The sequence below is a fragment of the Hyaena hyaena genome, unplaced genomic scaffold (genome assembly GCF_003009895.1).
Source record: "Hyaena hyaena isolate Hyena2069 unplaced genomic scaffold, ASM300989v1 scaffold_1310, whole genome shotgun sequence".
In the NCBI taxonomy this organism is placed as follows: Eukaryota; Metazoa; Chordata; class Mammalia; order Carnivora; family Hyaenidae; genus Hyaena; species Hyaena hyaena.
The window spans coordinates 336,458-408,546 of NW_024081920.1; the positions used below are offsets into that span (position 1 = coordinate 336,458).

The window sequence follows — 72,089 nt, forward strand, 5'->3', positions numbered from 1 at the left end:
GTATTCGTGTAGCTGTGCTAGCACTCACCCTGAGTTCTGCCTGGCCTCTCCAGCTGTTGGTACGCTCCAGTTGTATTGCAAGAAGACCTGCAGATGGTCACCAGCACAAATACTAATCATCCTGAACACCCTAAGTACAATTATATGAGGAATTAGAGGGAATCAGAGTGTCATTGAAATGACTACTCAGTCCCTCTCCTGTTTTCTGCCATTGACCCTAGGATGACATCCTAATAAGTTAGAGTTGAAAGGAGGGTCAAGGATGTATGATAGAGTCTAGTGGAGGAACCAGCTGACTTATCTGATCCATTAATCTGGAGGTGAGTGCCTTAGAGAAGAAATGTAGTCACTGCACTAAAAATTATTCTGTATAATCCCTACTCCATCTCATCTGTTTTTTCCAACCATTCAGTTTAGGCTTTTATTCAGCAAACTTTATCAGGTTCCAAATCTGTACCGAGATTGGAAGTCTCTAGTCAGTCATACAGCAATTCCATTTCTCTAGAGCTAGTTAGGTAGGGCTTTGATCATTTCCCCCCTCCCATATTTGGCACACTTGCCTCTTATCCATACCCAAAGTGTAGTGTGCAAGTAATATATTTGGAAGGCAAGATAATAGCAGGGTGGCATATGACGGATGCAACTTCTCACTAAGCAGCAGAATGATCCTTCCATGTCTGAAGATATGGGAGTGAAATAGATCACTTCTAAATGTTTCTCTTTCACAAACTCTGAAATAGCTCAAAGTAAAATGGATGGAAACCAGTTTCACTGTGAGTGAAAAGCTGCACATATATTTAAAATCTTGTTTGTATCTCCCCTTAAATGATGGAATTTTTTCTCTTGTTTCTTATCATTTCTTTTTTAAAAATTATATTGTCATTTTTTGTCTTGGTATCAGAGTGAGAGTGCCTTGTCCACCTGTGTCACCCACAGCATGCTCTGCAACGCTATGATATTCCCATTTCCTTCACAGCTCGTTACTTCCCATCTCCATTTCTCTCCTTCATTCTCACTACTTTCCTGCTTTTCCTTTGGAATCACAAAATAAAAGGAGTTTTATTATTACATTAATTATTGCATCATGATCTTACTATTACTTGCTTTGATTTGAAGCATGAATGGTGAAAGCTGGGTAAGAACTTTTCTTTCTTTTCACTCCTCCTATGTCCCTCCACATTACTGAGAAAATATAAAATAAAAGCCTTTTGAAAGAGGACCTCAAACTCCTCATATGCCCTCCTCAAAATATCTTGGTATCTTCACTCATTCTGTATATTTTATCTTAGAAGAAAACTACAAGTTATATATACTTTTTACTTATTCCTTCCCACCTACTGATAATTTAAACCCTTATAATCTTTCTCCAATCTATTGAAATATTTTCTAAAAAAAAATGATGATGACCTCACTATCACAAGTGCAATGCCTTTTTAGGAGCCCTTATCCTACTTTATCTCTTTTTCGCAATCATAGAGGTAAGATGACTTTAGTACTATCATACACTACTATTTTCTCCCTGTTTCCCTGAGTCTCCATTCTCTGTCTATTTTAGCTGTTTTAAGATTTTATGTGTGTGGTAAACAATCTAATATCACATTATATTAAAATACATGGAACCCATTATTGTGTGGCTTGAAATAAATGTAATTGAATAAGAGTTCTGAAAAAAGACATTAAATAGAGCCCAGTTCAGGTATTAGAGACCGACCTATACCTGTGTGGCATATTGATCCAAACCCCAAAGGCATAGCTTATTAAGATTTTGTTTCCTCATTATAAGCTAAAGATTAGAGGTTTTTCCTGGCCATTTTAGGTTTCTCTTTTTCATTTCTGTTTCATATCTGATGCATACCTCCTCTGCAGCCTCATCTCTACCTCTAGCCCCAGCTTAACTGCCTTGATGTTGGAAACTTAACATATCTTTTGAAATCTCTCAGAACTAAGCCATAATATGCCTTTTTCTAGAATTATTTGCTTTCTGGAGATCCTGCTTCTTCTTAAACATTTTTCAGTCCCAGATTTCAGATTTGCACAGCACAATTTCATCCTCGGTCACCAAAGACTTTTATGCAGATTCAGGAAAGGCATTGCTCTGATCACAAGTTCTAAGTTCAAGGAGTTCAATAAACATTTGCTCAATGCTTCCTCGGCATTCCTCTGCAAGCTAGGCATTGTGGAATAAAGCACAGTCCCCAGCCAAATTAAAATACATTTAAAGGGGAGTGCCTGGGTGGCTCAGTTGGTTGGGCATCCAGCTTCGGCTCAGGTCATGATTTCATGGTTCATGGGTTTGAGCTCTGCATCAGGCTCTGTGCTGATAGCTCAGAGCCTGGAGCCTGTTTCAGATTCTGTGTCTCCTTCTCTCTCTGACCCTCCCCTACTTATGCTGTCTCTCTCAGAAATAAAGAAAACATAAAAAATTTTTTAAATATATTTGAAGGCATATGATCTGCACTTGATCCTCATACACAATTGTGCAAAATGGTGTATAATACTAATTCCCCTCATATATATGATACAGATTCTGAATGTGCTAATGATTAAATTAAAGATTTATTCATGGAATAACATGTGAATGAGGTGCCATCTGAAGTGACTTCGTTAACCCACTGAGAATCCAGCACTAGCAGACATACCACCATAAAGCTGAATCATACAGACTACATAATCATATAGACAATCATATAGACCACAGACTTCCCTGTAGAAGTTCCCTTCTTAGACCCTCCAGAAAAGGCTAATAGATCAAATCCCCCAATTCTTTATCTTCTTTCTCATTTCATCTGCAGACCCTTCCTGCTGCACTGGTCCCAGGACACGGAGGTGAGTAGAATTCAGTTCTGTCTCTCTCCAGGAATCCCGTTCTGTATTGCAGGTTGGTGAATCCAAGACTGTAAAGCCATGACAATCTCTTATAATGGCAGCCTCCAAAAAGCGACTTTCTTCCTAACGGGCTTCCAAGGTCTGGAAGATTTCCATGGCTGGATCTCTATACCTTTCTGCTCCATCTACTTGACAGTTATTGTAGGCAACCTTACCATCCTCCACATCATCCGTACTGACGTCACCCTCCATGAACCCATGTACTATTTCTTGGCCATGCTGGCCCTGACAGACTTGGGCCTTTGTCTGTCTACACTGCCCACTGTGTTGGGCATCTTCTGGTTTGATGTCAGAGAGATTGCCATTCCCGCCTGCTTCACTCAACTCTTCTTCATCCATACCCTGTCACTGGTAGAGTCTTCAGTTCTGTTGTCCATGTCCGTTGACCGCTATGTGGCCATTTGCAACCCACTGCGTTACTCCACTGTCTTGACACCTGCACGTATTGTCAGGATGGGGCTGAGCTCAATGCTTAGAAGTGCCCTGCTCATCCTGCCCCTGCCATTCCTCCTTAAGCGCTTCCAATACTGCCGCTCCCATGTGCTGGCCCATGCCTATTGTCTGCACCTAGAGATCATGAAGCTGGCCTGCTCTAGCATCATTGTCAATCACATATATGGGCTCTTTGTTGTGGCCTGCACTGTTGGTGTGGATTCACTGCTCATCTTCCTCTCCTATACCCTCATCCTCCGCACTGTGCTAAGCATTGCCTCCCGCCAGGAGCGACTTCGGGCCCTCAACACCTGTGTCTCCCACATCTGTGCTGTGCTACTCTTCTATATCCCCATGATTGGCTTGTCTCTTGTGCACCGCTTTGGTGAACATCTTCCCCGTATTGTCCACCTCCTCATGTCTTACGTGTATCTGCTGGTCCCACCTCTCATGAACCCCATTGTCTACAGTATCAAGACCAAGCAAATCCGTATCCGCATTGCTAAGAAGCTTGAGACTGTAAAATCTCTTAGGTGTTTTCAATAGGATTGGGTTAGGATGAAGGGAGGGAGCTCTGGGGGCATGAAGCCTATTGACATTTTTGGTTTCCAGGGGATCCATGGCCGATTACTTCCTTAAGCAGCTTCTAGAAACATTCTGGTGATTCCAGCTGGTACTCCAGCTGACTCTCCAGAAAGCCAACAGTAACCCCCATAGGCATTCTTGAGAATGTCATCAGTCTTCGAGCAAGTAGTTCTCCACCAACCAGACTCATCCTAACTGGGGACCAGCTTTGGCCCAGAACAATCTAGTGAACTCTGTCATTCAGCGAGCTTCACTCACATTCTCTCCACCAACATCCAAATGCCAGCCTTGGGAAGGATTCTTCCCCTGAAAACATGTTTCCTTCTTGGAAACTCTGCCTCAGCCATAGAGAATCCTCTATGGTTCTTTCTTTCTTCTTAGTTGATTTCCTGTTACTACAATCTCTTGTGAATAAATGTTTATATTAAACTTTTCTGTTAAAATTATTGTGTGGTTTCTTTCTTCTTACTGGACCCTAACTAACACACCACTCAAAATACATTCTTTGTTTTATCGTACCTGCCCCACATTTTGATCTAGTACTTAAAGGAACCAGTTAGCATCTAGAAACTGTGACTTGCCAAATGAGTCATATTTCTGTATGAAATTCACACTCTCTGAATTTCAGATTCATCTCATCCATCCATCAGCCACCTGAAGTTGAAGATTTTCTGCGAAGTCTTCAGAGGCTTCGCACCACCCATGCACTATCATCTATTGAAGAGTTCTTATAAAACTAAGTCTTAGAAGGTAACAGGGAAGCAACTTAAAACCAAAGTCGATTAAAAAAATAGCATTTGTGTTGATGCCTGGATGTATGTCCAAGATTCTGTGAAAGGACATAGGAAAGTTAGGGATTTGGGAGCATTCTCTAATACATATACATTTTAAATTTCAAAGTAAATAAAACACCCTGTATTTCCTCCCCACCTCCAGATTTCTTACTGATGAGCTGGGAAGTAACAATAAAAAATAATAGTGATATTGTGGCAATAACAGCTAATAATTATTGAACATTTACTATATACTACAGAATGTCTCAAAGCACTTACATACAATCTCCAATTTGACTCTCCTTTGGAAATTAAGATGACAGTCAAAATTTTAAAATAAGATTTTTGTCAATTTTAAAAACTTACTGCAGGAAGTTATCCTCCAGGTAGCAGCTAGCTGACTGCTATATCCTGATTATTTGATTATTGATATATCAAAATTATGAGTTTTCTTCTATACAGAACTGTAACCTAGGATCCATCCCAAGAACTGCCTTCTGTTTATTTATGAAGAACGGCCTCCCAAACACTTCAGTAGGGTAGAAAAGACTTCAATAGTAGTGAAAAAGGTATGCCTGCTTCAAGAATGTTAATTGAAAAGCATCTTTATATGACACATTTTTAAATGGTCATGATGTTTATCTGCTTACTACAATACTGAATATCAATCATTTTGTTAAAATTTTAATTTCTCCAACTATTTTTATTTAGTGCTATCTTACCGTTCAAGATAGCCAGTTTCTTCTTCAATTCTCATATAATTCTTTTAGATAGGAGGTTCAATGAGATAAGGTACTGTAGCCAATATCACATGTAATAAATGGAAAGACTCAAACCACATTAAGGTCTGTCAGATCTCAAAACCTAAACTGTTGGCATTGTGCTATTGAGACTTCCTGAACTCTAGTTTTCCCACATACACTAACACTTTAGATTAATGCCTCAGTGGAGACAAAGAAAAAAAAAAGGGATCTAAAACAGCATGGGATGTTCCTGGGAAATATACATTTTAGGTATTAGGTGACTATAGATGGCCATCAACTTCACTCAGACAACTAAGGTGTGCAGGGAGGAAATGTTACTTGTTTTATTTCTAAATCATCTGTCTCATTATTTACCAACTAATTATCATGTGGAAATGCAATAACAACTTAAAAACCATACCAAAATTTAAAAACCACTATTTTTTGCATCAATTCAACCCAATTTTGTGTAAGTCCAATCCAATAACATTCTCTTAAGGTCCTTTCAGTCTCCCCTAACTGGTCTTTTCTCAAGGCAGCATCTTTATGTACAAGGTATTCCCTTACATTCTGCCTCTACCTTGTTTCTTTTCCCTATTCTTTCCTGGGCCAGGAAATAAGAGCTTTTTTTTTTCTCTTTTTGTGTCTCCCCATATTATGTCCTGTTTTTCCCTCACAGAGCTGAATAGCTAAGATTTAAAGCAGGTAGGATATATTCCCTGTAATAAGCTGTTCAAAGATTAATCAAATCTCTCTGTCTCTCTCTGGCTGTCTCTCCCCCTCTGCCTCTCTCTATCCCCCATTTCTCTTTACAACATCTGAGATTCAAACCTATTTTCTTCCAAAACATATCTAACACTACCTCTCTCTTCTCAGTGCTTAGACTCAGAGACCGTAAATAAATATTGCTTGTGTTTTTAAGGGGGAGTGTGTGAGGAGATATTATTTCTGTTATAAAATATTTGTTAAATAAGTGAAAAACTGGGTGAAAGGATGCATAGATCAACAGGTGTTTTAGGCTAAATTGTGCCCCCCCATTTATATTTAAGTCCCAACCCCCAGAGCCTCAGAATGTAACTGTATTTGGAGGTAAAGGCTTTTAGGAGATAGTGAAGTAAAGTGAGGCATTTAGGGTTGGCCAACTCAATATGACTCATGTCCTTATAAGAAGACTAAGAGACCTCAAGGATACTCATGCCTGGAGGAGAGGCCATGTGAGGACACACAGAAGGTGGCCATCTGCAAGCCAAGGAGAGAAGCCTTGGAAGAAACCAAGCCTGTCAACACCTTGATATAGGACTTTGCTGGCCTCTAGAGCTGTGAGAAAATAAATTTCTATTTTTAAAATCACTCAGTCTGTGGTATTTTGTATTGGTGGCCCCAGCAAACCAATATAAGAGGTAGCTGTGTTTTGAAATGAATTCCAGGTTAAAAGTGATGCATTTTTAATTTTAGAGGGAATAAAAATTCTGGAATCAGAGTTGAAAACAAATCATAAAGCCAAGTATATATGAGAATTCTTAAACCTTTGTGGTTGTGACTAATGTCAGTTTCTGATTCTGTACCATAAGAATGAGGCCCAGAAATCTGCATTTTATTTTTTTTTAAATATTTTTATTTATTTCTAGGAGAGAGAGAGAGAGACAGCATGAGCAGGGGAGGGTCAGAGAGAGAGGAAGATACAGACTCTGAAATAGGCTCCAGGCTCTGAGCTGGCAGTCAGCACAGAGCCCGACGCGGGGCTCGAACCCATGAACTGCGAGATCATGACCTAAGTGAAAGTAGGACGCTTAACTGACTAAGCCACCCAGGTTCCCCTGGAAATCTGCACTTTAATAAGCATTACAAGTAGTTCTGATCCCGATTATCTGGGGACTCTGATTTGAGAAATACTGCTTCATTACACTCAGATGTGTCTACAATGTGCCTGACCAAAAATTCATGGAATGAAACCACAAGAGGAAGCCCAGCACATTCCAAGGGGCCCAGTCAGGCCAATAAATTGGAATAACAACTTCTTATGGTTGGTGTGGGGATCTGGGACATTCCTTACTATTTATACCTTTATATTCTCAAAGTAGATTCAATAAGATAGTTACTGATTAGGTAGGTAATGAAAATACTGAAATGGCCCTCCTTTCCACTTTCTAAAATGTCTTGCCCATCAGCTTTCAAAGTCCAAAAGTGGATGATTAATTCTTCATATCCCTGTATCAATATATGGAACTCCTCTGTTTAACTCTACTTTTCAGAGGCTCATGTTGTCTAAAAGGGTATAAAAATTAATTAATTTCTCTAGTTAACTCCTTAATGTCTAGAAACAAAGGGCTGAGTTGTGTGTCTGTGTGGATCAGAGACAGGAATAGGGGATGGAGTCCCTGAGTCTAGGTCAGAGCCAGCAGCAAATAGGGTTACTTGGGGCCCCAAGAATCAGTGCTATCACAGTATTTCAAGAAATGTGGTGTGACTCCTTTCTTCCCCTTTAGTAATGGGAGAAGAATTGAATTAAAAAGCCCTTTTTGTATATAAGGTTATATATACCCACGATACACACTGTCACTTCTGATATCATAACTATATGGTAATGACACATCATACATAAAACATTGTCAACAACACCCACTCTGGTTTCCTGAAGTTGTGGAACTGTTCAAAATTTCATGAGATCTTCAAAAAGTAGCTACAGTGTGTAACATCTCCTGTGCTTCTGATGTAGATATCTCACAAAACTATTCTCTTCTCTTTCCCTTATCCCCAGAGTATGAGATAATGAAGTCCAGAGAACCAGTACTTATAGGAAATTGATGAGAGATTCTTGAAAGGGTCTCAGTGGGGACCTTGGGAAGCTTCATAAAAATCAAGGAATTCAATATCCACCCTTCAGTCTCTTCATACCCTCCAGAGCCTCTGGCTTTAGCTTTCCTTCTCTTCTGTTGCAAGGACTGGAGGCTCTGGACCTAGCCTTGAAAGGTGAGTCAGGTGTCTGTTGCTGAGTTGTGAAGTGAAGAAGAGGTCCCAGAGGCTCAGCCTGAGCTCTGGAGAGGGAGAGGAGAAAAGGGACTTTGTGACACAAGAAGGGCTGTAGAGAATGCCTGCAGAAGGTGGTAGCCATTGCAGTCAGATCTCACTAACTTCATGGGATCCCAGGTCTGGTTTTAGAACTAGCCTTGTAGGGAGACAACAGCTTTCTCACACCCACTTCACTGATTTCGTGCCCAGAGAGCTGCCTCATATGCGGCATCATAAGAGTATTACTGAGACCCAGGGAGACAGACAAGTTAGGCAGGCAAAACTGAGATGTAACAATGAGATGAGCTATAAGCTCAGTCTCTACTCCTCAGCCTCAGATACAACTTTAGCAGAATCAGGAGTTATTTCCCAAAGGAGAAGTCAAGTAAGAAGTCAAGTGATCCTCTGAAAGAAAAGCTAATCTGTGACATGAAAGGACATTTTCCTGAGCAATCACAGAGTCTGAGTGATAGAATTAGAAGAGGCCATTGAACTTGCCAAGTCCCTCTAGGAAGTGTTCTCCAAGAACAATTGTGAGCAGACCATTTGTTAAATTTACCACTCCCCTCTATCCTAGGCTGTTGCTTTTTGAACTAGTCAGGAACAATGAAATCCTCACCAAATCTGATAATGGATACTCTGAAGACCTTTAAATAAGAACTCTTTAGAATAGTTACCTAAGACCTCACCGGCCAACAGGCTAAAGGTGGTCTTTCCCAGGCTTCACTATTCTGGATTTTCTTTTATATCCACATCCCTTCCTTCAATGTATTCTCATAATTCTCTCTCTCTCTCTCTTTGATTTTTATTCTGCCCTACTCCCTTTAAAATGTGAGGCACAAACTCTGAAGAAAGTCTGTCTTAAACTAAAAAAAGGTGGGGAACAAAGACTTTTGATATTTCCCTCTACCATTTGTCATTCGATCTTTGCCCATTTCAGCCTATCTCAACTTAAAAAACTTAGATGTATTAAACTAAATGCTTCCAGGGGCGCCTGGGTGGCTTAGTCGGTTAAGCGTCCGACTTTCACTTAGGTCATGATCTCGCGGTTCATGGGTTCGAGCCCCGCGTCGGGCTCTGTGCTGACTGACAGCTCAGAGCCTGGAACCTATTTCAGAGTCTGTAACTCCCTCTCTCTCTGACCCTCCCCTGCTCACGCTGTCTCTCTCTCTCTCTCTCTCTCCTAGAAATAAATAAAAAAATATTAAAAAACAAAACAAACAAACAAACAAAAAACCTAAATGCTTCCAAACTTTCAGAATGCTCCTTGGAGCTCCAGAGATTTAAGTTTGAATTCCAACTATCACTGATTGATGGTATGACTTTATGCACACCATCAAATTCTGTAAGCTTCTCTCCTTTGCAAATCAAGGTAATAGTATTAACTTGCAAGATTTTTCTAAGGTCCAAATGCTATTTATTTTGCAATATTCCTACTACAGTGCCTGGAAAATAATAGATGTTTATTAGGTATTATAAATTAACATTTATATTATTAACTAATACATATTCTTTATTCACTACCTTACTTCATTTTCATGTCAAAACATTTTCTGCCTTAAGTTTTATGCATTATATCTTTTAAAAAAATTTAATGTTTATTTTTGAGAGAGAAATAGAGAGAGAGAGCAGGGGAGGTACAAAGAGAGGGAGACACAGAATCTGAAGCAGGCTCCAGGCTCTGAGCTGTCAGCACAGAGGCCGATGCAGCACTCTTGAACCCATGAACCATGAGATCATGACCTGAGCTGAAGTCGAACGCTTAACTGACTGAGCCACCCAGGTGCCCCTATGCACCTATCTTTAACCACCAGGTAGCTTGCCTGTCCCCAACAGGTAAGTTTATCACAGCTCTTCTAATTCATTTTGATGAATGATATGGTGACCACTGATCATGGCTGAAGCAGAAGCTGAGGAACAGCACACAAAAGCCAATCTGACCTTCAGGTGGACAGTGAGTTAATGACACTGGCTATTAATTTCCCTGGTATTTGGAGGGAGAGAGAAAGTATATGTGTGTGTGTGTGTGTGTATCTGTGTTTGTGTGCGTGTGTGTGTATTTCTCAGTAACTTTATTAATTTAACTAAAGAATCAGTACTTTTTTGAAGGTCTATTAGGCCCTTGATTTTATGCTAGCTCCTTCTAGTTGACAATGAATAGTTCTTTATGTGGGAAGAAAGTGTAATGTTTGTTGAGACCCTGGAATCTAGAGAATAATTGGATATTGGTTCAAATCCCATTTTGACCATTTACTGTATCTTTGATCTTAGAGATATTAATTTTCTCTAATCCTCTACTTCTTCATCTATAATGTGGTACTATTAACACAACTTTTTTCACAGGGTTTAAAAAAAGTTTTAGTGCTTATTTTTGAAAGAGAAAGAAAGTATGAGTGGGGAAGGGGCAGAGAGAGAGGAAGACACAGAATCCAAAGCAGGCTGTTAGTACAGAGCCCAACCCAGGGCTTGTACTCATGTACCTGAGCCAAAGTTGGATACTTAACTGACTGAGACACGCAGGAGCCCCAATTCACAGGATTTTTTAAAGTGATAAAATGTGCACTGAGTTAGTAACAGCTAACTAAATAAATTTAGCTCTTAATCATGCATAAAAAGTTGCTGAGTGCCTACTGTATACCATAGCATATTCTAAGCACTGTGTTTATAGAATAAATAAAGTCAAGCCCCTGCCATTTGTGAGCTCAGATTCTAGTGTAATTATTAACTGGGAGTGGGCAGATCACTGCTCTGAAGGTCAGGAGGCTTAAATTGGCTTAAGACCTCTGCCGAGTGACTCTCATCTCCTAAACCTTCATTTTTTAATCTAGGTAAGAATAAGTCCTACTGGCATATTCCATCTATTCTGTGGACTCTAATGTAATCTGTCTTACAACTGGGGATGTGGTCATGGTTGATAATGCTTCAGTCTTTTCTCTTACCTAGGTTCATAGAAGTTGAACTCTACATCTCCAGGGAATGTAGGTTGTTGACTCATAGGATAATCAGGGAGTTGATATGTTACTTTAGCAGTCAAGATTAACTGTACATACATTCATCCATTCACTCCAGTCCTTACTGGAATTCTGTGTGCTAAGTAGCCCATATGAGCTATCTGGATCAAGCTAGGCTTCCATGACTTGAAGTCCAGAGGAGAAGGTGAGTGAAGGATTCATATGTGTGTCTAAGATTAACAATTATATGCTGCTGATGAAATTAAGCAAGAGAAAAGAAAGAAAGAAGGAAAGGAAAGAAGGAAGGAAGGAAGGAAGGAAGGAAGGAAGGAAGGAAGGAAGGAAGGAAGGAAGGCGTTGAAAGAAAGGAAGAGAGAGAGAAGGAGGAGGGAAGGGAGTAGTTGGGACAGAGGGAGAAAGGAAGGAAGAATGGACAGTGACAAAGGAATAGCAAAGGAAGTGAGGTAGGAGAAAGGAAAGTAAGAGAAGTTGAAAGTAAGGTTAGAGTATTAGTGAAATTTCTGGCAGAAAAGAGGCAAGTAAGGAGTGTTTAATTAAAAATCTCCTCAAAACAGGTAGGCAAATTAGTATAACCAACAGAAATAGTGTAGATGCTCAGATCTCTCAGCTTAAAGGAGAAAGGAGAAAAAAATTCAAAGAAAAACATTTTTTAAAATAATGTGGAGAGGTAACCAGAGACCAGAAGGAAGTGACCTCTGGAGGAGATGTACAGTTCTAAGCCTACTTGATTCTCATGTTCGTTGTTGTTTTGGTTTGGTTTGGTTTGGTTTGGTTTGGTTTCTAACTTCTTCCCAGGTAAGATTTCTGGCTTTTTCTGAATTCATTTCAGGCATTTGGAAGGAATCCAATTTTCCTCTTCCCTCCATACACAATGTCTTGGGGACTCTTGGAAGATAGCAGCAACATTTCCTCCACCTTTCTGCTGAGTGGCATTCCTGGCCTGGAACACATGCACATCTGGATCTCCATCCCATTGTGCTTCATTTACCTGGCTTCTATCCTGGGCAACTGTACTATCCTTTTTATCATTAAAACAGAGCCCTCACTCCATGAGCCGATGTACCTCTTCCTGTCCATGCTGGCTATGACTGACCTGGGTCTGTCTCTTTGCACCCTCCCTACAGTGCTGGGCATCTTTTGGATTGGGGCACGAGATATTGGTCATGATGCCTGTTTTGCCCAGCTCTTTTTCATTCACTGTTTGTCCTTCCTGGAGTCCTCTGTGCTACTATCTATGGCCTTTGACCGCTTTGTGGCCATTTGTCGCCCCTTGCACTATGCTTCCATTCTCACCAACACAGTCATTGGCAGGATTGGCCTGGTTTCCCTGGGCCGCAGTGTTGCACTCATTTTCCCATTGCCTTTTATGCTCAAAAGATTCCCCTATTGTGGCTCTGCAGTCCTGTCACATTCCTATTGTCTCCACCAAGAAGTGATGAAACTGGCCTGTGCAGACATCAAAGCCAACAGCATCTATGGCATGTTTGTCATTGTTTCAACAGTGGGTATAGACTCACTGCTCATTCTCTTCTCCTACGCCCTGATCCTGCGTACTGTGCTGTCTATTGCATCCAGGGCTGAGCGATTCAAAGCTCTCAACACCTGTGTTTCCCACATATGTGCTGTGCTCCTCTTCTACACTCCCATGATTGGTTTATCCGTCATCCACCGCTTTGGGAAGAAGGCACCTCATCTGGTCCAAGTGATCATGGGCTTTGTGTACCTTCTATTCCCTCCCCTGATGAACCCTATTGTCTATAGTGTGAAGACCAAACAGATTCGAGATCGTGTGACCCATGCCTTTTGTTGTTAGCTGGGTCTAGTCTTAGAGGTACTATTTCCTTCACCCTTACTCCTCTATCCTTTATAATATCTAATGTGTATGAAGTTGAAAATGTACTATTATTTATTTACTCAACAAATACACATAGGAATGATCAGGAAGTCACAGCTCTTACAGAACTATCATTCTGGTGAGGGGGGAAACACAATGCAGTATCACATGGCAGATTGTATTTTATAAAAATGGCCACAGAAGTATTTCTAATCCTACATTCTCTTCCAGAAATGTATCACTCCTCCATCAAGAGAGAGAGTCTGTTTTTTCTTCCCTCATAACTGTATGGGACTTTGTAACAGAATCAATGAATTGAATGTTGTGGAAGTGACCTTGCAAGGGTCTCGAGTCTAGGTCATAAAAGATGGTATGTTTTTCTTTGGTATACACTTCCCCACCCTCATTCTTTCTCCCTCTTTTTTATCTGTTTCTATATCCACCTATATCTCACTCAGTAGTTGCTTTTTGAACATAGACACCATGTTGAGAAGCTGAGACCCCATGGAGAAGCCATATATAGATGCCCCAGCCAATAGACCAAACTAAAGTCTCAGCCTCAACTGGATCATTATCAACTACTCGTGAGTGAACAAATCTTCATATTATTCTTACCCCCATTTTTCCTGCATAATAATAATCAGTCTTACTCTGAACCCAACCCAAGTCGCAGATTTGCAAGCTAAATAAATGTTTGTTTGTTTCTTAAGACACTAATTTTTGGGATGGTTTATTATACAACCGTATGTTAACTGTGTTGCTCAAAGTAAAACGAAGTTAATATAGGAGCAAAAAGAGAAATATCTTCTTCCAGGTGGGAGAACAGAGTGTCAAGAATGATTTCCTTAAGTTGACACAGTAACCAGCTGTAAAGGACATACAAGAATGAGGCAGTCAAACTGAAAAATCATGGTCTAACCTGAAGGAACAGTATGTATAAGGCTGAGACAGAGGTGAGACAGAGAATAATCCATCCAGAGAAATATCTGAAGTTGCTTTTGTTGTCATTGTTCTTAGCATGTCAGGGAAAAGTAGAAAAAATTGGAGGGATCTCACGCCAGTCAGAGTGGCTAAAATGAGCAAATCAGAGAAATCTAGATGCTGGCGAGGATGTGGAGAAACGGGCACCTTCCTACACTGTTGGTGGGAATGTAAACTGGTACAGCCCCTCCGGAAAACAGTGTGGAGGTTCCTCAGGAAACTAACAATAGAACTCCCCTATGACCCAGCAATAGCACTGCTAGGAATTTACCCAAGGGATACAGAAATGCTGAGGCATAGGAGCACATGTACCTCAATGTTCATAGCAGCACTCTCCACAATAGCTAAAACATGGAAAGAGCCTAAGTGTCCATCAACAGATGAATGGATCAAGAAGATGTGGTTTATCTATACCATGGAATACTACATGGCAATGAGAAACAATGAAATCTGGCCATGTGTAGCAACATGGATGGACCTTGAGGGTGTTATGCTGAGCGAAATAAGTCAGGCAGAGAAGGACAAATATCATATGTTTGCACGTATAGGAGGATTAGGAGGAACTTGACGGAGGAACAAGGGGGAGAAGAAGGAGGGAAATGGTGGGGGAAAGGGAGAGAGGCAAACCATGAGAGACTCTTGAATGCTGACAAAAACTGAGGACTGATGGATGTGGGGGAGAGGGGGATGGGCATGGAGGAGGACACTTGTGGGGATGAGCACTGAGTGTTATGTGGAAACTAATTTGACAATAAACTATTTGTAAAAAATTAAATAAATAAAATAAATTTCCCTTTTATTTCTTTTCACCCACTGAAAAAATAAATAAATAATTAAATATGTGATATATATGAAAGTTTCAAATAAAGTTATTAGCATGTTTTTCAGCTCACAATAAATTTTAGTTACTTTCATTCTTTTAAAAAAGATTTTAATGTTTTTTTTTTTGAAAGAGAGACAGACTGTGAGTCAGGGTAAGACACAGAATCTGAAACAGGCTCCAGGTTCTGAGCTGGCTGTCAGCACAGAGCTCGAGGCGGGGCTCAAACCCATGAACCACAAGATCATGACCTGAGCCGAAGTTGGACGCTTAACCAACTGAGCCACCCAGGGGCCCCCAAAAGATTATGTTTTTAACTTATATTTTGGTGGGAGAGACAGACAATAGAAAAGTAAACAGTTAATTATTTCAGACAGTGCTAAAGGTCCAGGTAGTCTGTGGGCAGGGAAGAACTTTATAATAAGGAATTTTAAAAAAGAAAGAAAGAGGATTGTATTTTATATTTACATAACTGTGGAGTTATTTCTAGAGCATGTATTACAAGTCCTGAAGGGTGAATGGGGCAAGAGCTGAAATATCAACCATGTTCTGGTCTCAAGTCTGTCAAACTTGATAGAAATATGAGATCCAGAGCCCCATGTCTCCCAGAGGACAGTTAAAATACACCTGCTGTAACTCCCTGACATCCCTTAAAACCACACGTACTTCCTTCATACCTTCACATAACCACCAGATATATGTTTGGTTATTGTGCTCCCTCTCATGCTTTGAGGCTGTTTGATGTTTATATCTAATAAAACATAAAGACTCTGAGCATACCCTGGCTGTTGCTATTCTCTCACAGAGGCAGACCGCATGTCCACTCAGTCTGGTGTCTGAGAACTTTTTCTTCAGTACATGGCCACATATAAAATTTATTAAAATGTTTATATTTAAATATAAAAAGGCAGAGCAATTTTAAAGGGTCTAAGATGCAAATAAACTAGAGTATTCCAAGAATAGCAAAAGGACCAGTGTGCCTAGAGCTATGTGAGCAAGAAACTACACTAACTGATAGAATTAGCAAGTAATCAATATTAATGACAGAAGGGAGGAGTGCTAAGCAAAGCTCATATTGCAAGGTCACTGTCAGAAGAAGTTCTTGATATGGGAAGTAAAAACATAACTGACCAGCCATGACCATGAGAAATGGTTAGAAATTGTCTGAGGAACCTGGGATTAAGCACTTTGTATCCAAGATCATAATTTTTAAACTTTACGGTGAATCTAACCCAGACCTGATGGGGACGGGGAGGGAAAGAACTGCACCTTCCCTTGAGAATCCTGAGGCCCAAACTCCTCTGATAAAATTTTAAAAAGAGGCAGTAATTGTAGCAGGCCATGGGGCTGTCATCAAGCATGGATGACAGCCTTTATGTATCGAGTATGGAACCAACCTCATTCATTCATTCATTATTCAATACTTAATGATTGACTTTTTTGAAAGTTACTGGGAATAAATTGGTGAACAAGGCATATCTTCCTCGTTCAAAGAGTTTATAGTCGAGAGGAGGTATCTGAAATAGTTTATTGTTTAAGATGATCTACAAATTAAGTCCTGAAGTTCAGGTTGAAGTTACACAGTTGGAAGTGAGGGAAAAAACTTTCTACATAAAGCGAGTATTTTGTGAAAATGTCAAGAGATGACAAAAAGCATGATTTGCTTAGAAACTGTAAATAACTCCTTTGGAGATCTATTCAAGTGATAGAGTAGGAGGAGGAAGCTGCCTTGAGACGCAGGCTGGAATACACAGGGATCAGAACTTAATGACTGTAGGTTTAGTAGTTCATGCACCCATGATCTCCTGAGCAGCTACTCTATGCCAGGCAGTGAACAGAACAGACAAAAACACTGCCCTCTAGAGTCTTACATTTTAATAAGCATAGGCAATAAACATGGAAATAAATAAAAGACATAGTATGTTAGATGGTGAAAAGTGCTGTGGAGAAAAATTATAATAGGAAAGGGGTAAAGGCTATGTTTAGAAAGGTTGTCATTGTTGACCATATTTCATGATCAAGAAAAGCCTCATTGAGAAGTGATATTTCAAGGATGTGAGGAATTAGCACATGGACTTCTTCAGGAAAAGAATTCCAATTATAAAGTAGAGCATGTAAACAATGCTGCAATAAACATAGAGGTGCATATATCTTTCTGAATTAGTCTTCTCATTTTCTTTGGGTAAATACCCAGTAGGGGAATTATTGAATCGTATGGTATTTCTATGTCTAATTTTTTGAGGAAACTCCATACTATTTTCCACAGTTGTGATACCAATTTATAATAGTCAAAATATAGATGCAACCCAAGCATCTATCAATAGGTGAATGGATATAGATGCGGTAAATATTTGAATATTATTCAGTCATAGATAAGAGTAAGTTGTGTCATTTGCGAAGACATGGATAAACCTAGAGGGTATTATCCTAAATGAAATAAGTCAGACAAAGACAAATACCATATGATTTCATTTATATGTGAATATAAAAAACAAAACAAATGAGTAAACAGACAGACAAAAAGCAGAATCAGACCTAAATGCAGAAAACAAACTAATAATTGCCAGAGGAGATGGAGTAGAGTGATGGGCAAAAGGATGGAAGGAAGTGGGAAATACAAGCTTTCAATTATGGAATAAATAAATAACAGGAATAAAAGTACAGCACAAGGATATAGTCAATGAGATAGTAATAGCATTGTATGGTGAGAGATGGTAGCTACCCTTGTGGTGAGTGCAGCATAACATATAAACTTGTCAAATCACTATATTGTACACCTGAAATTAACATTGTGTGTTGGTGTGCCTGGGTAGCTTAGCCATTTAAGCATCTAACTTCGGCTCAAGTCATGATCTCACTGTTTGTGAGTTTGAGCCCCACGATGGGCTCTGTGCTGACCGCTCAAAACTTGGAGTCTGCTTTGGATTCTGTGTCTCCCTCTCTCTCTGCCACTCCTCCACTCATGCTCTGTCTCTGTCTGTCTCTGTCTCTCTCTCTCAAAAATAAATAAACATTAAATAAAAAAAAAACTTTAAAAATTGTGTGTCAACTATCCTTAAATTTTTTAAAAAATTGGCAAAAAAGTCAGAAAGCAAGGCTAGACAGTGGGAGAAGAGTTAAAAGAGACACATTAGCTCAGGTAGGAGATAATATTATTAGACTTAAGGTAGTACCAATAGAGATGGAGACATGTGGACAAATTTGGAACATATTTAGAAGGTAAAGTTTCTAGGATGTTTTCAGTGCTGGTTATAGAACACTGTGAGAAAGGACAGGCCTAGAAATCTAACTTGGAGCAATAGTATACACAGTTAGGGAAAACTGTATAATGGGTATCATCAACTCTTTTGACAAATATTAGATACACAAGACAGTATTATTTACTATAGTCACCATGCCATATATAAGATCTTCAGAGAGTTCAGTTATGTGGGATGAATAAGCTCTGGGTAACTAATGCTATTTTTCTCACTAAATTATTTCAGTTTTGTTTTATTCTGTTATTTGTCAAAAATATGCTACTTATATTAATATGCAATGGGCTTATTATTGTTATTTTATTTTTAAAAATTTTTAATGTTTATTTATTTTTGAGAGAGAGAGAGAGATAGAGCACAAGTGGGAAAGAGGCAGAGAGAGACAGAGACACAGAATCTGAAGCAGGCTACAGGCTCTGAGCTGTCAGCACAAAGCCCCATGCAGGGCTCTAACTCATGAACTGTGAGACCATGACCTGAACCAAAGTCAGATGCTTGAGTGACTGAGCCACCTAGGTGCCCCTTATTATTGTTATTTTAATGAATTAATAGGTAAGCAACATGACCTAGTTTTAATCTATAATATGGTAAATATCAATAATGTCCATAAATAAATGACCTGTGGGGTTCTCAATAATTGTTAAGAGTTTAAAGGAATCTTAAGGCCAAAATATTTCAGAAATGTTATAACAGATGTTTCTTTTATTAAGATATAAAAATAATGAAGTAATAAAAGAATACAACCTCTTCCTATACCTTATTAACACAAGTCATTTCTTGGTATTTTGAAGTTTTCCAAAAAGGAGTAGATCTTTCCCTAGAAATTCACATATATATTACAGAAGTTTTATTAAGCACTAATTTGTAGACACCAAGAATAACCATCTACATTATTTATTATGTGATGTCTTTTTTATAACACATATGGAATGTGTACTTTCTATGCATCTGGTATTCTTTTATGCAAGGCATAGACTCTGTTCATTTTCTCATATGTTGACAGTATGGATTTGGTGGTGAGAACTCCTAGGCAGAGAGAAAAGCAAATGCAGAGACTCTTAAAGATGCCAAACTCCCCAATCTAATAGAATTGAAACTGAACTTTTATCTCTATTTCTTGACATATTTACCCAGATAAATGCAATAGCTTAATGGTTGTTCCCCTTGTCTCTCTAACTCTTCCTGCTATTGTTTTTAAAATGCAAATCTGCTTACCATTCTGCTTATAACGTCAACATCTTCCATTGTTATTAGAAAAATTAATACTATTTTATGGAGACTATGGATTTGGCCTTTACTTATTTACCATACACTGCACATTATATTTTCCTCCTTCTGTATTCCATTAAAGAAATGGATGTAAGGATGAAGAATTCAGTAGATTTATAGAACTGAGATAAACACCAGATAGCGGTAGCAGAAAGAATAAAAAGTGTGGCAGGAGACTAGACTGTGAGTTAGGCATAGAGTTAGCTGAGAAGGTGTAAATAGACCAAGCCAAAGAATAGAAACTGTACCTTTAGAGTAAAGGGAAATCAATGAAGAATTTACCCAGGGAAGTAACATAATCACATTTGTATTTTAAGATATTCAGTCTGGCTATGATATAGAGAATGAATTAGGGAAGAGTCGATAAAGGAAAAGCAAGTAAGAAATGTTGCAGCAATCCAGGTAAGAAATCATCAAGCACCACAGTACAATTGGCAAGAAAAGTGAATAATATCATGAGATATATAGAAGAAAGAAATTTCATGACTTGGATTTTTCATGATTTGGTATCTATTGTATTTGCGGCTTTAACAACAGTCAGGAAGGAATGAAGATCACTTCCTGGTTTGACTTCTGAAGAATTAAGTGTACGATAGTTCTATTTAATCAGATAAAGAATACTTTATAAGGAACAGGCTTAAAGGGAGGAATTAATTAATTGAATTTTGAAGATATTGAGCTCCAGTTGACTATGTAACACATAGAGTGTGTAGCAGTTAAGGACTCAAGCTCAGAAATAGGTCAGCCCGAGATGAATCTAGATTATATTCAGATTACTAGCTATGTATTTAGGAAAGTTTTTTTTACCTCTATAAGTTCCTACTTTATCATCTGTCAAACAGGGATAAATAATAATACCTCCTAATGCATTAATAGAGGAATAAATGTAATAAGGTACCATATATTATGTAAAGAATTTGGTATAATATATGGCATTTAGTAAATGATCAATAATTGTGAAGTATTATTATTATCATGATTCTCATTAAAAAGTGTAGTTAATTAGACATTTGAAGCTTGGAAAAAGAAGGACATGGTGTGGAAATAAATTCATGACCTGGAATTGTATATTAAACCAATACCAGGGCAAGACTAGTCTCTCACTTATCTCTCTCAAAGAAAACTTAGAACTGGAGTCATAAACTCAAATCCCTGTGGAGGCCACTCAGTAAGGTCAAGGGGTAAAGAAAAATTGTGGAGCACAAATAGCAAGTGGTAGAGTATGATCTGTGGCAAACACTATTTTAGTTCAATTTTTAAACAAGCCACAGTTACATGAATGACATAAACCATTATTCTACAAGCTCTGTCTGGTGGACCACCAGTTTGCACATCTGGCCTATCAGTATCCTCAAACAGCCAATTTCTATCAATTTGCTCTTTTTCCTTTATATCCTGGAAAACATAGCATAAGGCTTTAGATCAAAGGCAGTGGCCCCCAAAAAGACTGGAGCCCAGTCCTCATGTCTGCGATTTTAGTAGTCACTCACTTTCTCCAGGAAGAAATGCAGGCTTCCCAACACCTTGACTTAGCTCAGTAAAACTCATATTAAATCTCTAACCTATAGAATTGTAAGATAATAAATGTGTGTTATTGTAAGCCATTAGGTTTATGATGATTGTTACACAGCAATAAAAATACCTAATACAGTGTCCTGACATACAACATGCCACGGGCAAAGGATTAGGTGTAAGTAACAGTGTGGTATCTATATTACACTGTTGGAGTGCAAACCAGAGAATTAACAGATAAAGTAGTAGACAAAAGCAGGTATTGAATAATGGAAAACCTTTGTGTAAATGTGGAGCCTTCCCTTGCCACTCCCTTGTAACTTATTGGACATCTATTGAAGGATTTTAAGTGTGGTGACATTTAAATTTTAAAAAGATCTTTTAAACAGTTAATCTCAATGCACGAAATGATAGGATAATCCAAGGGAAATTTTAAATCTGAACTAGAAAAGCTAGCAGGAGAATCAATGAGTTAAAAAAAAAAAAAACAAACATTTAAGATATATTAATAATTGATGAATTACTGAATAATGCATTGATGAATTATTGATGAATTGATGAATAAGCCTCCTTGTAAATATATATTTACTTCCATGTCTACAACCAAGTATTATTGTCTGGCAAATGAAGGCAATGCTACCTTTCTAATCATGGCTGATGAACAGTATGCCAGCCTCCTATTTCAACATGCTTGTCTTTGTATTTCATTATTTTATTTCATTTCATTTCATTTCATTTCATTTCATTTTTTTATTTTTGAGAGAGAGAATGTGTGTGTGCATGTAAATGAGCAGGAGGGGCGCAGAAAGAGAGGGGGGAGGGACAGAGGGAGGAGTAGAAAGGGAATCCCAAGTAGGCTTCATGCCCAACTCAAAACCCAACATGGGGCTTGATCTCACAACCATGGATATGACCTGAGCCAAAATCAAGAGTCAGACACTTAATTGAATGAGCCACCCAGGCACACCTCAACATGTCTTTGAGTATTCAGTCACATATGTATACCCCTTCATTGTTTAGTGGCATATATGAATTTCTTATAAATTATATTCATTTTATAAAAATAACAAAAAGCAACAGAAATGATTTTAGTTTGTCTCTGCCCATTCCCAGAATCACTTCATTGTGGGATTATTGATGCAATCTCCTACTGATCCCTTTTACATCTCTCTCAATATTAATCCATCTCGCTCATGCCTTCAGACATGCCATTTATAACATTTGATTTATTGTGTTAAGTGTTTGTTGTAGAGACTAAATTATCTCCCAAGTATCTTTTGGAGTTAGACTTTTGAAGGCTTTTCTTTTTTTATTTAATTTTATTTTAATTTTTTAAATGTTTTTTAATTTCTTTTTATTTTTTAGAGAGAGATAGAGACAGCATGAGCAGGGGAGGGTCAGAGAGAGAGGAAGATACAGAATCTGAAAACAGGCTCCAGGATCTGAGCTGTCAACACAGAGCCTGAAGCAGGGCTCGAACCCACAAACCCTGAGATCATGACCTGAGCTGAAGTTGGATGCTTAACCAACTTAGCCACCCAGGCACCCCTCAAGGCTTTTCTAAGTACTCCAAAATCTGGTTCTTTCACAGTGTTCAAAATTATCCTTCACTATTCGCCAAATTGTACTCTTTATTCTGGTCAGACTAATAGCCCTCATAGCTGCTGTGTGCCTTGCTAGTTTAATTATCCTTGATAGTATAGTGAGTGTACATTTTAAATATGTGAATTTAATAAATGCTGCTTGAATAATAATCACAAAGTGTGTAATTTTATCCACGATTTAAGGCATGACTCAAACCCAACACCTCCATTATATAGTGTTTCGTTTCAATCGCTCAAAATATTAGTTAATCATCTATGAATCGTATCATATATCAACTGATTATTTCACCTTTCTTGTTGAATATTGTTTTCCTGACTTTCTTATAAATTCTGTATTGCACAGCTTTTCACTCTCCCACAGTCCTCCACTAGATAGTGACCCCTGTGGCACTAAAATAGCTGCCAATTAATACTTATTGGTTGATAATTTATTACTTCAATATTCAAATTTTTATCTCCTACATATGTTAAACAACTTTCCCAAGACCTTTTCCCAAATTTGTCGAGTTTTTACACAATATACAATGGGGTTGATTAGGGGTGACAACAACAAGAATATATCTGCAACAAGAAGGCTTTTGTGCTTGGCGAAGTGGTGCATGGCAGCCAGGTGATGATGGGTACATAGAAAATGAGCATAGCACAGATGTGGGAGACACAGTTCTTGAGGGCCCTGAGTCTCTCTGCTAGAGATGCGATGCTGAGTACAGTCTTCAAGATCAGTATATATGACATAAAAACTAATGCCAAGTCCAGCATAGTACAGAGAGCAACAAAGAAGCATAGATAACATTGATCTTGTTGTCAGAGCAGGCCAACTTCATGGGATCCTGATGCAGACAGTATGAGTGAGAAAGGAGATTCTTCTGACAATACTTTAATCTCCTTAGAGTGAAAGGAAATGGAAGCACTAAGAGAATGCTCCTGGTGGCTAAGATCAGTCCCATTTTAGCAACTCTGTTGCTAGTGAGGAGAGCAGTATATCTTGGGGGATTGTGAATGGCAAGAAAGTGATCCAAAGACATAACTAGAAGCACTGAGGATTCCATGACAGTGAATCCATGGATGAAGAATTCTTGAGCAAAGCAGACATTGGGTGAAATTCCCATGGAATTGAACAAGAAGATTCTCAGCATGGTAGGAAGGGAGGAAAATGAAAGGCCCAAGTCAGAGATGGCCAAGAGAGCAAGGAAATAATTCTTGAATAAACTCTAAGTAGATTCAAACATTGGCTTTTCAGGTTTCATACAAATCTTATGATTGTTTATTCTAGCTCTGTGAAGAATGCAGGTGTTATTTTGAGAGGGGTTGCATTGAATAAGTAAATTGCTTTGGATAGTAATGACATTTTAATAGTGTTTGTTCTTCCAATCCATGAGAATGGAATGTTTTCCATTTTGTGTGTGTGTGTGTGTCTTCTTCAATTTATTTCATAAGCTTTCTGTAGTTTTCAGTGTATAGATTTTTCACCTCTTTGGTTGGGTTTATTCCTAGTTATTTTATGGTTTTCGGTGCAATTGTAAATGGGATAGATTCCTTGATTTCTCTCTCTGCTTATTCTTTATTCATATCTAGAAATACAACTGATTTCTGTACATTGACTTTATATCTTACAACTTTGCTGAATTCCTGGATCAGCTATCACAGGCTTTTTGGTGGAGTCTTTGGGTTTTCCACATAGAGTATCATGTCATCTGTGAAGAGTGAGAGTTTGACTTCCACCCTGCTGATTTAGAGCATTTTTATTTCTTTGACAAAGCAATCCTGAAAAAAGAAAACCAAAGCTAGAGGCATCACAATTTTCCACTTCAAGCTGTATTACAAATCTGTAATCATCAAGACAGTATGGTACTGGCACAAAAACAGACACTCAGGTCAATGGAACAGAATAGAGAACCCAGAAATGGACCCACAAACATGTGGCCAACTAATCTTTGACAAAGTAGGAAAGAGCGTCCAATGGAAAAAAAGACAGTCTCTTTAGAAAATGATGTTGGCAAAACTGGACAGGAACATGCAGAAGATTGAGCCTGGAACACTTTCTTACACCATACACAAAAATAAATTCAAAATGGATAAAATTCCTAAATGTGAAGCAGGAAACCATCAAAATCCTAGAGGAGAAAACAGGCAACAACCTCTTTGACCTTGGCCACAGCAACCTCTTACTCAACACATTTCCAGAGGCAAAGGAAACAAAAGCAAAAATGAACTATTGGGACCTCATCGAGATAAAAAGCTTCTGCACAGCAAGGGAAACAGTCAGCAAAACTAAAAGGCAATTGAGATGACATGATACTCTACATAGAAAACCCGACAGACTCCACCAGAAGCCTACTAGAACTGATCCAAGAATTCAGCCAAGTTGCAGGGTACAAAATCAACGTACAGAAATCGGTTGCATTTTTATACACCAATAATGAAGCAACAGAAAGAGAAATCAAGAAACTGATCCCATTCACAATTGCACAAAAAACCATAAAATACCTCGGAATAAACCTAACCAACGATACAAGAGATCTGTATGATGAAAACTATAGAAAACTTATGAAGGAAATTGAAGAAGACACAAAGAAATGGAAAAACATTCCATGCTCATGGATAGGAAGAATAAATATAGTTAAGATGTCATTACTACCTAAAGCACTCTACACATTCAATGCAATTCCAATCAAAATTGCACCAGCATACTTCTCAAAACTAGAACAAACTATCCAAAAATTTGTATGGAACCACAAAAGACCCCGAATAGCCAAAGTAATACTGAAAAATAAAACCAAAACGGGAGGGATCACCATCCCAGACTTCAGCCTCTACTACAAAGCTGTCATCCTCAAGACAGTACGGTATTGGCACAAAAACAGACACATAGACCAATGGAACCGAATTGAGAACTCAGAAGTGGACCCAAAAGTATACAGCCAACTGATCTTTGACAAAGCAGGAAAGAATATCCAATGGAAAAAAGACAGCCTTTTTAACAGATGGTTTTGGGAGAACTGGACAGCAACATGCAGAAGAATGAAACTAGATCATTTTCTCACACCATGCACAAAAATAAACTCAAAATGGATAAAGGACCTGAACGTGAGACAGGAAACTATCAACACCCTAGAGGAGAAAGCAGGAAACAACCTCCTTGACCTCCACAGCAGCAACTTCTTACTTGACACATCCCCAAAAGCAAGGGAATCAAGAGCAAAAATAAACTGTTGGGACCTCATCAAGATTAAAAGCTTCTGCACAGCCAAGGAAACAACCCAGAAAATTAATAGGCAACCAACGGAATGGGAAAAGATAGTTGCAAATGACATATCAGATAAAGGGTTAATATCCAGAATCTATAAGGAACTCACCAAACTCCACGCCCGAAAAACAAACAACCCAGTGAAGAAATGGGCAGAAGACATGAACAGACACTTCTCCAAAGAGGACATCCAGATGGCCAACAGACACATGAAACGATGCTCAGCATCCCTCCTAATCAGGGAAATACAAATCAAAACCACACTGAGATACCACCTCACGCCAGTCAGAGTGGCTAAAATGAGCAAATCAGAGAACTCTAGATGCTGGCGAGGATGTGGAGAAACGGGCACCCTCCTACACTGTTGGTGGGAATGTAAACTGGTACAGCCCCTCTGGAAAACAGTGTGGAGGTTCCTCAGGAAACTAACAATAGAACTCCCTTATGACCCAGCAATAGCACTGCTAGGAATTTACCCAAGGGATACAGAAATGCTGAGGCATAGGAGCACATGTACCCCAATGTTCATAGCAGCACTCTCCACAATAGCTAAAACATGGAAAGAGCCTAAGTGTCCATCAACAGATGAATGGATCAAGAAGATGTGGTTTATCTATACCATGGAATACTACATGGCAATGAGAAACAATGAAATCCGACCATGTGTAGCAACATGGATGGACCTTGAGGGTGTTATGCTGAGCGAAATAAGTCAGGCAGAGAAGGACAAATATCATATGTTTGCACGTATAGGAGGATTAGGAGGAACTTGACGGAGGAACAAGGGGGAGAAGAAGGGCGGAAATGGTGGGGGAAAGGGAGAGAGGCAAACCATGAGAGACTCTTGAATGGTGACAAAAACTGAAGACTGATGGATGTGGGGGGAAGGGGGTGATGGGCATGGAGGAGGGCACTTTGGGGATGAGCACTGAGTGTTATGTGGAAACTAATTTGACAATAAAATATTTGTAAAAAAAAACAAAAAAAAAAACAAAAAAAAACTGTATACTAGCTTAGTCTTCAGATTTCAGTTTTGTGTATCCATAAAATTATAAAGGTAATTGTGCCTAAAGGTAATTGAAACCACATTAAAAGTTTTTTTGTGATAATTAAATGATGCAATAAACATAATGTGTTGGAAACATGAAAAAAAAAAAAACAACTAAAAGGCAATTGACAGATTCGGAGAAGATATTTGTAAATGACATATCAGATAAAGGGTTAGTATACAAAATTTATAAATAACTTATCAAACTCAACATGCAAAAAAACCAAATAATCCAGTGAAGAAATGAGCAAAATACAAAAATGGACACTTTTCCAAAGAAGACATCCAGATGGTTAACAGACAGATGAAAAATGCTCGATATCACTCATCATCAAGGAAACACAAATCAAAACCACAATGAGATACCACCTCACACCTGTCAGAATGGCTAACATTAACAACTCAGGCAACAACAGATATTAGCAAGGATGCAGAGAAAGAGGAACTCTTTTTGCACTGTTGGTGGAAATGCAAACTGCTGCAGCCACTCTAGAAAACAGTATGGAAGTTCCTCACAAAGTTAAAATAGAACTATTCTACAAGCCAGAAATTGCACTACTAGGTATTTATTCAAAAGAGACAGAAGTGCTGTTTTGAAGGGGCACTTGCACCCCCAACGTTTATAGCACCAGTACCAACAATAGCCAAAGTATGGAAGGAGCCCAAATGTCCATTGACTGATGAATGAATAAGGAAGATGTGGTATATAAATATATACAATAGAATATTACTCAGAGATCAAAAAGAATGAAATCTTGCCATTTGTAACAACATGGATAGAACTAGAGTGTGTTATGCTAAGCAAAATTAGTCAGTCATAGAAAGACAAATATCATATGATTTCACTTATATGTGGTATTTAAGATACAAAACAGATGAACATAATGGCAGGGAAGCAAAAATAATACAAACGGAGAGGGGAAAAAACCATAAGAGACTCTTAAGTACAGAAAACAAACTGAGGGTTGCTAGAGGGGTTTTAGGTGGGGCGATGGGCTAAATGGGTAAGGGGCATTAAGGAGGACACTTGTTGGGATGAGCACTGGGTGTTATATGTAAGTGATGAATCATTAAATTCTACTACTGAAATCATTGTTACACTATATATTAGCTAACTTATATGTAAATTTTAAAATAAATTAATAAATTTTTAAAAAATGGATTCAAACTAGTAACTTCTGAAAGAGATGGATGTTGGAGGAGTTTGTTTTTATGGAGACTGTAAGTAAATGTATTTTATGTGTTAAAGAACATACCCATTAATATTTTTGAAACAGATAAATAATGTTAATAGGAATCTATTTTCTCAGCATTCCTGGCTGGCTCAGTCAGTCAAGTGGCCAACTTCAGCTCAGGTCATGATCTCACGGTATGTGGGTTTGATCACTGCATCAGACTTTGTGCTGACAGCTCAGAGCCTGGAGCCTGCCTCTGATTCTGTGTCTCCATCTTGTTTTTTCTCTCTGACCCTCCCCTGCTCATGTTCTCTCTATCTCTGAAAAATAAACATTAAAAGACAAGAAATTTATTTTATCTTGTTAAAATGTCTGTATTATCCAAATACAATCTACACTTTAATGCAATTCCTATCAAAATACCAACAGCATTTTTCACAGAGCTAAAACAAATAATCCTAAAACTTGAATGGATCCACAAAACACCATAATAGCCAAAGCAACCTTGAAAAAGAAAAGCAAAGTAAATGACATCACAATTCTAGACTTCAAGTTACATTACAAAGCTGTTGTGATGGTACTGGCACAATATCAAAAATGAAACTTTGGGACTTCATCAAAATAAAAAGCTTCTGCACAGTGAAGGAAATAATAAAATTAAAAGCCATCTTATGGAATAGGAGAAGAGATTTGGAAATAGCATATCTAACAAAGGATTAGTATCCAAAATCTATAAGGAATTTATCAAACTCAACACCCAAAAGCCAAAAGAGAATATGGTACTGGCACAATAATAGACACACAGATCAACAGAACAGAATGAAAATCTAGACATAAAGCCATAATTATATGGTCAATTATTCTTTGACAAAAAAGGGAAAATATCCAATAGAAAAGACAGTGTCTTCAAGAAATGGTATTGGAAAACTGGACAGGTACTGGAAAGCTGGACCACTTCCTTACCCCATACACAAAGATAAATTCAAAATGGATTAAAGCCCTAAATGTGAGACAGGAAACTATCAAAATCCTAGAAGAGAACACAGCCAGTAACCTCTTTGACTTTGGACATGGTCATACCAACTTCTTATTAGACATGATGAAGCAAAAAAAAATAATAATAATAGCAAAAATGAACTATTGAAGAAAATAAAACTTCTACATAGTGAGGGAAATAGTCAAAAAAATTAAAAGCCATCCTATGGAATTTAAGAAGATATTTGGAAATGATATATCTAATAAAGGATTAGTATCCAAAATCTATAAAGAACTTATCAAACTCAACACCCAAAACCAATTCACCAGAAATGGGCAGAAGAAATGAATAAACATTTTTCCAAAGAAGACATACAGATGGAAGATGCATAAAAAGATGCTCAACATCAAGGGGCGCCTGGGTGGCTTAGTCGGTTAAGCGTCCGACTTTCGCTTAGGTCATGATCTCGCGGTTCATGGGTTCGAGCCCTGCTTCGGGCTCTGTGCTGACTGCGAGCTCAGAGCCTGGAGCCTATTTCAGCGTCTGTGTCTCCCTCTCTTTCTGACCCTCCCTTGCTCACGCTGTCTCTCTCTCTCTCTTCTAGAAATAAATAAAAATATTAAAAAAAGAAAAAATATGCTCAACATCAATTATTATTAGGGGAAATACAAATCAAAACTACAAAGAGATACCACCACACATGAGTAAAATGACTACAATTAACAACACAGTAAACAATAGGTGTTGGCAAAGCAGAGAAATGGGAACCTTTCACACATATGGTGGAAATGCAAACTGGAAAACATTATGGAAGTGCCTCAAAAAGTTAAAAATAGAACGTGTCTACAATCCGGAAATTGCACTGCTAAGTATTTACTCAAAGCATACAAAAATACTGATTTGAAGGTTTACATGCACCCCAATGTTTATAGCAGCACTATCAACTATAGCCAAATTAAAGAAAGAACCTACTGGAGCTCCATCAACTGATGGATGGATAGTTGACCAATGTCCATCAACTGATGAATGGATAAAGAAGATATGGTACAGGGGCACCTGGGTGGCTCAGTCAGTTAAGCATCTGACTTCAGCTCAGGTCATGATCTCACAGTTCACTAGTTTGAGTCCTACATTGCGGCTCAGAGCCTGCAGTGCAGAACCTGGAGCCTCCTTCAGATTCTGTGTCCCCCTCTCTTTTTCTACCCCTCTCCCGCTCATGCTGTCTCTCTTTCTCTCAAAAATAAACATTTAAATAAATAAATAAACAATAAAGAAATTTTAAAGATGTGATATATACATGAAATAAAGTATTATTTCTCAGCCATAAAAAAGAATGAAATCTTGCCATTTGCAACAACATGGATGGAACTAGAGATTATTATGCTGCATGAAATAGGTCAGTCAGAAAAATCAAATATCATATGATTTTACTCATATGTAGAATTTAAGAAACAAAACAAATGATCATAGGGGGAAAAAAAGGAGAAAGAGCAAAACCAAGAAACAGACTCTTAACTGTGGAGAACAAACCGATGGTTACCAGAGGGGAGGTGGGTTGGAGGTTGGATGAAACAGGTGATGGGGATTAAGGAGTGCATTTGTTATTGATGAGCACTCGGTGTTGTATGGAAGTATTGAATCACTAAATGGTACACCAGAAACTAATATTACATTGTATGTTAACTAACTAGAATTTACATTTAAAAAGAAATCTATTTTCTCGTTATTTTTAATAATATAGTTTAGAGATTTATTTTTCCCTAATAGAACATGGAAAAATATTATATACATTAATTTATGTAAAACTGAGAGTGTCCTGGACAAAATAAAAGTCATTATTTTCTATAGGGCAATAAAAAGTAGTAGGTGTAAGAAAGTCTTAATAAACTGAAACCCAGACACATCACAGTCAAATCCTGAAGAAAAAGAGAGAGATATTAAAAGCAGGCAGAGTAAAAAGATAATAGAAATAGAGAAACAATGGTAAACAACACTAAGATAGAAGACAATAGAGTCACATTTTGAAAGTACTGGAAGAATAACTTGCCAACCTGGAATTCAATATTTGTCAAAATTATCTTTCAATAAAGAAGACAAGATCAATACATTTACAGATAAACAAAACCTTAGACAAGTCATAGCCATGAGATCTGCACATAATAAACGAAGGAAGAATGCTCAGAGGGATGAAGGTAAGTAAACACAAAATATTTTTATCTTTTCTTAATTTCTGGACATGATAATTTACTTTTTTTTTCTGAGAGAGAGAGATAGAGTGAGCAGTAAAGGGAGAAAGAGAGAATCTTAAGCAGGCTCCCTGCCCAGCATAGAGCCTGACATAGGGGTCGATCTCACGACCCTTAGATCATGAACTGAGCCAAAACCAAGAGTCAGATACTTAACTGACTGAGCCACCCAGGTGCTCTGATAATTTACTTTTTAAAGTAAAATAATCCCAATGTATGGAGAGATTTGTAATATAGGTAGAAATATGTACTTAGCAATAACTGCATATTATCTTTAAATGAGATAAAATAGAAGTATACTGTTAAAAGTTTCTTACATTACCTATGAAAAAGTATAATATTAACTCAAGGTAGACTCTGGAAATTAAGGTTGCATACCATAGCCCAAAAAGCGAGTATAAAAAACAGAGATCCAAAAATATGGCCAAAAATCCAACTGAGGAAATAAAATAGAATACTGAAACAGTTGAACTTATTTGATTTAAAGACTTTAAAAAATGAGTAAAGCTACATAACAGAAGCAAAAACAGACGGGACGATGAGGGAACAAATAAAACAATGATAGACATAAAACTAAATGTATAAATAATTTCATTAAGTATAATGGGCTAAAGACTCCAATTACAAACAGCACTAGTCAAGGTGGATTAAAAAACTGGTCAACTATAAAAGCTGCATATGAAATACAAAGACACAGATAGGTTAAGAATAAAAAGAAAAATAAATGTCATGCATAACAATATATATGGTGAATGTAGCCATATTATCAGAGCACATGGAATTTAAAGCGAGATATAGATCAAGAAAAAGGAGACATTTTGCAATGATAAAAGAATCAATTCATCAAGAAGCCATAGCAAATTAAATGTTTATTTTTGAGGGGGGGGGGAGAGAGAGAGAGAGAGAGAGAGAGAATCTGAAGCTGCCTCCAGCTCTCAGCACAGAATCCAACATGGGGCTTGAACCCATGAACTGAGAAATCATGACCTGAGTGGAAGCAGGATTCTCAGCTGACTGAGTCACCCACGTGCCCAAAAGGTCATAACAACTTTAATGTTTACACGTGTAATAAGAAAGCTTCAAAATACACAAGGAAAAAGTAACAACTAAAAAGAAAAAGTTAATAATCAGATATAGAGACGTTAGCACATCCTTGATTGTTACTTGGTTTTATACGTTGGTAAAAATCAATTGAGCTGTATACTTCAGGTTTCTGCATCTTTCTACATTTCATTAATAAGGACAGGAAAAACAACTTCATTGATGATAAGAAAAAAGAAGAAACAAAAGAATGGTGGACTTAAAATAATATATCAATTAATTTGGAATTAAATGATGTTTTGGAGCCTCAATCGCTTTCCCTAATCTCTGGAGCAGACTGTCCTTGGTATGAGTAGTTCTCCAAAATCTATGCAACATCCAGTCTCATCTTTTCATGGCCCTGTGGCAACCAAGAAGTTAAAATCATGGTCTTGAAGCAAGCTCTCTTCTGGGAATTTCTAAGAAATTTTTCAGGGAAATAATTTGTTTACAGAAGGTGGTAGAACTGGAGGAATTGGTGTCCCATGAGTACAAACTTCAGAAGATAGCTCAAGGAGTCTGTGATCGATAGATAAAGGTTTAGCTGGGGGCCTAACATGACTTCTCTAGGGTCATGAAAGCTGTATCTTGTTTTTCTTTTTCTGGGAATTCATAACTCTTTCTACTTACAGTTTGAACTGATGTCATTTGAATTCAAGCTTTTTCAATAATACCATGCTTTCTATCTCACATTAATTAATAAGTTAAAAACTGGAATAATCATCAGGAAATTGCACGAGGAAATTCTGCTGGAAGACATATAAAAATTCGTGATACAATAAGCAGTATAAATGTCAAGAAAGCCTAAAACCATGGACTTTATCACATCCTAGCTCCAGTACCTTATAGAGTTACCTCCAGAGCTAGTTTAATCAACACGAGTCATTTCAATTTCATTTCTGACAAAATTGCATCAGATGAGAGATAAAAGGGCAATAGAGATTGTTGGTAGCAAAATCCAGCAAACAGAACCAACTCTGAAACAGTGAAGGTAAAGGTACGTAATCAATACTTGTTTAGCCAGATCAAGAGGAGAGGAGGGAGGATAAGAGATCATTCTTAATAAGCTGAAGGGAGAAAAAGAGAGGTAGGTATTTGAAAAAGAAGGCAAAAAGAAAGCATTGGGAACTATTATTATATATTAAACATTGTGCTAGACAATTTTTACATGTAGATAATTCTGCTTTCAAAATGTTCAACTTTTTTTGTGAACATGAAAATAAATATCTGCAAAGCCTCATAGCCTTATGGATGAGCAGGAGGTAGTAAAATAGCAGAATTACTTTGAAGATTAACTATAGTTGGCAAAGCCCTGAACAGTCTGGAACACAATAAAGCTACCAGCAATAGTTAGCATCAAAGAGTGCCCAATGCATTTGTTTCTCAAGTACAGCAACTTATGTAGAGAAATTAGTGAAATATTTTTTCAGTAAATTGACTGCCTTGATACTGTGTATCAGGAGTGAAGTTAATACTGTAATTGGATTTGAGCAAAGAAACAGCATGACCAAGAGAGCTAGTGTATTCCGGGGGGCCTTTCTGAGGATGTGACTTCTGAGAAAGAGCTGTTAGAGTGAAGGAAACCACAAGTATAGTAGTGAGATGGGAAGGCTGATGGAATGTTTGAAGATCTTTAACAGAAAAATGTTTAGGAGTATAAATGCTTTTCTGAATGAAAGGAATTAGTAACTGTGATATTGTGATTTATAATAAATATGTTTGGCCTTCACTGTTTTTGGCACTGAGTTGCTTTGGAATTTCCTATGGGATGAAAGAGACAAAGTTATCTTTTCTCATGTTAATATGATAACTTCTGGATATCACCTAAGATTGGGGGCTGTTTGCCTGGAGAACTAACCATGTGATTGTAGGGTTGGAACTTTCAGTCCTATCCCCCTGACTTCCAGGGAGCAGACTGGGGGATGAACTAATTAAAAAGCTTGTGTTTCTGATTCTTAATAGTCAAGAGCACTCTGACAAAGCCCAAGCTTCTCAACTAAACCCTCACTTCTCTAGGCAAAGGAGTAAACACCAATATGCTCTATGTATCTTGAAACCCCATTGTCCCCATTAACTTAATTCCATAAAGAAAGAGAAAACTCTTAAAGGTTCATAGTTAGCTCAGTTGTCTATGAAAACAAAAGGCAAACAAACATAGTTGTAGAACATCTATTTATCTTATGGTGTCAGAAAAAAAAAAAAAAAAGACTCCGAGAACACCATCACCAATATACTTTGCCACCCACCATGGCTGGCCTATAATACAGTTTGCTAAGTCATTTGTATTTATGAAAGTATATGTTGGACTATAAAGCAAGCTAAGAATCTCTGTCTCCTCCCATGCTCATGGATGGAGAGTACTGATATAGATTAATCGTTTTAAAGAACATTCTATCTGCTTCCATATAAGAAAATGGGATTTTTCACTATATTGTATCAGAGAGGGTTAACATTCAATCACTCATGACCTAGTTTCTGTCCTTTCTTTGTACTTCTTTCTATGGAGAGCTTGTGAGTAAGATCAATTTTAGAAGCTCAAGCCCTTTCTTTGCCTAAAAAATATTTGAATGAAAAGACTATAGAAATTAGATAAATCACTTAGCATCCACTCTCTTAAAATCTGCTTTCTGCAGGTTCCTGTCTTTTTTTTTTTTTCCTAATTCTAGGATTATGCTGGAACAACAAAAAGACTTGTCTTATGGCTCAGCCTAACTTTATGAAATTTTTCATTGGATTGGGGGTGGGGAGGGGCAAATCCTACAGAAAAGGGGAAATTTATTTGCAGGCCATTGCTCTTTATGTGATTGGTCAAGATAGTTCCTAAATTCCTGGTTCTCCTTGTCAGTTAACATTATCTGACTCTATTATAAATAGTTTGTTCAGAAGAAATACTTCATTCTTTTATTCTTTGATATGAGCCTTTCAAAACTAAATTTTCTTTATATCTCAGAGAAAAGTGCTGAAAGGAGCACTTTTTATGCTGAAAATGTAATTTCTGTTAAAAGTGTCATTTCAGATCTGGGAATAGACATTTTCCATCTGATTCATCATGGACACTGTCAATTCCTCTAATATTGAGATCACCACCTTCTTCCTGATTGGAATCCCAGGACTGGAGCATGTTCATGCTTGGATCTCTGTCCCCATCTGCCTCATGTACCTGGTGGCCATCCTTGGCAATTGTACCATACTCTTTGTGATCAGGACAGAGTCCTCACTCCATGCCCCCATGTACTATTTCCTGTCTATGTTGGCTGTCTCTGACCTGGGCCTCTCCCTCTCATCCCTCCCCACTATGCTGAGGATCTTTGTTTTCAATGCTACAGGAATTTCCCCAAATGCCTGCTTTGCTCAAGAATTCTTTATCCATGGATTCACAGATATGGAGTCCTCAGTGCTCCTGGTCATGTCTTTTGACTGCTTTTTGGCCATACGCAACCCTCTGAGATACAGCTCAATCCTTACCAATGCCACAGTTGCCAAAATGGGCTTGGTGTTTCTAATTAAAAGCATGCTCTTAGTGCTCCCATTCCCTTTCACTCTCAAAAGATTGACATATTGTAGGAAAAGCCTACTTTCTCACTCTTATTGTCTACACCAGGATGTCATGAAGCTGGCCTGCTCGGACAACACGGTCAACTTTTTCTATGGTTTCTTTGTTGCCCTCTGTATGATGTCAGACAGTGTGTTCATTGCTGTGTCCTACATATTCATCCTGAAGACCGTGATGGGAATTGGATCCCATAAGGAGCGGCTAAAGGCTCTCAACACTTGTGTCTCCCACATCTGTGCTGTGCTCATCTTTTATGTGCCCATCATTGCTTTGGCCTCCATGCACCGTTTTGGCAAGCACAAGTCCCCAGTGGCCATGATCCTCATTGCAGACATTTTCCTGCTAGTACCACCTCTGATGAATCCCATTGTATACTGTGTGAAGACGCGGCAAATTCGTGAGAAGGTTTGGGGGAAATTGGGTCTAAAATAAAGGTATGGGAAACATCAATCAGCCGAGATTGGAGAATAAAATAATATATCTCTAAGCAAAATATTATGGATGTTTATTGGTATTTCCCTTAATCATCCTTATAATCACTATAAGATGTAGTCTGGGCACTGAGATCTGTGAGCCTAGAACTGATGTGGGCATTGACAGGTGAGTATGGAATTGTTTTGCAATTCTATTAAAATCATGAACCAACATACTGATTTGGGATTTTAGTTGCACTGTTTATAGCACAAGAGTAAACACACATGGAAGTAGAGCTTTTGCCCCTTTATAGAAAATGAATACCAAAGGAGTTGGGTGTTACCCCAATCCAATTGGCTTTTCTTTCAGGCAACCTTCAGGCATGTATTTGTTGAGGTCTCTTTAGTCAATTTAATGCAAATCCTTGATTTCCCATTTAAGAAAAGAAGTGTATTGTCAAGTCCAAATTGGTTAAAATTTTTCTCCCTTTTCTCTTTCCTTAGTAATAAAATTGGACACCAGTGATTATTTTTAATGTTAAAGCTTTCATAGCCTGGAAATATGAGAATACTTTCTCATAACATTCTTTAAGACAGACCAGATTTTTTCTCTATATTACAACAGGGTTCCAAGAAATTTTAGTTATTAAAAGGAGAACAAGGGACTATTATACTAGTAGTAGGAAATAGGAAAGCTAGTAGTTCAGTAATTTTTAAAACTTTGCTATTCTTAACTGCTTTAAAAGAATGGCTCTCATGCTTGTTTAGGCACTTGGTATTTTGATGTATGATATATTCAATTACATTAAACAAGTTAGAAACTATTTTAAACTAGCAGAAAATATGACCATATGTTAAGCAATATAAAATCATATTCATACATATATTGTTCCATTTTTTTTTTAAAGATAAGTAGCCAAGGGGCTCCTCAGTGGCTCAGTTGGTTAAGCATTCAACCCTTGATTTCAGCTCAGGTCATAATCTCATGGTTCATGAGATGGAGCCCTGTGTTTGGCTCTGCACTGACAGCACAGAGCCTGCTTGGGATGCTCTCTCTCTCCCTCTCTGTTCCTCTCCTGCTCGTGTGCATGCAAGCACTCTCTTAAAAATGAATAAATAAACATAAAAAAGATAAATAGCCAACTAAAGTAGATTGGCTATCTGAGTATATTCTCTGTAAAAATTCATTTGTTTCCTATTCATCTGTTATTTGTGAGTACTTTATGGTAGACAAAGTAAAAAACATATACTTTAGAATAAGTCAACCAAAATTCTTAAAAAGTCTGTACTATGAATTGGAAAAATACTATTGGTGATCAATTTCAATGTTTTATTGTCTCAGTTGAACTCACAAATATTTAGTATTATTTGTTCCAAAGAACCATTTCGAAGAAGATGCTCTCTGTTGAATAAATATTCTTACATATTTTATGTCCCCTGATGAGTTTAACTGAGTTCTTATTGCTCAAAAGCTGACCTGGTCTAGATCCCCATAGTTTAACCAAGGAAGGGAGGGACAAAATTTTAGGCTTCCTCCCAGGTTGTTTTCAATTATGTTATTAATCCACCTGTTTGTCTTATTTATATTTTGTTTCCTTAAAGAAACTGTATACATTAAATTTGTATATCTCCAGACTTGTACACTGTATATAATGACATCTGGTTGGCAGTCTGACACATTTCTCAACTTTTAGAAAAGAAGCACATACATGCACACAGACACACACACACACACAGACACACACACACACACACACACACAGCTTTTACAAGTCAGAAAATTATAATTTATAAGCACACAGATCATCTAGAATGACAGAAAAACTATTGCCAAAATCAGTAAGAAGTAACTATAAATTTTAAGTCAAAAAAGTTGCCCTGAAAAATAGTTCATGTCCCATTTAGCCACAAGAAAAAGTAAATGGTTGTCATGAAAGAAACAGGAAGAATACTTATCCTCCATTTTTTAGTATTTGCCCTCAACTAAGAAATTCAGATCTTTACAAAACAGAAACTGCTGAGGTCATAAGATGTCGATAATGTTTATCTGAATCATAATAGTGAATAGGCTAAAATCTGTTTTCCTCAACTATAATATAGACTCAATGTATTTCCAATCAAGCATCCAGTAACATTTCACTGAGCATGTAGCAAAATAATCATAAAAAAAAAAGATTTACAATAGTCAACTGGAAAATATAAGACAAAAACAAATAGAAAGTGTGATAAAGTTTCATTCGTATGATAGCAACATTTATCAAACAGCTACAAAATTGCATGTCATTTGCTCAACAAATCAACGGGAAGAACAAAGAAAGAGAATAAACACAATGCAACATACTTTAAATGATATGAAAATAATATACAATTAAGGAATAACAGAACCTTATTGAAAATAGGTTATTCAAATAATAGTTGTAGAAAAAAAATACAACCTATTTAAAGAGCATATTTGTGTGTGATCTTTCATTATATACAAAAATAAAGTAAATTGGGAATTAAGTACAAAGATACTTTTTTTCAGGTTTTTATTTAAATTCCAACTAGTTAACATACAGTGTAATTCAGTGTTCACCAGGTACCAGACATTGGGTTATACACCTACTTGTATTAAACCAATTAACTTTTGTAAGAACATGGGAAGGTAGATTTTATTTTTTTTTTATTTTTTATTTTTAAATGTTTTATTTATTTCTAGGAGAGGAGAGAGACAGCTTGAGCAGGGGAGGGTCAGAGAGAGAGGGAGTCACAGACTGAAACAGGCTCCAGGCCCTGAGCTGGCAGTCAGCACAGAGCCCGATGCGGGGCTCGAACCCACGAACCGCGAGATCATGACCTAAGCGAAAGTCGGAAGCTTAACCGACTAAGCCACCCAGGCGCCCCATGGGAAGGTAGATTTTATTAATTCTTCCTGTTTTGTGGGTTAACAAGCTAAAGCTTTGAGAAGTTAAACAAGTTTTCCATAAACTGTAAAGTATTAGGAGCTTGAATGTAAACCCAGGTGGCACATTTCCAGAGTGTACAACCTGATGCACTACAGCAGACCAACTATTATTTTATCTGCTTCTAAATTGAATAATTCACATTCTAGGAATATAAGAACATAATCAGAGAGGTGATGAAATATTTATTTCTAATATATATCAAGGATTATTTTCTATGATAAATACTGTAAACTACTGAAAAAAATTTTTTTTTACAAATAGTTTATTGTCAAGTTGGTTTCCATATAACACCCAGTGCTCATCCCCACAAGTGCCCCTCTCCATGCCCATCACCCCTCCCCCCCACATCCATCAGTCCTCAGTTTTTGTCAGCATTCAAGAGTCTCTCATGTTTTGCCTCTCCCCCTTTCCCCTACCATTTCCCCCCTTCTTCTCCCCCATGGTCCTCCATTAAGTTCCTCCTAATCCTCCTTTACGTGCAAACATATGATATTTGTCCTTCTCTCCCTGACTTATTTCGCTCTGTAAACTACTGAAATATTAATAGGAAATGATAACATAAACCATGATATGCAAATAATATTAAGTATTATTCACCTATGCAGCACAGCATCAAGAACTAAGTGGCATTTGCTAAGCACTATCTTAGATGTTAAGGATTAAATGAAACTTAATTTTACACTGACTATTTTGCGTTGTTTTAATTAAACTTAAATTTATGCTGGAGTTTACAGTCTGGTGGTGGGGAGAACAGTAAATAAAAAAATAAATTCACTGAGTAAAATATGATAAGTTTAAGCACACATATAAGAAAGCAAATAAAAGAATAAAAGACTGGCAACTTGCCCATTATAGTGGTGATTCAAATGACAGAGCTTCCTAGGGGAAATAAAGTCTAACATAAAGTCTAATATAAAAATCTAATATATGATCAACAGAAAATGATAAATAATATCAAGCAAATAAGATATACATTTGAGTATGCACTACTATCCTAGTTTATAAATGTATGTGTCTGTGTGTACATATGTTGGCTTATTAAAAAAAGATTCCGTATATAGCATAAAATCCCTCATTAGTAGGATTGTGAGTGATTTTATTTACTTTTTTATCATAAAATTTTAATTATATATAGTACACACGTGTATATAATTACACATCCATATATACATACATGACATTTATAATCAGAATAATCCCCAAATATATTAAACACATTCCTTGAAGTAACAACAAAACACATTCATGTCCTATTAATAGCTGCTATGGGGATGAAGAACACTGATAAGTGTTTTTGGTAATGAGCAGGTAAGCTACATTTTGAGCCAGATATGAAAAACACATTTGGAATAATAAAAGTTTAACATGCATACAGCAGACTGCCTTAAATTTCAGCCATCACAAAACTGGAAGGATGCTTGCACATTTCTATAATTGTCCACCTAAAATTCTTGAAATTCAGAATTTTTATACTCTAAAAAGCCTCTACACCCCTGGAGACATTACCCTGTTTTCAAGCACAGCTATATTTCTGAAGTGAAAGGTGTAGATATTCACTCGATGTAGAATAAATAATGACCATAAGTACATTCATATCAGCTTATGTTAACTTTTGCTGCCAGTAGGTTTTGGCTCCAAACTTAGGAAAAAAAATTTTAAAGTGTTTTTCCAATGTTTTAAATTCAAGAATTGTAAATGGGGTTGGGGATCTGCAAACAAAAACTTTTAGAAAGATCTGTAAAGAAGCAATTAAAGAACCATTGGCATTGGTAAGAATGAGGAGGAAAAGTCTGGATAGTTAGAGTAGGGTGTGGTCTAGTGTGTCAACTCTGCCACAGGCTGATTCCACGATCAGAGATTGGTGTCTCTTAGTTCGGGCAAAGCAGAGTCACAAAATCGTCAGTGCTTGAGCTGAACAGAAAGCCAAGGCAAACACACCAGAGTTTGAAAGTGGTATTCCTTGACTGTCAGGATAGGAGGAGAGGAGACAGGTGGCTCAGATCACAATACCTGCTTAGTCTCCTGTGCTCTGACATGAATTATCCTGAGTAGAACAAAGTTTCATAACTCTGTATGTGGAAAAAAAAAACCAAACCAACTTAGGAGAATTCCGCAACATCCCATCAACCCTATAGTGAGCTTACTTCTCTTTTATTATTATTATTATATTATTATTATTATTAATCTTTATTTTTGAGAGAGAGAGAGACAGAGTGCAAGTGGTAGAAGAACAGAGAAAGAGGAAGACACAGAACCCAAAATTGGCTCTAGACAACGAGGCTCAAATTCACCAACTGCAAGCTCATGACCTCACCTGAAGTCAGATGTTTAACTGACTGAGCCACCCGGGCATCCTAGGTTACTTCTTGACCAAACAAGCATTGTTAAGCAAGGTATTCTAAAGGTTTCCTACTAAGCATCAAAGTCACTATGTAAGTCTACAATGACAAGTGCACCAAAAGGTTCAGGAGCCCAACAGCTAGGTAAAAATTTAACCACCCATGAAACAAGGGCAAAAAGAAAAAAAAGGTGCTGTCCTGAAGCCCAACAGACATGGGAGAGGTGTTACAGAGTCAGAATCAGACCTGTATGGAGGCAATGGGAAAAATAATGAAGGGTGATATGTAACTTTAGATATTGGACTCATTGGAAGTATAACATAGCAATTAGTTCGGTGACAATTTCACTTTTGCTGAGGAGAAAAAGGATTTGAGAAAAGAATGAGGTCAGTGAGTGCATCTGCAAGGAGATGGGGCTCCATAGAGGTGACTTTAGAAACTGAAACTAGTGTGTAAGTTTCCTGGAGTTTTACATTACAAATTGCAATGTGTGTGTCTGTGCATACACCTGTAACTCTCATTTACCACCTCATGGGGAAAAAAAATCTCTGATGACCCCTGGGAAATCTGACCACAGAAATAAATGATTTTTTATAATCTGAACAGACATAAAATTACAGTCATTTATTTTTGGTCTAAGAATTACTGTTTTAAGCAGATAATTAAATTGTTCAACCAGAATAAAATGATCTTATTGTGCTTTTAATGTGCACAGGGGTTCCATATAATTGTTTTAAATGTCTGAGGGACATATACACAATTAATTGGTTTTGAATCATAGTGGGGTTTTTTTTTTCTTTTTTAACTTTTCAATAAGCTTAGGGGAAAAGTATTCCTCTCTTTTTGCTCCTATGATTTAAGTGAAACTGCCTCAGTAACTAAAATGCCTGAGGATGGCACAGACCCAGATCCCTTTCCTGTTTAAATATAACTTTTCTCCCCTTCAACCCCCAGCGTTTTCTATAAATCCTCACACAGGAGCCCCGAGAGCTCTTAAGGTGGAGCAGCTGGAGCATAGCCTGGCGGATGGTCTTGGTCTTCAAGCTGTAAATGATAGGGTTCAGTACAGGTGGTAAGAGCAAATAAACATTGGCCAGAATGCTACAGACCACTCTCGGGGTAGAGCTGAGAAGTCGGTGTGTAAAGGACAGGCTGATCATTGGCACATAGAAAACAGTGACAGCACAGATGTGGCAGACACAAGTGCTGAGAGCTTTTTGTTGTTTCTTAGGGGCCACAATACTCAAGACAGTTCGGAGAATCAGAATGTAGGAGAAAAGAATGAACAGTAAGTCAGTGCCAGTCAGGTAGAGCTGAAGAAACATGCCCAAAAAATTGCTGATCCAGGAGTTGGAATATGTGTATCTAATCATATCTGGATGGTAGCAAAATGGGTGGGAAAGCTCTTGGCCTCCATGGAAAGATACTTTCGTCAAGGCTAGAAACATGGGAAAGATTAAAATTACTTGCCGTATACAGATGATCAGTCCAATCACCAAGATTATCATGTCTGTGAAGACAGTGGCATACTTCAGTGGGTTACAGATAACCATGAAGCGGTCAAAGGCCATGGCTACCAGCACTGAAGACTCCAGGAAGGAGAAGCCATGTACAAAGAACATTTGAATGAGGCAAGCTTTCAAGCTAATCTCCCGGGCATGAAACCAGAGAACCCCAAGCACTGTGGGAAGGGTTGAGATGGTCAGACACAGATCAACAGCTGACAGCATGGAGAGGAAATAGTACATGGGCTTGTGAAGACTCCTCTCAACAATGATGACAAACAGAATCATGCTGTTTCCCAAGAGGGCAATGGCACAGAGACAGCAGACAGGAATAGAGATCCAGATGTGTGCAAGTTCCAGCCCAGGAAATGCAGTGAGTAGGAAGTTTGGGGAAGATGATGTAGTGTTATTGAAAATCACCATGGTGGATTGGGAACACACCCTGAAAAGAGAGACGACAATGATAGTGTTTGTCATATTGCTCCTTTTTTCAAGTTCTCTTTGATAAACTCTTCCCAAATTACATAGTTGTTTTTCTGTATTCAAAGCCCTCCCTCATCTAAATACGGCATCTATCACAAAAGTCTATAGTATAGTAACTTTTTCTTGTCAGAACCTGGCCCCAGTTTTCTTCCTCTATCTTCTCCCAGTTATAACCATCAGTCTCTCTAGGCTCAGCCCCACCCTACTGCTCAGACTAATCCTGAGGCTGGAAGTAGGAAATGCATATAGGCTTATGTCATACACATGCACACACACCAACACAGTTACAACTGATGGATCTATGCATTAAGTCTCCAAGCTGTATAGTTGCTCAAGAAATAGTGGACAAACACACAAGAGCCGCTGGGCATCTGTGATAGCATACTCCATGATGTCCTTGCTGGAAGCTGGTCTGGGATATTGTTTCCAAAGGTATCCTTGTACCTCTATCAGCCATCCTCTTCTAGTAGACTATTAGAAGCCTCCTTTTGGTATCAGGATTTCTTTATTCCTTTTCCTATAGTGTGGAATGATTTCTATATTTGTCCTTTCCCTACTCCAGATTTATATGGAACTTGGATGTATCTTAGGTTCTAATTCTTTGTCTCTACATACTTTTCCAGGTCTACTGAAATAAGCAGGTTTTATTCTCCTTTTTACCATCTTACACCTTGGGATATTTGTTTCTATTCCTTCCCATGGATAGTTAGCATGTGACTTTGAACCAACTCACTGTGAGTAGACTGCTCTAATGAATCCTGTGGAAAATTTCAAACAGTATTCTGAAATACATGGTTTCAGTTATCCTAATCTAAGCATAGCAGGTAAGCTTAGACAAAACACCCATATGAAAGTCATGGGAAAGGACACCTGGGTGCTTCAGTCAGGTAAGCTTCTAACTCTTGATTTTGGCTTAGGTCACGATCTCACAGTTTGTGAGATGGAGCCCCGTATTGGCTGTGTGTTGACAATTTGGAACCTGCTTAAAATTATCTCTCTCCCTTTCTCTGTTCCTTCCCCATTCTCTCTCTCTCTCTCTCTCTCTCTCTCTCTCTCTCTCTCAAAATAAATAAATAAACTAAAAAAAAAATGTTATGGGAAGCATTCAGTAACATGTGATGAATACCTTTGTAAAAAGCATGGATGGGATAGAAGTAGAGACTAATAACTAAAATGGAATCACTCTGAGACATGGAAAACTGAGGTGACATCAGAAATTGGAATATACAGTAGTTCACTGAGTGAGAAAGTGCACAGAATTGCAGCCATATAGAAAACAGTGATGGTGTCATAAAGGAAGCAGAATTTGGAATCTGTATTTAAGAGAACTGTAGCAATTCTATTTAGGATGTGTTCATTGAGTGCTGGTATCATCATTGCTGATTTTAAATTTTGTACTAGGGAATTTAGTCATCAACAAAGAGACAACAGCATTGCCTGGGTGTCTCAGTCAGTTAAGCACTTAACTTTGACTCAGGTCATTTTCTCACAGTTCATGAGTTTGAGCCCTGCACTGGGCTCTGCACTGACCATGTGGAACCTGCTTGGGGTTCTTTCTCTCCCTCCTCTCTCTCTGCTCTTCACCCACTTGCATTCTCTCTCTCAAAATAAATAAATGAAATTTAAAAAAAAAAAGATGGTAAATTTTGAAAAAAAAAAAAAAAAAAAACCAAAGAGCCAACATAGAATGATATACTCAGTTCAGGTGCTGTATGCATATAGCCAGCTATAAGTATTGTTATTTTTCAGTAATTTGGGTTTTCTGTCTTGCATCTGAGTGGATGCAAGGAATTTGCTAGTATCAGGCCCTGTGAGTTGCTACATAAACATAAATATAGGGGGTTGTTGCTTATTTTCTCCCCCTCCTCCAGTCTAATGAAGATGTTGATAGAAATAATCACTGGTTACTTCAAAGAGAAAAAAAAGAATTGCTTTTTCTGCTATAATATTTAATATTATTATATTATACATGTTAGAGAAAAACACTAAGAATCAGGAAGACTAGTGCCAAATAAGATATGGATTACAAACATGCTACTTCATGTCAACCACTTAGACTCTAAATGACTCTTTAATGTCAGTTACTGCTGATGGCCAAGGAAATAGAAATGAATAAAGAATATTTTTTGCATTCAAAACTCTCTCATCTCAGTGGAATGAATAGTGTGAGAAGCCAAGGCAAAACACTATTGAAGGGCAATTACAACATGGGGACACAAGAGAAGAGTAGCCAGATAGGAAAGCAAAAGGCTCTGGAGATTTCTGTTTCAGTCTTCTCAACCTGGTGAACATAGACATTAAGAGTGAATCTCTAGCCAACAATCACTGTGTCATCACTGGTGAACTCATATGAGAGAACTTCAAGGTTGAGAGGTAGTATCATAGTATGACCCATGGCAAGAGTGGTTAAGGATCTGGACTCAAATCCCATGCTCCTTTCAATCTGCATGTCATCTCAGAAAACTTATAAGAAGGCCTTCTGTACTTAAGTTGGTTGATTTGAAATATTTAAGAATTGCTAATAATGTATTTGCAAGCATTAATGTGAAGTAAATTGAATTTAATGTTAAATGCTTTCAATCATTTACTTAAAAAGCCACTGTTAAACATTAAAAAGAAGAGTGAATCTGCTCTACAATAACCACCCAAGAATCTCTCTGCAACACCAAATCACTCATTCTATTGACTCTTCCTCAATAGTACTTTACATGTGTCTAAAATTCTATTGCTTAATCACATTTATTTATTCCTCTAGAATGCTGGCTTTCTGGGAATGTAAAATATATGTATCCATCTTCATATTTTCTCTAGAGAAAAGTTTGGTGATTGGTACATGGTAAAAATTCAAATAATTAAATTTAATTAGATGTATTAATGGGTGGATAAATAAATTACAGTCGATAGAGATATGGATAAATACTAGATGATAGGAATATAAATTGAGCCTGGAGGCTTCTAGGGAAGGATGAGCCACAGGGAAATCATTTCCCTAGACATCAAGGAAAATAGTCTCTTACTGATTGGAAGAAGGAGGGTAAGTTAAGAGAAAAGGAGAATTATGATCTTTTGTATATGTCAACATTTACTAGCCATCTCGTATATAATTTTATATAATCCCAGGAAAAATGGATATAGATGTTTTTCTCTTATTTTAAAGAAAGGAAAGCAAACCAGCAAGATAAAAGAGTATATTAAAGGTAAAATATGTACTGATTCAAAATTCAAAGTCAGATTTCTTAACTCTAAAGTCTATAATTTTTAATTAAACCATTAACCATTTCTAGAAGATAACCTTATGAGAGAAGTTGAACAGTTGGGCAGTGTGAATTCCTTCTTTTAAAATATAAGAATTGTTTATGCTTTGTTGTATATACATATATATGATTTAGAGGAGCGATTGAGTTGAGAAATCACTAAAAGAGAGAAAAACGTCCTCATGGTTTATTTAAAAATATATACTTGTGGCATCTATGTATGTTTAGAAATATGTGTGAATATTTATATATTGACATTGTGTGTGTCTCTGTGTGCTGGTGTATGTAGAGAGGAGTTTTGGAATTGAAGAGTAATTGAGAGATAAGATTACCATAAATCAGATACCAGTTATCTTCTATTCTTTGAATTGTATCTCACAAAGGACAAAAGGATGACACTGGATGATGTGAGGGAGTAGGAGCAGAGGAGACGATGGCTCATTTTGCTGTTGGAGAACTTGTTTCCTGTGGAATGTAGATATGAGGACAGAGAGTAAGGGCCTCCTCCCCAGATCCAGTGAGCTCATACACTCTGGAACTAGTTGTAGAATTAAAGTTCAGTGCCTTGATTAATCAAGGTTTTCTCTACACTGCCCACTAACCTGAATAGGCTAGTTTTCTACTTTCAGTTCTCCATCTAATGGCCAGAAAGAAAGCAATGTCTACCAATTCATATACAAGAGCTTAGATTAACTGAATTGGATAAAATCCACCCAACTCAGTAACTTAGTGATCCAAAGGTCAACATCCTTGTGTCAGTAATTATAAAAACCAATCCATGTATCCATGGCATCAGTAATGGTAAAACCAGTCCATGTCATTACCAATCCCAAACCTTTTGGTCACTTCTCAACACCTAAATCTATTCTCTCTACAATGTGGAAACTTCCCTGACAGCTCCAGGCTATGTTAACCAGAAACTTCCCCTCTGCTGCCACACTTCTGCACCACTTCATGCTTGGACCTTACATTTGATTCTTTTTAAAAAATTTTTTAAAGTTTATTTATTTTGAGAGAGGGGAGAGGGGCTGAGAGAGGGAGAAAGAGAGATTGCCAAGCAGGCTCTGGACTGTCAGTGCAGAGTCCAATGTGGAGCTCAAACCCATGAACAGTAGATCATGACCTGAGCCAAAATCAAGAGTCAGATGCCCAACTCTGTGAGCCACTGAGGTGCCCCTCATTTTATTCTTTTTTTTTTTAATTTTTTCATGTTTTATTTATTTCTAGGAGAGAGAGAGAGAGAGACAGAGAGAGAGACAGCGTGAGCAGGGGAGGGTCAGAGAGAGAGGGAGTCACAGACCCTGAAACAGGCTCCAGGTTGAGAGCTGGCAGTCAGCACAGAGCCCGACATGGGGCTCGAACCCATGAACCGCAAGATCATGACCTAAGCGAAAGTCGGACGCTTAACCGACTAAGCCACCCAGGCGCCCCGCCCCTCATTTTATTCTTAATACAATAATGAGGCATGGCTGGTATTAGATTTACATATATGCAGATATAATCTCCTTTTACTGGAATGTGAGTTCCTTAAAACTTGAGTATTCCTGTTTTTCTTCTCTCAATACTAGCTAGAAAAGGAGGAACAATGGAAAGCTTCAATTAGTAAGCTGAATGGTCCTGGCCACAGGCAGAGTTCTGAGTTCTATCTCCTTTTCTGTTTATCCTTCTCTTTCTTCAAGTCCTCTGTCTCCCTATCTCAGTTTTATCCAGACTCCAATACACCCCTCCATTTTTTCACCCCAGCTTACTTGTAGCTCCTATCATTTATTGCACTTCTCCCTTCCCTCTTTCTCTTAGAGTTCCTCACTCTTTAATCCCTTTGCTTCCCATCTCTTTTCATTTATGCACTCTTACCTGTTCACATTAGCAGGAAACACCACCAACTCCTCTTCAGTTCCATCACAGAGCAAGGACTAAACAAGCTTCCAAGAGTGGGGGCTTTATAGCAAAATCAGTGAGTCATTAGGCAACAGAGAGCTACCTTTATTAGTGAGTGTACTGGGTGCAAAAAGAATTATGGGACCCATAAGAATATGTTCCTCTACAACAGCTCACACGTATCTTTCTGACAGCTTCAAACTCTGCTCCCAGGCCTGAGCAAACTCTGTTTATCAGGGGTTGTAAGCAGAGTCCTGGCCCTGGGGGCTGACAGTAATGAATATTTTCTAAAACTGTCTGCCTGGGTCCAATAACTACAATCATTCCTCTTCATACTGCCTTAGGCTACAGAGTCTCAGCCAGGAAGGCTTCCTGAATGTCAGAGTAAGATCAAGAAAGTGTAAAAAAGTCCTTCCTCTGTTCTCTGTTACAAAATGTACTCTTCCTAATAGGTTCCATTGTCCCCTGGCCATTCCCATATCCCTCATCTTACCCAGGAGTCCCTCCTAAGAAGCAATCCTGTTTACTGAGTCACATCTGCAGCCCACCTAACCTTCTAAGCATAATTAAACTAGCACTTGATGAACTCAGGATACATACCAAGAATTGCACTAAACCCTTTGAACACATTATTGTATTTATTCATTATCAAGCTTATGGGTTTAGTATTATTCTCCATTGTTTCACAGATGAAGACATTGAAACTCAGAGAGGTTTTGAATAACTTTACCCACCTAAAAGTTAGCAAGTTACAGAGCTGGCATTTAAGTCCATGTCTACCTTACCCTAAATCTTAACCTGTATGCTATACTGCCTTCTATAGTTCTTCCACTATATCCTCAGAAAATATGGTTGTAAAACACAGTCCTCAGTCTATTCATCCTACCTCTGCATGGTAGGCAGTAAATTAGTAATTCTGACCATATCTAATAATCATTGTTTTATCCTCCGTGAAATATTTTCCTGTCCATATTCTTGTATCTTTATGGGAACACTGAGGAAAGATATCTATCCCAATGAGTATCTAGAGAGGTTCAGAAACTCCATAAAGTTACTTGGTAGGTAATGTTCATATTTATGTGTAAACACCACCCCTTTCCACTGGTTCCCATCAGCAAAAATGAGTGGCTCTGGAAATTTCAATTGAGACTCACTATTACTAAATAGGACAAAGAGGTTTGGAAGCATGGAATCAATCTTGATAAAGTACAGTTTTCATTCATTTGTTAATTTAAAAAAATACATGTTGAGTGTTCATCATGTATGTTCTGAACTACAGTAAGTGCTTGTGATAGACTTAAGTGAAGTTAAAACGGTCCCTGTTCTTATGAAGTGTATAGAAGAGCAGGGAAGATGTATGATTAGTAGGTTATGATACAGTATGAGAAACTCTCAACAGAATTAAAAGCCATGTCAGAAAAGCTTTCTGGACAAAAATGAAGTGAAATTAAAATCTAGAGATCATGTATAGTTTCCTATTCTTCCAGCTCATTGAGGGTACCATGCTCTCATACTCTTCATTTGCTATTTTCTTTTTAATATTTTTCTCACTTGCTTCAACCTGTTGCACATACACATCTTCTATTGATAAAAAATACTCAAAGAACATATAAATAAACACAAAAAGCAAAAGAACAGAAATGTCCTATGTTCAGTGTTGGATACCAGAGTGATTATAATAGAGCAAAAATAACCTGGGAAGTTTTCTTTTAAAATTCTTAATGACATACAATGGAATAGTTTTCAGCAATAAAAAGGAATAAACTACCAACACACACTACAACATGAATGAAACTCAAATGTATTATGCTAAGAAGCCAGACATGGGAGACTACATACTGCAGGGTCCATGACACCCTAAGGAAGGAAGAATTATAGGTGTGGAGAATAAATCAATTCTTGCTAGGAAGTGGGTATGGACAGAGGGGTTGACTACAAAGAGGTGGCATGAGGGAATTTTGGAGAGTGATGTGATTTTCCTGTATCTTGGTGTCAGTGGTGGTTACCTGCTTCTATGCATGTGTTAAAAGTTAATTAGAACTATGTACTAAAAAGTAGGAATTTTATTGTATATTAGTGTTGATAAGCTGGGGAGTGCTTGGCTGGCTCAGTCAGAAGAGCGTGTGACTTTTGATCTCGAGGTTGTGAGTTCAAGCCCCACATGGGGTATAGAGATTACTTAAATAAATAAAACTTTTTAGAATGTTGATAAGCTGTTATATACCATTTCAAGAAAGGAAAATGCATACTTTTATCAAGTTACCCAAGATAAATTATTGCTTTCATCAAAACCATTATGCAGTCGCACATGATAACTCATTAGATTTGTAGTGTTCAAAACAGTAGCTACTAGCTTCATGTGGCTTTTCAAATTTATATTTTAATTAATTAAAATTAAATAAAATTAACAAATTCAGTTTCTTAGTTGTACTATCAGAGTGTCAAGTGCTCAATAGCTACGTATGGCGAGTGGTTACTACTGCATTAAACAACAGAGATTTCCATTTCTGCAGGAAATTCTATTGGACAATGCTGCATTTGATACTCTTCCCTGACTCGACTGCAGTTGCACAGAACTCATAGATGCCATTAATGGCCAATCCTGTTCCCACAGAATGCTCGGACAATCCGCTGCCGGATCTGCTTGGTCCTAACACTGTACACAACAGGATTGAGCACAGGAGGGAGCAGCAGGTAGATATTGGCCATAAGTGTGTGTACTATTGGTGACAAATTCTTCCCAAAGCGGTGAATCAGAGTCATGCCAATGAGAGGCACATAAAAAAGCAGTACTGCACAGATATGGGAGAAGCAGGTGTTGAGAGCCTTAAGTCTCTCTTCTCTGGAAGCAATGCCCAGTACTGCCTGGAGGATTAGAAAGTAAGAAATCAAAAGGATCAAGGCATCTAGTACAATGATGAAGATCACAGCCAGCAGGCCATAGATGCTATTGACGCGGGTGTCAGCGCAGGCAAGCCTCATGGCATCCTGATGGAGGCAGTATGCATGGGAAAGGACGTTGGAGTGGCAGAAAGGTAGCCTTTTGATGAGGAAAGGCACAGGGAGCACTGCACTCACACTCCGTAGCAGGACTGTTGCTCCAATTTTGATGACAACTCCATGAGTGAGAATGGTAACATAGTGCAAAGGGAAACGAATAGCCACAAAGCGATCAAAAGCCATGGCGACCAGAACACCTGATTCCACTCCCCCAAAGGTGTGGATAAAGAACATCTGAGTGATGCAGACATCAAGGGTTACTGAGTACCAGTCAAACAAGTGAACGCTTAACATGGTGGGCATGGAAGATAATGAAAGGCTGAGGTCAGTGGCAGCGAGCATAGCCAGAAAATAATACATGGGTTCATGGAGACTTTGCTCAACCTTGATGGCAACGAGGATAATGACATTACCTAGGAACGTGGTACTGTAAAGAAGGCAGAGGGGCAAGGCCATCCAGAAGTCTTTCTCTGGCATTCCTGGAATCCCAGTCAGGGTAAAGGTCTGATGGTTACGAATAGTTTGGTTGAATGGTGACATAGTGGAATGAAGATCTGACAGCACAAAAAGAAAATAACTCATTAAGTCCAACAGCTTCAATTAGAATCAGTGGCAATAAGTACTGAGATGGTAGCTGTAAGAGGGAGTGACTTAAATATTATTCTAATACTCTCATGTTTACAATCTGATAGAGAAATGATGGTCCTACCCCATGAGGCAATAATTCTATTAGTGACCATCATAGGCTAAAATACTTAGGAGAAAGGAAAAGAAAAACTTCAATCAGCACCTGCACTTCATAGAAATATAATTCATCTGGAAACATCAAGGAGTTAACTGACTTGCTTACTTGCTAAGGAAGAATTTTATATTGTACATTTATGTGAGTTATGAACCAGACAGGTAATGTTAGCAAGCAAAAATGTGACCTAAGGGCTGTTCATAAATACAGCCATGCAGATGTGTATATATGTCTGTGTATCTTGATTGTGATCTTAAATTGTTGTAATTTAGACATAATGCTTTTTGGGGCCCAATTTGTCTACCTGCATGATATGGGAAAGAGGATGAAGGGTACTCTTTAAGGACCTTTAAAAAACTCTGTAAATCTCTGCCCTCTGCATTCCTGGGAGTGTGTGGGTACTAAAAGGACTGAGCTTACAGTAGATGACAGAGGGAGAAGTTACTCTGGCTGTCAAAAAACTTTAGAAAGCCCCACTATGGTAGGCAGAACAAGGGTCTTCAGGATGTTCACATTCTAATTTTTGAAATGTGTGAATATGTTAGCTTACATGGCACAAGAGACTTTACAGATGTTATTAAAGTTTAAGGATTTCAAGACGTGGAGATTACCCTGGATTACCAAAGTAGGCCAAACCTAATCATATGAGTCCTTGAAACTGAAGAAATTTCCCCAGCTGCCAAGAATCAGAGAGATAGCAGCATGAGAAAGACTCAGCACAATTGGTGACAGTGAAGGAAGGGGACCAAGAGCCAACAAATGTGGGTAGCCTCTAGAAGCTGAAAAGGCAATGGAACAGAATTTTCCCAGGAGTTTCAGAAAGGGATGCAGACTTGCTGATGCCTTAATTTTAGCCCTGTCTTCTGGGACTTCTGAGCTTAAGAACAGCTGCGGAGCTGTTCTAGTAAACTCCACGTTGAGTCACCAATAACTATATTTCCCTCTCTGAGTAAAGCCTACATAGACCTATGGGCTATTCTAGACATTAATGCCTAACATTTGCATTGCCAAAGATCAATTCTAAAATCTTGGTGCCACACAGTTCTCTTCTATTTCAAGTATTTGTTGTTATCTTCAGGAAGATATATACAAATGTGCAGCTGAGCTAATCACTATTTGGGCCAGTGTAACCATAGCTGATAAGGGCTTAGGATTAAAAGCAAGAGTAGCACTATCGTGGCTTTTAATGTTGTTTGAGTTACAACCCTATGAGGATCTCATTATAAGACTCCCAAATAAGAATGTTCACACACACACATATGCATGCAAAATTCTGTGTAAAAATTAAGTGAATTCATATATTATTGAAGCCCATCTCAGGACCCACGTTAGAGAAAACAGAACAGGAAACTTGGGTCACAAAAAGGAGAAAACTCACTAGACAAAGCACAAGGGGCAAAGAGCTCTGGATGCTTGAGCATGAATAGGAATGGTATAAAGTTACTCCAAGTTTCTTGTAAGTCAGTAGTTTAGTTCCACATGTCCAATATTGTAGCCACTAAACATTTGTGCCTATTTACATTTAAATTCATTAAATTAAGTTAAAACATCAGTGCCTTAGTTTACTAGCCACATTTCAAGTGTTCAATAACTACATATGAATAGTGGCAATTGAACTGTGTCGTATAGACAGAAAATTTCCATCATTGTAGAAATTTCTACTGAAATTTGGAAAATTGGTCCAGCAAAATACAGATTTAAAGGACACCAACATTCTGGGTGATTTCTTGAGAAATCTTAGATCCAGATGGCTTTGTGGGTCTTTTGCCTATACACTGCATAACTTGTGTCTCTTTATATATTTTTCTCTATCTTTGCTCTTTTCTGAAAATTTGACTAAGAAAAAATAGCTTTAAAACTAAAAACCTGGAGATAGATAACCTGGGTTTGAATCCTGGTACTATGACCTTGGACAAATTACTTAATAATCTCTGTGCTTCATTACTTACCTCTTTAAATGAAAATGAGGGGCACCTGGGTGGCTCAGTCGGTTAAATGTCCAACTTCAGTTTAGGTCATGATCCCACAGTTCATGGTTTGAGCCCTGTGTCAGCCTCTGTGCTGACAGCCCAGAGCCTGGAGCCTGCTTCTATGTCTTCCTTTCTCTCTGTCCCTTCACCCACTTGCACTCTCTCTCTCTCTCTCAAATATAAGTAAACATAAAAAAATTTAAAATAAATAATACTAAAATGAAAATAATAGTACCTACCATGGGATAGTTTAAAAAAAGTATTCACTGGAAATACTGAGGGCATTTGGATGAGAACAGGCAAGGAATAAACTCTCATTAAAGTGTAGCTATAATCAATATTTATCTATTACCTATAAATATTTTAATGTTTGGTTAACTGTGAAAATTATGTTTCAAAGTATTTATAAGTCATGAAATCTATTTATGTGCTGCTAAATGTATCTACCTATCCATATATTATTTAAATATTTTGGTCAAATTCTATACTATCTAAATCTCTCCATCCCTCAGCCAGTTCAGCCCAACACTGAAAATCAGTGGCTTACAGATGGTGGCTGTTGCAGTGCTCACAATGGGGAATTATCTGGGTCTCTGCTCAGTGATTCTGCACCTAATCATGAATGCTTACTGTAAAGGATTTATTGGAAGTAGATCCTAGATAAATCAGATATGAAAGAATGATATACTAGCAAGAGTCATGGGTAGTGAAAATCCGTAAGAGGAAGAGAAGAATAAGGACAATTGATTCTGAGAGACTAGACCCCCAAAAGCAACACCACATTGACCATCGGAGGTGCTCAACCCCAAAGACCAGCACAGTCCTTCCAGAATTCAAAATGAGGATCACAAACTAGACTCTTGATTCCTTAAGATCTAAAGAACTCAAGAAAAACTTTTTATGTTTAATTAATTTATGATTAATTATTTCTTTTTTGACAAATGCCTACTAAGTGTTAGGCATGCCACGGTAATCATAGTACCAAAAGGAGCAACTTCTTTCCTTATCAAATAACACATGAAAAACAAGATCAGAAATAGGGGAGGAATGTGTGCCCGGGGTTGAACAAAGACATGCTGTACAGATGGGTCAGTATTTCAGCTTGTATCCTCAGCTGGACCCAGCTTAACTCTATCAATACTAGTGACAGATCATGAACAGAATCAAACCTAAACTTTCCTTACAGCAAAAGGACAGGAGCTTCTATGGCTTGCAAAACATATGTGTGGACAGAGCTGGAGGAAACGTAGACAACAAGAGTCTTTTCTATCCACTATGGAACTACAATTCAATGCTATTTTCTTTTTTTTTTTAATTTTTAATGTTTATTTATTTTTGAGAGAGAGAGAGCGTGAGCCAAGAAGGGGCAGAGAGAGAGGAAAACACAGAATCTGAAGCAGGCTCCAGCCTCTGAACTGTCAGCACAGAGCCTGATGTGGGGCTCAAACCCACAACCGTGAGATCATGACCTGAGCCTAAGTCCGGTGCTTAACTGACTGTGCCACCCATGTTCTCCTTCAATGCTCTCTTCCACCCAGGCATCCAAGTAGAAGAGCTATTCTCTGAAGGACAGAATTGAGCATAATACACTCTTTATTAAAGTGTCTGAGCTGCAGGCTGAAGCATAGTTATGGCCCCCTGGATTTATCCTCGGTAGGAGCCATGGACTAGTCTCTCACTTGGAGAAAAAATATATTTTCTATTTGCATTGAGTGGAGATTGAGGGAAGGGCAAAAATTTACAGGGCTCTTGTTTCTCTAATTAGCCTTTGGTAGAATAATATACTCATCATCGAATGTACAGTTAGAATAGTTATTTCTATTTTAATGAAAAAAGTAAAGGAAATGGAAAAATAATTATTGCTGAAAATAATTCTTGCCAAGACTGAGACAATGCAAAGGATAATGAACAGACATTTTAAATTATTTTAGTCCTTTAATAATAAAAAAATCTAACATTTATTGAATGCTTATTTATGCTCCAGGCTCTGTTTTTAGTTCTTTACATATACTACCTCTTTTTATGATCAAAAAAACCTTATGGGAAAAGTACTGTTGCTAGTATGCATGAGTAAAACAAGAGTCAGAGAAGTTAATTAACTTTACTTGAATCCCAAAACTAAAACTTAAATCCAGGTGCTCTAAACACTATGCTTTGAAGTTCTATTTAGTCCTTTTGTTTTGAAGGGTTATGTTTTGTTTTGTTTTGTTTTTGTTTTTGTTTTTTGAGAGAGAGAGAAAGAAAGAGACTGCAAGCCAGGGAGAGACAAAGAGAAAGGGAGAGAGAGAATCCCAAGCAGGCTCTGTACAGTCAGGACAGAACTGAGCCTGAACTGAGGCTAGAATTCACCATGAGATCATAATCTGAGCTGAAACCAAGAGTCAGGCATTTAACCAACTGAGCCACATAGGTACCACATGAAGTTCTATTCAGTCCTATAGGAGATGATAATCTTTTATCCACAGACCAACTTCTGCCACCAAATTCAAAGTCCAGATCAAACAGTATTCTGGGATTAACAGAATTACCTTCTTCACCACATCCATTCAGTCATGACCTCTAACGATTTCTCTATGAATTGTCCATAACCACATTCCCCACCATTCTGTGAAAGTATCCTCAGAGAAAGCACTACCCAGGTCTCAATTTATTTCCCAACTCACCCAAAGCCTAGTCTAGGAGATGCTATGCTGGCCACCATAGCAGTATAGCCAGAGATTTAAAACGAGCAGTACAGATCTACAATTCCCTCTGAAGTAATCCTTTACAGACAAAGCTTCCTGGAGATGTCCCCAGGGCCAACATTTATACAGACTGTCTTCTGGACATTTTGCTCTTATTTGTCTTGATCTCAGAGGACTTAGTTTTTCCTAATACAAACTTGTGATGGCAACCATCCAAATACAGAGTTCATCTCAGTCCCACTTGAATGGTACCTCACTAGCTATACCAAAATGCAAATATACTTTAGTGCCTAATCTTTACAATTCTCTCTAAAAGAGAAAGAGAAAGAGAGAGAGAGAGAGAGAAAGGAAGGAAGGAAGGAAGGAAAGAAGGAAGGAAGGAAGGAAGGAAGGAAGGAAGGAAGGAAGGAAGGAAGGAAGGAAGGAAGGAAGGAAGGAAGAAAAAGAATCTAAAAGAAAAGCTCATTCATGTTTCCACATGCCCTCTAGTTACTATTGGATTCCTTCCTCTGCTTCACAGTAAAGCGCTTTCATTGTTATGGTCTGGAGTCTCTGTTTCTCTGCATTTCCATTCTCTCCTCAATTCTTTAACCATCTTTGGAAACCATCTTTGCAGGTACCACTACTGGTCTGTCACCTTACTCTCCTCTTCAGCAGGATTCACTGCAGTGGAAAATTGCCTTCATGTTGAGTTACTGTCATTTCTAATTCTTGTGACACTTTTTCCTCTTGCTTTAATTTCTACTCTTTGATATCCTTTTATCTTCCTCCTACATCAATAAATGTTAATGTGTCTCTTATTTGGTCTTTGCCCTATACTTTAAGTCTGCTCTTACTGAGGGATATTATCAAATCCTATTGATTTAATATCTCTATATAATGATTACCCCGAAAAGCATATTCTGCCTTGATCTCCAAGCCAATTCCTACTTGATAATTCTATGTGAATATCAAATAGGAAACTGAAAATTAGCAAGATGAGTACTACAAAACAAAAACAAAACTTTTCTTCCTATCTGCTTATAGTGAATTTCAATAAATCACACTAACCATAGCACAATCCACCCAGTTGCCAAAAAACCTTACCAAGGTTTATTGGGTCTAAACCGAAATATATTTTGCATAGTTCAAATTTCCTTCATCTTTGCTTCTCCCATTCTAGCAAGGCTAACATTACATCTCGTAGAGTACAGTAACAGTCTACTAATGATTTCTTTTAATTTGCTATTTTATTTTATTTGCCTTACTTTGTTGTGGCATAATTTACAAACCATAGAATTGGTCCATTTTAAGTGTACAACTTGAAGAGTTATATTAAATTTATACAATTGTAAAGCAATTACCTCAAAAAAGTTTTAAAACTTCCATTACATAAAAAAATTCCTTGATGATGGTTTGAAGTTAGTCCTGGGCCTCTCTCCAGCTCCAGGAAACCAGAGATATGCTTTCTATTTTTATAATTTGCCTTTACTAGAAATTCATATAAATGGAATCATAAAATATATTGTCTTCTCCTATTTAACTCCTATTAGAATTTTATCCATGTTGCCAAATGTATTCATTACTTGTTCCTTTTCCTTGCTGAGTAGTATGTTATTGTATGGTAAAACATATTTTTTAACTCCTTTGATAGTTGAAATGCATCTAGGTTGTTCACAGCTTTTGACCATCATGAAAATGCTGCTACAAACATTAGCATATACTCTTGTATGGACATGTTTGGGCAGATATCCAGAAAAGGAATTACTGGATCGTATAATAGGCATTTCTCTAATTTACAAGAAAATGTCCAACTGTTTGTGGCTGAACTATTTTATAATTCCATCAATAATGTAAAAGGATTCCAATTTCTGCACATTCTTGCCAATGTATGGCATTGTCAGATTTTATGAATGTGTAGTGGTTCTTCATCATAGAATTAATCTTTTTCAGTAATTAAGGATGCTAAAGTCTTTTCACATGACTATTTATGATTTGTTGAGACTTTTTTTGACATTTAACGTCAACATGATTTTTCTTCATTTATTGATACAATCATCTTTTTTGTTTTCTTTTAATCTATTTATATGGTATTATACATTAATTTTTTATGTTAAATCAACCTCACATGATGAGATAAACTTCACTTGTTTGTGGGACAATTTTTTTTTGCTTGTTATATGTCTTTACTAATACTTTGTTTAAAATGTTTGCATCTCTGGGGCGCCTGGGTGGCTTAGTCGGTTAAGCGTCCGACTTTTGCTTAGGTCATGATCTCGCGGTTCGTGGGTTCGAGCCCCGCGTCGGGCTCTGTGCTGACTGCCAGCTCAGAGCCTGGAGCCTGTTTCAGTCTGTGACTCCCTCTCTCTCTGACCCTCCCCTGCTCACGCTGTCTGTCTCTCTCTCTCTCCCTCCTAGAAATAAAAATAAAACATTAAAAAAAAAAAATTTAAAATGTTTGCATCTCTACTCATAAAGGATTATCTCTGTAGTTTTTTTGGGATACACTTATCTAGATTTTGTATCAAATAATACAAGTTTCATAAAAGGAGTAAGGAAATGTTCCCTTCTCTATTTTCCAAGAGAGTCTGTTTTGAAATGGTATTATTTTTTCCTTAAATTTATGATAGAATGCACAGTAAAATCATCTAGACCTGGAGTTTTCTTTGTGAGAAATATTTTAATGATTAATTCAAGTATTTAACTTTTAAATATGTCTATTTAGATTTTTAAAAATCTTTTATTTAAACAGCCTGGAGAATTTTTGTCATTCTAGGAATTTTCCTTTTCCCTCTACATTTGTCTAATTTGTTTGCATAAAATTATTCATTATATTCCATTGTAATCCAATGGGTGAAAGACCTAAATGTAATACAGGAAACCATCAAAATCCTAGAGGAGACCACTGGCAGCAACCTCTTTGATGCTGGCCACAGTAACTTCTTACTAGACATGCCACCAGAGGTTGGGAAACCAAAGAAAAATGAACTATTGGGACCTCATCAAGATAAAAGGTTCTGCACAGTGAAAGAAACAATCAACAAAACTGAAAGGTGGCCTAAGGAATGGGAGAAGATATTTGCAAATGACATGTGATTAAGGATTAGTATTCAATATCTATAAAGAACCTATCAAACTCAACACCCCAAAAAACCCAAATAATCCAGTTAAGAAATGGGCAGAAATCATGAATAGACTTTTTTCCAAAGAAGACGTCCAGATGGCTAATGGACACATGAAAAGATGCTCAACATCATCATCAAGGAAATACAAACCAAAACCACAGTAAGGTACCACATCACCCCAGTCACAATGGCTAAAATTAATAATACAAGAAACAAGTGTTGGTGAGCAAGGAGAACACTTTCACTCTGTTGGTGGTAAAAAAAAAACAAACAAAAAACTGGTGTAGTCATTCTAGAAAATAGTAGGGAGGTTACTCAAAGAGTTAAAAATAAAACTACCCTATGACCCAGTAATTGCACTACTTGGTATTTACCCAAAGGATACAGAATACAGATTCGAAGGGGGTACATGTACCCCACTGTTTATAGTAGCACTGTATCTATATCTGTATCATCTATCTATATATAGATATGCATAACAGATATGAGACTCTTTAAAATTGAGAACAAACTGAGGGTTGATGGACGGAGGTGTGTGTGGAATGGGTTAAATGAGTGATGGGCATTAAGGAGGGCACTTTTGGGGATGAACACTGGATGTTACATGTAAGAGATGAACCACTGGGTTCTACTCCTAAAGCCAAGACGACACTGTATGTTATCTGACTTGTATTTAAATTTAAAAAAAATACTGATTCAAAAAGATACATGCACCCCAATTATTATATCAGCATTATCAACAACACCCAAATTATTGGAAAGATCCCAAATCTCCATCAGCTGAGGAATCTATAAAGAAGAGGTGGTATACATATATACAATGGATTATTACTCAGCCATAAAAAAGAATGAAATGCTGTCATTTTCAATGTCATAGATGGAGACATGATTTCACTCATCTGTGGAATTCAAGACACAAAACAGATGAACCTAGAAGAAGGGTAGAAAAATTAAATTAGATAAAAACAGAGAGTGAGGCAAACCATAAGAGACTCTTAACTATAGAGAAACAACTGAGGATTGCTGGAAGGGAGGTAAGTAGAGGGATGGGATGGGCTAAATCGCTGATGGGTACTAAGGACGGCCTTGTCATTAGGTGTTACATATAAGTGATGAATCACTAAATTCTGCTCCTGAAAACAATATCACACTATATGTTAACTAACTAAAATTTAAATAAAAATTTGAAAAAAAAATTCCACTGTAGTCTATTTTTATGTCTTTAGGGTTGATGGTGACATCTCTTCAATCATTCCTGATTTGAGGTTTTAATGTCATCTGTTTTTTCTTGGCTCACTTAGCTGAAAATCAAAATCCTTGATCTTGTCAAGGAACCAAACTTTGGTCTTATGAAATTATGTTTTTCTTTTCACTTTTCTCTTTTGGCAATGCTCTTTATTATTTCACTGTTAATACTGATATTGCATTTAGCTTGTTCTTCTTTGTCTCCATTAAGGTAGAAGCTTAATTTATTGACTTTTTCCTAATATAGAATTTAAAGGTAGATATTTTCCTCTAAGATTATTTCTTAAATGCACATTCTTTCTTTTTTAAATTTCTAATTTGATTCTATTGTGGCCAGAAAGCATTCTGCATATGACTTTAATTATTCTAAATTTTAAAATTTGTTTTATAGCCTGGAATATGGTCTCTTCTTGAGAATGTTTTATGTTTTTAAAGGATTAGTGTTCTGCTATTATTAGGTAGACCATATAGATATATAGAGATAGAGATAGAGATATATATGTCAACTTGCCATAACAGAGAAATAGATAGATAGATGATAAATAGATAGATAGATAGATAGATAGATTAGATAGATAGATGATAGATAGATGATGATAGATGATAGATAGATGATAAATGATAGATAGATACATAGATACATAGATGATAGATAGATAGATCAGTTATAGCAAGTTAGTTGATAGTGTCTTTTAAGTCTTTTATATCTTTACTGATTTTCTGTTTAGTTGTCCTATCCACTACCAATATAGAATTTTTAAAATTTCCAACTATAATTGTTAAATAGTCTATTTTTATTTTCAATTCTTTCATTTTTTAAATTCATGTGTATTTGTGGCTAGGTGTTTAGGTGCACAGACATTTATAATTACTGTAAGATCTGCATGTATTGACACCTTTAAATATCTCCCTTTGCCTCTAGTAATATGTCTTATATTAAGGTCTATTTTGTCTGATAGTGGAGACATTCCAGCTTTCTTATGAATATGGTTTTTATGGTGAAACTCTTTCCATCCTTTGCTTCCAACTTATTTGTATCTTTTAATCTAAGTTACACTACTGTGGGTAGCACATACTTGGATCTTTTGGGTAGCACATACTTGGATCTTTGTATTTTATCCATCTGACAATCTCTGCTTTTTGATTGGAGTTTACAGTTGATTCAAATTTAATGTAACTGTTGATGTGGTTGGATTTAGGTCTGTCTTGTTGATATTTTTTATGTGTTTCAGGTTTTTTTGGTTCTTCCTTTTCTCCTTTATTGTGTTCTTTCATGTTAAAGATTTTTATTTTGCTGCTTTAATGTTTGACTGCTTTTTTTCCTTTCAGAACTTTTAATATGCCATTCCACTGCTTTCCAGCCTCCATTTTTTTCCCTGATAAAAAGTCAGGAAGTATTTCAAGGTTTTTACCCTGTAGCTTGATTAATCATTTTCTTTTTGCTGTTACCAGTCTTGGGCTTTGGGAAGTTTTGTTATGATATTTCTATGTGTTAATATCTTTGTATTTATTCCAGTTAAGATTTTTTGAGTTACTTGGACATGTGTACTATTTGTTATTGTTAAGTATATGAAGTTTTTAACATGGTCTCTTCAAATATTGATTCTGCTATTTTGCTTTCATCTTCTGGACCTACCAATATACATATGTTAGAGTGTTGATATTTCCTCCCAAATATTTGAGACTCTGTTCATTTATCTTCAATATTTTTCTCTATATTATTTGAAACCGAGACTTTTCTATTTGTCTTCCAGTTCACAGATTCTTCCTTCTCTTTTCTCAAATCTGCTGAGTCCATGAAGTGATTTTTTTCTAAGTTTTAGTTTATTATAATTTTTTTGTTTCTTTCTTAATTTCTATTTCTCTATGAAGTTCCCCTACTCATTCAATCATTATCATCACATTTCCTTTAATTACTTGAACATGATTTTATTTAATTATTTGAATGCATGTATAATAGATTGTTTGAATTATTTGTCTGCTAAAATCAATATATGGGTGTTTTTCAAGTCAGATTCTGTTGATTGCTGTTTTTTCTTGATTATGGTTCATGCTTTTCTGTTTTTTTGAAAGTCTCAGATTGTTTTTTTTAAACTCAGTATCTTAAATATTATAGCATAGCTATCTTACATTCATAATTGTTTTTCAAAGGGTTGCTATATTTGGGGGGGTTTTTTTTGTTAATTTTTAGGAACTTGTCTGAATTTAAACTGTGACATCTGCCTTCCCACAATAAATCTCTCTTGCTAAGTACAGCCACGGATGTTTCTTCCTAGATTGCTTTTATTTATATTTCATTTTTTAGGCTGGCTTCTTATGAGTTGCTCACGTGTCTGCACATCTTGGTGACATGTCAATAAACCCGAAGCCAAAAACACTTCATTGACTGACCTGCATGTTATTGGGGGAGCATACTTTATATTCAACTCGTTCTCAAATACCCCTTTGCTTTGACTTTCTTACAGGTTCTCTTGGGTTTCTCCAACATAATTATAGTTTCTCAGAAAGCAAGGGGTGCATACAAAGTTCATTTAACCCTTTCATTATTGTTATTTCCAGATTCTCCCTGTTAAATTTCTTTCTGGTGCCCTACTTGCAAACTCAAATGACCAAAATTGTGTTTATATTCTAGTAATTTTGCCTAGTTGAGCTAACATAGCTAACACAGCCTTGGTTGTATTTTCCCTCTTGCTCAAGTTGAGTCTGCACTCCAGCAGCACAGCTGTTCATTTTTTTAAAAGCCAACTCAAATCTGTAAAACTACTTAAAAAAAAGTCAGTGGTGAGAGAATGGTATCTTACCTGAAGCTGTAAAAGTTTTTCCAGCATAAATGTTTCTAAATGGATTGCATGGGTTTAGTCGACTTTCAGATTCTGAAAATGTTTCTGTTGTTATATTTTTTAAATACTTTATCCAGAGAAGTGCCTTATACATCATATGAAGTAGGCAGAAATTCCTCTTTCCCTGACAACTTTTTTCTGCTTTAGAGTGTTTTACATTAAAGAGAATAACAAACTGAGACTAATGCTGGCTGAAACACATTTTTCTAATGGAAAACATGACATCATGCTTGATGCTCATACAGATAATCAAGAGGGTAAAGACATTATGTTAAGGAAGAGTATTAAAACAAACCAACACATAAAAAATTACTGAAGTTATGTTCTGGGTAGACACAGGAAAGGGCTTAGTGAAAAATTGAAAGAATTGTGAGTTTTTTTTGTTTTTTTTTTAAGGTTTATTCCTTTTTGAGAGAGAGAGAGAGAGAGTATGGGAGAAACAGAGAGAGAGGGAGACAGAGAATTCAAAGCAGCTTCCATTGTGCTGTCAGCTTAACGTCTGAGGCAGGGCTCAGACCCATAAACCGTGAGATCACAACCTGAGTGGAAGTCAGATACTCAACCCATCAAGGCACCCAGGCACCCTTAGAAGAATTGGTATTAGAAAGGATTATGAATATTTCATCTAGTTTATATAAGGTAACTGAGAAATCAGCATATACTTGAATCTCTTAGGTGAGTAAATGTAATTTAGGACACTGGATATTGTTTTCTAATTGTTTCATTTTTCTTAATGAAGTAGGAAGTGAGATCAGCAACAAAGAATAAAGATTTCGGTAAGATGTAAGGGAGTAGGGGAAGAGTCATTAAATATGATTGTTTGAAAGCACAGAGTGTGTGAGCTATTTGGTAATGAGTCAACATGATTGTACAATTTCTTCTAGCACATTGGGCTGTATAAATACAGAGGGAAAAGTGAGAGATAGCTAGACTTAACCAGGAGAAGTTGTTATAATATAGGACACAGAAATGTTTGATGAATAGGAGGTCTAATGATTTTCTCTAGGATAAAACAGATGAAAAATGAAAACTGGTTTCAAGCAAGGTATATCAGACATCACAGACTCTACTTTTTCTGCTGAACTGTGCCATTTTGTGTCTAGAGAAGCAGATCTTTGATAAAATAGAGCTCCAGATAATAGGAAATTCTGATTGTTAGGATAATCTGGGAGTCTTTCTGGAAAAGGTTAGGCTACAGGCAGCATTGGTTTCTGTAGATATGACTGAGACAAGTCTTGATATCCTCAGAGGAGTCCAAACCACCAGTTAAAAGCCTCAGAAAGTTTGCATCACTTGTGTGTGTGTGCGTGTGTGTGTATTTCTGTGTCTAACAGTACTTCAAAGAGATCTGGGAGTGTTAAGCATTCTCACTAACTTGAAACTCCTTAAGGGCAAAGACTTTGTCTCTGAACCCCTTACCCTTAATGGACTGGAGTGCTTAAAGACAGTTTAAAAAGAATAAAAACTCATCTATAGAAATTACACACACACACACACACACACACACACACACACACACACACACCTCTCACATGTAAGATTATATAAAACTATAAATATACAAATAATCATAGATTTCTAAACATAGTCACAAACTCTTTGTAAAAAATATACAGAAACAACTATTACAAAGTGCTAGCTCTTAACATTTATTGAATAGGTGGTCTTCTATAGGTTGTAATACACACTGGAAAAGAAATGGGTTTGAGTTAAAAATACATAGACTTACACAATACATTCTCTAATGTGCCTGGGGGGAAAAAGCATCATCATAAGAATTATTTATATCTGGCTTTTGTTTTCTTCTTTTATAATGTAACTACGTGTATGAAGGAAAATAAAGGAGATCAGAAGGGGCATAAAGAGGTGGTATTTGGAGTCTGTAGACACAAAGGCACACACTGATGAAATAACCAGCTGTTTCTATAAATTTAAGAATTACCTCATTGATGAAAAAAATATTACAGAAGAAAAATCATGAAAACAAATGAAAGAAATTATATTTGATAGATTGAAATAACAACCCAGGAAATCAAAGACTGCAACAAATTCAGAAAACTTTGTTCTCAGTGTTCTTGATGGATAGTCCAACCAAGCCTTCTCTCCATCCCAAAACAACAGTAAACCCTATCCCTATTTCAGGGTAAATCAGAACATACTAGGTCATCACTGAGACTGGTTTGGAGTCAGAGACCTGGACCAACATTTGGCTGGAATCCTAGAACCTACTTGTGATTCAACATGAGACAAATATGTTTATATATATATATATATATATATATATATACACACACACACACACACACACACACATATATATGTATGTATATATATATTTGTGTATGTATATATACATATATAATAAATACTTAATATGTATTTATTACATATATACAAGTATTATATATATCAATAATATGTGCACATATGTGTTTTAGGGAGAAGTGGATCCTTCTTCAAACTTAGCTGAAAGAGTGAAAATAAAATGAAGAAAAATTTGAGATTTGTTGGCAAAACAAAGGAAAGTTTGACAGATGGGTTTGGACTCCTTAGGGGAATCGTGATAAACTAGCCTAGAGGCTAACAACACCCCTTAGTGATGTTTACAGAGGAGTTGTGAAATTGTTATATAGTCGTGAAGACTCCAAACACCACCAGAGGTTTGAGAAGTCTTCATAAGTGTACTGTTGCTAACATCAGGAAAGGAAAGAAGCCAAATCAATTCTGAGCTGAAGCATAGAGGTTGATACAGGTAATAAATTAGTCTTAAAATAGTTTTTACATGCCCTGTATCTACATAGCGAGTGCTGTGTGGAATTATTTATGTACTTTATTTCACTGAATCCTCATAGAAATTCTTGCAAGGGAAATGATAAAAGTAGATGACAAGAGTGTAGACAAGAAAAGATGGAAGAAAATATATGTACGTGTTGGTATTAAGGACTACATGTACTGTAGGGAAGAGCCTCGTGCATGGGAAGAATGAAATAAAGACTAGAGGGAAGAGTAAATGAATTGAACTAGGAGGTAGAAAAAGAGGGGCTGAACATTTAGAGAGAATGTAAAAGGGAAAGAAGAAAAGAGATGGGAATGAGAGGGAAAGAAGATGTGGTAAAAACACATTTGGATAAAGAAAAACAGTCAAAAACATTAGAAAGAATCTGTGAAAACAAGAATCACTATTTCCATGGAACAACACTGCCTCCACAGGCCCTGGGGACTTCAAGAATATCAAAGATTTTTTCAAATCTTTCCAAGAAAACCATCCAGCAGGGATGAGCCAACTGATCCTTCCCAAGTGAAAGCCATCCACATTGTTTGAGAAGAGGGATCAGCAGGTCCAAACAGGTGAAGGACTCTCACTTACCATGTAAAGTATAAAAAAGCCCCTTCTTCAAGGGGAAGCTAACAGGTTAGACAGACACCACAAAGTGTTTTGTTTAAATCTGAGCATAGTGATTTATTGGGAGAGAGAAATACCAACTACGTGTTATGTATTGTAGATTCTGAATCCAGATTCTGTTTGCAACACATAACTCAACCTTTGTAAGTGGACCACACTGTCTCTTGATGATTCCTCTGTGTCTAAGAGATCAGAATCTGAAACGTAACTTCTTCATAATGCTGTCTCCCAAACAGTAATTCCTCAACTCACAGCAGAAGAACAGGAGACAGATGAAGTAGAGAAGCCTACCTGATTGGTGCACCTGGTTGGCTTTTGAGATTTCTCTTTCTCCTTTCCCATGCCAGGCACCTGGGTGAGAACAAAGACACCATGATATCTTTCAAAGACTCCTTGTGTAAGTTTTTTATCTGTGCCATTTTAGAAAAAGAGATATTTCTCTTGGTTAATGATTCCCAACCTATATGCAGAAGATCAGAGAGGAGTTTGAGGATTGTAAGCCTTCTGAAAAAAATGATGACATTCAATCATTCATATTAATTTATTTATTGTTTCATTACTTCATTTAACACATATGGAAACACCAATATATGCTTAACATGTGTTCTATTAAGTGATGAACATATAAAGATTCCTTTAATCTCAGGAGTTTAACTTCTAGCAGGACAGAGGGACATGAAACAAATACTCATGCAGTATTTAACTAACTGTACTCATTTATGATAAAGAAATGCCCAGAATATGAAAACAGCATACTAAGAAATCTGAACTACTATGAGCATTTGAAAAAGGCTTACTTGGGATGGATGGATAGGCTTTGATTAGCTCCTGTTTAGGAGCTGTATGGAAGGTAGAGAGAGGCATATGGAACAGGGAAGGACATATGTGGAGATCTTATATCAGGAAGTATCTCAGTGGGATCCAGGAACCAAAACACTGCAAATTTGTCTGGATTGAAGAGACCAAAGGGGAGAGAAAAAAATGTGAGTTGGTGTGGGAGCAGTAGATAGACATAGGAGCTGAATCTTGCTATATCTGTAGGGCTAAGATAAAGATTTGAGGGGCACTTGGGTAGCTTAGTCGGTTGAGCAACCAACTTCAACTCAGGTCATGATCTCATGGTGTGGGCCCACGTCAGGCTCTGTGCTGACAGCTCAGAGCCTGAAGCCTGATTCAGATTCTGTGTCTCCCCCTCTCTCTCTGTCCCTCACTTTCTCCCTCTCTCTCTCAAAAATAAATAAAGATAAGGAAAAAAAATTTTAAGATAAATATCTGAAGATCTGTTCTAGGTATAATAGAAGTCCTTAAAGGAGCTCTTGCTGGTGATGAATAAATCATATCTCAAATCTAAAAAGTTTATTCAGGGGAGTCTGGATGGCTCAGTCGGTTAAGCATCCGACTTCGGCTCAGGTCATGATCTCATGATTCGTGGGTTCAAGCCCTGTGCCAGGCTCTGTGCTGACAGCTAGCTCAGAGCCTGGAGCCTGGTTCATATTCTGTGTCTCCCTCTCTCTCTGACCCTCCCCTGCTCACACTGTTTCTCTCTTTTTCAGAAATAAATAAAAAAAAAACATTTTAAAAGTCTTTAAAAAGTATTTTCTGACTTCAAAATGAAGAATTATTGGCAGGGGCACTAGTAGATGGAGGATGATCTGTTGGGGAGCCCGGGAGAAATGGGTTATCTTATTTTGACTGTACAAAAGACAAAAAGGGGATACTTATTTCATATGTTTTGAAGCAAGTGTGAAATTGGTTAAATGTTGGTTTGACGAAAGAAGTTTTAAGATTGGCCCCAAGTTTCTGGTATGTTAGGAGGTTCTCAAAATAAAAATTCTGTAAGTGGCAAGTCTCATATCCTATGTGTGGTTGTTTCTGGGCCACCTTTATTCCCTATTCATTGCTACTTTAAAATGTGATTATGGAAAACCAAGAAGTGTTAAAATTTGTGAAGGTTAAATATTAAATATTAATTTGAACAGTGTCATCCACTAATGCTCCTATTTACTAATGTAGGCCATCATAAATACAGTGAAGTGGATGCCTAGATATGTGGAAGAATACACACTCACACACACGTATGAGATCATATGTGTTTGTGAATGTGGGTTTGTGATGGCAGTGGAGTTCTGGGTAGGTGTTTATGTGGTGGTGATGTTGTGAGTTTCTAGTGGCTTTTTTTTTATTATTATTTAGCAAAATGCTCTACACTATCAAGCCCTTGGGTGCTGCTGTTTCATATCATGTGATTGTCTAGGAAACAATAGTGATACAAACACCTCCTACATGCTGTTTTTAATATAATTGCCCCCTCTGCTGTTCCTTTTCTCTATTCATAAAGCCATTTATTTACATTTACTTGTCTTCTATGAAAATGTATTTCCAATTTAGGAGCTGCAAGCCAAGTGAACCCAGCTTCCCCCAACGGTGAGAACATGGTGCTGAACTCAAACACATCACATGCCAACCATCACAGTTTCATTTTGACAGGTATTCCTGGGATGCCAGATAAAAATGCATGGATGGCCTTTCCCTTGGGATTTCTCTACACACTAACTCTCCTGGGAAATGGTACCATCTTAGCCATCATCAAGGTAGATGAGAGTCTCCATAAGCCTATGTACTACTTCCTCTCCATCTTGGCTGTCACTGATGTTAGTCTCTCCATGTCCACCTTGCCCTCCATGCTCAGCATCTTCTGGTTTAATGCCCCTGAGATTCCCTTTGATGCATGCATTACACAGATGTTTTTCATCCACGGATTTGGAGTGGTAGAATCAGGAGTATTAGTGTCCATGGCCTTCGACAGATTTGTGGCTATCCGAGAACCATTACGCTATGCTTCCATCCTCACCCATGACATCATTGGAAAGATTGGAATAGCTATCCTCACCCGAGCAGTCTGTGTGGTTTTGCCTGTGCCATTCCTTATAAAGCGGCTACCTTTTTGCCGTTCCAACATCTTGTCTCATTCATACTGTCTCCACCAAGATGCAATGCGGCTAGCCTGTGCCAGCACACGCATCAACAGTCTCTACGGCCTCATCATAGTCATCTTCACACTGGGGTTGGATGCCCTCATCATTCTCTTTTCTTACATGTTCATCCTAAAGACTGTGCTGGGCATTGCTTCCAGAACTGAAAGGATCAATGCCCTGAACACCTGCCTTTCTCACATCTGTGCTGTGCTCCTCTTCTATGTTCCTCTCATTGGTGTCACCATGATCCACAGATTTGGGAAGCATCTAGCACGAGTGGTGCACACACTCATGGCCAATCTCTATCTGTTACTTCCCCCTGTTCTAAACCCCATTGTCTATAGTGTGAAGACCAAACAGATACGAAGGCGGATCTTACACATGTTCCAGAGGAGAAAGGACAGGGCCTAGGGAAGTGCAGTTAGTATAAGGTGTAGCCATTTCAGCAGTTCTGATGCAGTTAGATTATGCACATCCAGTGAAATGCAAGGGTGGGCAAGGTTCGTGGGCGATGAAACAACATGGGTCATTCTTGTTCTATATGTATTCCATTTTGAAATATGGTGTCACATACAAAATCTAATTTAATTAACATCATAATTTTTTTTCTCTGAAACTGGGAGATGAGCATCAATAATGATATAAATTATTACCTATATGTCTAGATAGCACTTAAGAGTGTTTACTCATATAAGATGAAGTAACATTCTTTCTTTAATCATCAATTAAATAATGATTACATAAAGAAGAATTCTAGGAGCACAGTAGCACTACTGAAGGGCTGGACCTCTGATATACTGTTTTGTTTTGTTTTTCTTAAAAATAGAACAAAGAAATATGTTACAGAATCGAATGGCATATATGTTTTGGTATTTATTGAGTGAAGAGTGCCTATGATAAAATTAAAACAGACACATCTGTGTTTCTTGATTTACACCTTTTATTTATTTATTTTGAGAGAGAGAGAGAGAGAGAGAGAGAGAATGAATGAGAGAGCCAAGCAGGCTCTGTGCTGTCAGAGTGGAGAGTGGAGTCTGATGCGGGGCTCGAACTCACAAACTGAGAAATCATGACCTGAACCAAAACCAAGAGTTGCCTGCTTAACTGACTGAGCCACCCAGGTGCCCCTACACCTTTTCTTTTAGAGAATATCACTTCTTTACAGATTTATAATAGTCTTAGTTTTCTGCCACCTGCTTAGTAGAATAATACATGTTCTGCCTTTACTCTTTTGATGCAGTATGGGTGAAGATTATTTTACTATGTACTCAGTGATCCATCCAAACTTGTCCAAATAAAATTACTCC

General features: G+C 37.4%; 7 protein-coding genes across 7 annotated transcripts; 4 read left to right on the top strand and 3 right to left on the bottom strand.

Annotated features, from left to right (window-relative positions):
- The first annotated feature begins 2,904 nt into the window (after positions 1-2,904).
- Positions 2,905-3,864, top strand: LOC120224925 (olfactory receptor 51G1). The gene has a single exon (XM_039223164.1). The coding sequence runs from the start codon at positions 2,905-2,907 to the stop codon at positions 3,862-3,864; it is 960 nt and encodes a 319-aa protein (XP_039079095.1).
- Positions 3,865-12,271: 8,407 nt separating this feature from the next.
- On the top strand, positions 12,272-13,213 carry LOC120224935 (olfactory receptor 51G2). Its single transcript, XM_039223173.1, has one exon. It carries the CDS (start codon positions 12,272-12,274, stop codon positions 13,211-13,213), a length of 942 nt encoding a protein of 313 aa, XP_039079104.1.
- Positions 13,214-23,128: 9,915 nt separating this feature from the next.
- LOC120224926 (olfactory receptor 51A7-like) lies at positions 23,129-29,245 on the bottom strand. The gene is given in 4 exon segments (XM_039223166.1): positions 23,129-23,289; positions 23,292-23,459; positions 23,462-23,888; positions 29,228-29,245. Coding segments are annotated over 4 exon segments (774 nt in total).
- Positions 29,246-35,498: 6,253 nt separating this feature from the next.
- Positions 35,499-36,434, top strand: LOC120224942 (olfactory receptor 51A7-like). Its single transcript, XM_039223181.1, has one exon. The coding sequence runs from the start codon at positions 35,499-35,501 to the stop codon at positions 36,432-36,434; it is 936 nt and encodes a 311-aa protein (XP_039079112.1).
- Positions 36,435-42,577: 6,143 nt separating this feature from the next.
- LOC120224927 (olfactory receptor 51T1) lies at positions 42,578-43,645 on the bottom strand. Its single transcript, XM_039223167.1, has one exon. It carries the CDS (start codon positions 43,625-43,627, stop codon positions 42,578-42,580), a length of 1,050 nt encoding a protein of 349 aa, XP_039079098.1. The 5' UTR covers positions 43,628-43,645.
- A 7,763-nt stretch (positions 43,646-51,408) lies between these two features.
- On the bottom strand, positions 51,409-52,359 carry LOC120224928 (olfactory receptor 51H1-like). The gene has a single exon (XM_039223168.1). The coding sequence runs from the start codon at positions 52,357-52,359 to the stop codon at positions 51,409-51,411; it is 951 nt and encodes a 316-aa protein (XP_039079099.1).
- A 17,880-nt stretch (positions 52,360-70,239) lies between these two features.
- On the top strand, positions 70,240-71,193 carry LOC120224950 (olfactory receptor 51H1). Its single transcript, XM_039223187.1, has one exon. The coding sequence runs from the start codon at positions 70,240-70,242 to the stop codon at positions 71,191-71,193; it is 954 nt and encodes a 317-aa protein (XP_039079118.1).
- The last annotated feature ends 896 nt before the right edge of the window (positions 71,194-72,089 follow it).

Bases quoted from the DNA above. Each gene is read 5' to 3' on its own strand.
- LOC120224925 (XM_039223164.1), top strand. From the start codon at position 2,905: ATGACAATCTCTTATAATGGCAGCCTCCAAAAAGCGACTTTCTTCCTA.
- LOC120224935 (XM_039223173.1), top strand. From the start codon at position 12,272: ATGTCTTGGGGACTCTTGGAAGATAGCAGCAACATTTCCTCCACCTTT.
- LOC120224942 (XM_039223181.1), top strand. From the start codon at position 35,499: ATGGACACTGTCAATTCCTCTAATATTGAGATCACCACCTTCTTCCTG.
- LOC120224927 (XM_039223167.1), bottom strand. From the start codon at position 43,627: ATGGTGATTTTCAATAACACTACATCATCTTCCCCAAACTTCCTACTC.
- LOC120224928 (XM_039223168.1), bottom strand. From the start codon at position 52,359: ATGTCACCATTCAACCAAACTATTCGTAACCATCAGACCTTTACCCTG.
- LOC120224950 (XM_039223187.1), top strand. From the start codon at position 70,240: ATGGTGCTGAACTCAAACACATCACATGCCAACCATCACAGTTTCATT.